This window comes from Erithacus rubecula (genome assembly GCF_903797595.1).
Source record: "Erithacus rubecula genome assembly, chromosome: 23".
Taxonomy (NCBI): domain Eukaryota; kingdom Metazoa; phylum Chordata; class Aves; order Passeriformes; family Muscicapidae; genus Erithacus; species Erithacus rubecula.
The window spans coordinates 7,217,269-7,272,902 of record NC_136675.1 but is presented as its reverse complement, the minus strand read 5'-3'; the positions used below and the strand labels follow the sequence as shown (position 1 = coordinate 7,272,902).

Here is a 55,634-nt window from a genome sequence, read left to right as displayed (position 1 = left end):
TGTACAGCTGTGTACAGGTGTGTGTACAGGTGTGTACGGCTGTGTACAGGTATGTACAGGTATGTACAGGTGTGCACAACTGTGTACAGGTGTTACAGGTATATACGGCTGTGTACAAGCGTGTACAGGTGTTACAGGTGTGTATAGGTATGTACAGCTGTGTACAGGTATTTACAGCTGTGTACAGCTGTGTACAGCTGTGTACAGGTATGTACAGGTGTTACAGGTGTTACAGGTGTTACAGGTGTGCCCAGGGAGCGCAGACCCTGCAGCCCCACGTTTCCCCCGGCCGATATGAAGGTGTGCGTGTGACGGGGGGTGGCGCCCCCCGGCAGGGACCCCCACACCCCGGGCCGGGGCGGGGCGGGGCGGGGCGGGACGAGGCGGGGCCGCCCCCCTCCCCCGCCGCCACCGGGCCGCCTCCCGCATCTGCTGCGCTGCGCTCTCCCGGGAGATCCGCGGACACCCCTCCGCCGGGACCGGGCCGAGCCGGGCCGAGCCGGGCCGGGCCATGGCCCCGCCGGGCCCCGCGGCGCTGCGCTGCGCGCTGCTGTGCGCGCTGCTGTGCGCGCAGGGACCCGCTCCCACCCGCGCAGGTACGGCCGGGGGCGGGAGGGGAGCTCGGGCCTTCGCGGCTTCGGGGCAGCTCAACTTTTCTGTGGGGGTTGGTTTTCTCCCAGGGGTTCCTCTCGCCCCCGCGGGACTCGGTCGCTTTGGTTTGGGGGAGAGGGACCCCCGCTCCCAGCCACGCTCGGGGGGCTGCGACCCCCGAGGGCCAGGGGGCTGCGCTGGGCTGCAGCGGCATAAGCAGGGTCCCAGCTGCTCCCCAAAAAGTGCGGGGATCTCGTGGGGGAGAGGGAAACGGAGCCGTCACCTCCTTCCCGAGCTGCTGCAACTCCGGACATTAATTATGCAAAGCCCAGGCTTCCTCCGCTCCCCCTCTCCCATCCCCCGGTGCTGCAGGGACAATTTCCACCCTGACTGATCCCGGCGGGACCCACGCGTGTTCCCAGAGCGCCCGTGAGGGGGGGCTGCCCCCAGCCGGCCCCGCTGCCCCCCTCCATCCCCTCCCTCCCCACACCTGCCGGCAGCAGCGGGAGTTGACAGCGCTGGGCTCAAACGCCTGTTCCTGCGACTGCCGCGATAAAAATAAATTATAAACCTGCCTAAACCCTTGCGAACAAAGTCCTACTTTCCCATTGGCTCCCGGCAGGTCTCCAAATGCTGGGAGGGGGGGCCAGCGGCGTGCCCACCTCCCCCTCCTGTAGCCATGGCAATGGGGCCGCAGCATCTCCGCTTCCTTAGCCACCAGTTGCCCCCTTGGCTTTTCCTGGGAAAGAAGGAAAGGGGATTTTCTATCAGTCGGGCGTGGTTTTCAGGGACCCCGAAAAGCTGGGGGGCTCCAGCTGGTCCCTGCAAGGGGAAGCGGTGTGGTGGGAAGCGCTGCCGGCAGAGATGCCTTGTTCCCTGGGGAGCCAGCCCGGGGGAATGAATGCAGCCCGCAAGAGCCTCCTGCCAGCCCTGCGAGGAGGGTTTGCCCCCGGAGCAGGGAGACGCACCCAGCGTGGGGAATGGCTCCCGGCTCTTTCCCGGGACGCTGCAAACGCGGGCGTGGGAGGCGGCGAGGTGCGGGCAGGGCCGGCCGCAGCTCCTCGCAGCCTCCCTCGCCGGCAGACAGCGCTGTAAATTAATGATGAGCGCGTGTGGGGGAAGAGCAGCTCCGCAAACACCAGAGTGACTCACGGCCCCCCCGGGCCGGGGGCAGCGGGGGTCCCGCGGGGTGGCCCGGGTGGGCAGAGGTGACACTGCTCAGGTAACCCCGACCAGGCTGGAGCTGCCTCCTCACCTCATTTCAACCCCCACCGAAAGCTCCCAGATCCCAGCGCTGGGGCTGGGGGATGTTTCCTGAGCTGGGGGTGCTGGGGGCTGCGGGGGGCCCCTCGCTGGGGGGCTGGTGATGAACACCCCGTGGGGACGGGGCTGCTGGGCCAGGTGCTATTGCATGTGCCCTCATTCCTCCTGCTGCATCACCAGAATTGCCCCTCCATGGAGCTGGGGGTCCAGCCCCCACCCCACCGCCCGAGGGAGGGGCGCTCACCCTGCCCTCATGGCTTTTCCCTGGCTTTGGCAGGCGAGTGTGGCAAGCTGAGGTCCTGCGAGATGTGCACGGGCAGCAGCCACCCCCACAACGGCACCGACTGCGTCTGGGTGGGCTGCGGGACCCCGGAGGAGCCAGGTGAGGGCTGGGCTGGCACAGGAGGGGCTCTCACCACCCCTCCCCAGCCGTGCCCGGGTGGTGCCGGCACTCAGCACCATCGGGTGCCCGGTGCCAGCTGCTTTCACTGAGCTGCTCAAGGCCCAGCTCAGCTGTTTGGGGCTCTGCCCTGCGGGGGTGCAGCTCTGAGACCCCTCCCCTCAGATGGACCCTCAGGGCAGCCACTGCCTGTCCCGGTCTGGGGGCCTGGGACAGCTCTGCTCCCTGTTCCCGCAGAATCCGGGAGCTGCGTGCGGAGAGGCTCGGCCGTGCGGGAGAGCTGCGCCCTCTACAACAGCAGCGCCGTGTGCCGAGGTACCCCAGAGCCCGAACCCCCGAGCCCTGAACCCCCAGAGCCCGAACCCCCCGAGCCCTGAACCCTCAGAGCCCAAACCCCCCGAGCCCTGAACCCCCAGAGCCCGAACCCCCAGAGCCCTGAACCCCAAACCCCCAGACCCTCTGACCTGCTGCTGCAGGTGCCAGGGCCACGGGGATCAAATCCCACCACCAGCACAGGGACACGGCTGCAGGGCTGTGTGGCAATGTCCCTGTCACCCCTTTTACCCCTTCCCTCTGTCCCTGCCCTCTCCAGCACTGAAGTCGCACACGGAAGAGCCTCCACGATCCCATAGCAAGGAGCCAGTGACACACCCCACAAGTGAGTGGGTCTGGGGAGGGGTGGGATGGGGGTCCTGGGTGCCCCAGGGGTCAGTGCTGTCCCATCAAGGCTCTTCCCCCTCTGTTTCACACCCCTGTGGGAGGGATGAGCGGAGCTGCCCCCAGGGCTGTGCCAGGCCCCAGCTCTGTCCCCGTCCCCTCTCCCTGCACGGGGCAGTGCAGTGACTCGTGACCCGCATCCTGAGCAAGCCCTGACTCGGTCCTTGCTGGGAATCGCCACCTCCAGCCTGGCTGGGAGCAAAGGAGCCGCTTCCAGTAAAGGGGAACTGGAGAGCTCTGGGCTCATTGCAGTGGGTAACCAGAGCCTGGAGCCTGCTGAATTATTGATCCCACTGGGATCCTTTTGCCACTGGCTCCTTTCCTGCAGCTCCAGCTGCTCTGGCATGGAAAGGGGCTGAGCCCATCCCGACATTCGTTGGTGGAGACATCCCAGCTTCCATTCCTCCCTGTGCAGCCACTGGTTCCTTCACAGACCCCAATCCCCTCTCTTTGCTCCACATGTGTGCTCAGGGATGCCAACTGCACCCAGAACTCCCTAAACCTGCCCTTTTCCCTGGCCAGCAGGGACCACCACCACCAGCGCCCCGCTGACGGGCAGCCCCGAGTTCCACCCGCCCGGCTTCGACACGGCGAGTTTCATCGGGGGCATCGTGCTGGTGCTCTGCGTCCAGGCCGTCGCCTTCTTCGTCATCAAGTTCATCAAGTCAAAGGACAGCACCTACCAAACGCTGTAAGGACAGGGACTGGGCTGGGGGGGACCCGGGGCGAGCCCAGCCTTGGAGTCAGGGGGTCACCTGGGGTGTCCTGTCCCTGTCCTGTCCCTGTCCCTATCCCTGTCCCTGTCCCGTCTCTGTGTCTGCCCATGCCCCGTCCTGTCCTGTCCTGTCCTGTCCTGTCCCTGTCCCTGTCCTGTCTCTCCGCTCTGCTGTGCCCTGTGTCCCGTGGCTCCTTGTGCCAGCCCCCCTCGCCCTGCAGGGGATGGTTTGGGAGATGGAGGGGTGGGTTCATGTCCCCTGCCTGTCCGTCTGTCCGTCTGTCCTGCCCCTCTGTCTGCCGGTGTCTGGCTGGATCCTGGCTCTGAGCCCCGCAGGGAGCGGGAGGGTCCCAGGTCCGTCTCTTGGAGCTGAGTCGGGGGTCTCTGTGCTCTGCCCGTCCCGGGGGTCGCTGTGTCTGACGTAGGGGGCTCTGCCCTCTCTCTGTTTCCTTCCACGCTGCCAGAGAGGACAACCAGTAGGTTCTGGGAGCAGTGGGGAGGGGGTGTCCCCCCGCACCCCCAGAGCTTCACCCTCCCCTGGCACCTCCCCGGGCACGGGGGGATCGTGGACCCCCCTCCTGGTTTGCATGGCGCTGTTTGGGTGTTTCCCAGCTGTTTTTGCTGTTTTCTAGGAGTTGTTAGGGATGGAAAGGAAGGGGGTCCCCTCAGGAGCCCCTCAGGGGTGCAGCCCCAAAGAGCCCCTTCTGCCACCTGGGTGAGGTGTCTCCAGTGTCCCCAGCCTCCCCACAGTGGGGTGCAGCCCCCTCACCCTGAGCCTCCGTGACAGCACAGCCTGCAGGGCTCCCAGTGTGGCCCCGGCAGCCCCCTGTCTGCTCTCAGCACCCCCTGACCCACACCCTTGAGGCTCGGTGCGCCGGGGGTCCCCCTTCCCCTCGGGAACCCGTGGGTGCTTTTCCCTCTAGCAGAGCACCCAACCATGCCCTGAGCCCCCCGTGCCCCCCGTGCCCGCCAGGGGAGCGGAGCCAGGGCCTTGCTGTGTGCTTTTGCTGTGCCTCTGTGTGCTCTGGGGGGGTCCCCTCTCCCCCACCCTCTTTCTGTGTGCTGTTTTGGGGAGGGGGCTGCGTGTCGTGTGCTGTGGGGTGACACTTGTAGCTCGGGCTGCCCCCATTAAACTCTGCGAGGTGGTGTCCGTGTGTGTCCGGGGGTTGCTGTGGCTGGGGGTGCAGGGGGGTCCAACCACGGGGTGGGTGGGCACTGGGACACTCCCTGGGGGGCTGCGAGGGGCTGGGACCCCTGAGTGAAGCCCCCCAGGACCTTTCCTGCCACGTCTCCTCTCTGTCCGATGCACCAGGATCTGAGGGCCCCAGGCTGGGGGTCGCTGTCCCCGCCCTCCCCGGGTGAAGAGGCCACTGCTGGTGTCACCCCGCCCACGCCCACCCACCACGACTATGCAAAGCTGGGGCCAGCAGGGTGTGGCAGCAGGGTGTGGCAGCTGGGTGGGGCCAGCTGGGTGCGGCAGCAGGGTGGGGCCAGCAGGGTGGGGCCAGGAGGGTGTGGCAGCAGGGTGATGCCCCCATCCCTGTCCCTGGGGTGCTCCGGGGGTTTGCACCCTCTGGCTGCCCCCAGGGGATGCAGCTGGGCAAGGGGGGCCCATCCAGCCCAGAATCCCACCTTGGGTCCCCCACCCTGTGCTTGCCCAGGGCACCCAGGGATCACAGCACTCGTGGCCATGGGGGTCCCTTTGCTGGCCCCAGCCCCAGGGGCAGAGTTCGAGCTGGAACTGGGGGGACAGAAACCAATAAAGGATTTTCCTGTAATTTCTGGTGTCTGTGTCATTGTCACCCTCCTCCTGTCACCCCGGAGCCCCAGCAGGGTGCTGTCCCGGGAGATTCTGGTTACAGAAACACCTTTGGGGATTTGGCTGTTCCTGCCCACAGCGAGTACTCGTGGGCGGCCCAAGTGACTCCAGTGCTCCCAGTGACCAGGGACAAGGACCCGGTGTGGGTCCCAAAGGGACAGGGCAGCCCGGTGTGGGGTACCCCGGTAAGAAAAGGGGGATCCCGGTAGAGCAGTGACTCCCCCGCCCCACCCAAGGCCACTGGAGCCCCGGGGCTGGCAGGACAGTGACAGGAGCAGCGGGACCCAGCAGCTCCAGCCCCACAGCGAAGGGACAAGTCAGGGTATGGAGGCCAGTGCAATAAACACCCCCCAGACGTGCCCACGGCAATAAAAAGCTGCCAGCCGTGCCTCTGGCGCCACTTCATTGCTGCTGAAGGGGAGGGCACAGCCCCCAGCCCGCACAGCGCTGCCCCAGCCCCGCCGGCTACGCCCGTGGCACCAGGTTGGTGCGCAGGGGCAGCAGAGCCTCCACCCAGCGCCCGGGCTGCTGCAGCAGCTGCTGCCACACTCCCCGCTCCTCCGGCGTCGAGTCCATCCAGCCCACCGGCAGCCCGTAGCTGCTCCCTGGGAGACAGAGCCGTGTCACCCGGCCTGTGGCACCGGGGCCACGCTGGGGAGGGGGTCCGGGGCTGGGGGTCTGGGATTTGGGGTCCGGGGCTGGGGTCCCTCCCCTCACCCCCTGGGGGTCTGGGATTTGGGGTCCGGGGCTGGGGGTCTGGGATTTGGGGTCCGGGGCTGGGGTCCCTCCCCTCACCCCCTGGGGGTCTGGGATTTGGGGTCCGGGGCTGGGGTCCCTCCCCTCACCCCCTGGGGGTCTGGGATTTGGGGTCCCCCCCTCACTCCCTGGGGCTCCGGGGCCGGTCCCCCCTCACCGGTGCCCAGGCTGAGGCGGACTCCGCCCAGCTGGCGCTTGGAAAAGGCCTCGTGGTGCCAGAGGGTGAACTCGGCGCACGCCTCGCCCAGGTCCTTGGCCTGGAAGCCGTCGTACACCATGGTGTGGTTGAAGAGGGGGTTCAGGCTCCGCTTCACCACCCGCGTTTTCTGCCGGCTGGCCTTGCTGTCATCGGGCAGCACGTAGCTGGGGCGGCAGGGGGTGAGCGGGGGGCGCTCCGCAGGGCCCCCCCGGCTGCCCCCAGGTGCCACCCCCGCCCTCACCACTGCACGAAGGCGTCCACGGTGCCGCTCTGCAGCGGGATGAGGCTCTGAGCGTCCTTCACCCAGATGTGCAGCTCGCCCGTGGGTGGCATCCCCGCTCCTGAGGGAATGAAGGGTCAGGGCACCCTGCAGTGCCACCCCCATCCCCCCCCCACCCACGGGCCCCTCTCACCTTCCGAGCCCGCGGGGATGAACTTCAGCGCCAGGTTGAGGCTGCCCCGGCTGGCGAGGCCGTCCGAGGGGACGGGCATCTGGAGGACAGGGGGGTTACGGGGGCACTGCGCCACCAGCGGGGCTGGGGGCCGAGGGGCTCACCCGTGGCTGCAGACTGAACCACTCGGGGCGAGTGTTGGCCCAGTCCCAGGTGCCCAGGGCCACCTCCACCTCCCCCAGGAACAGGTTCCTGCCCAGGCTGTCGTGGTGCCACACGGAGAGGTTCAGGGTCCGGCCCTGCAGGTCCCTCTTGTCCAGCTTGTACTAGAGCAGAGGGGACACAGGGTGAGATTATCCACCCCCACCCGCCCCATGTGAACCGTGGGACCCTCCAAACCCTCCCCAAAAGAGGGTCAGGAACCTTGAGGGTCTCATTGAAGACGGGATCCAAGCTCCTCTTCCTCACCGCGGTCTTGCGCTTGCTGCGGTTGGACTTGTCGGGCAGCAGGTACGTCTTGATGTACCTGGGGCCAAGAAACGGGCTGGGGGAGCGGGGGGCAGCGGGGGCGTCCCCTGGGCGGTGCCTGGGGCCAAGAAACGGGCTGGGGGAGCGGGGCCGGGGTGGGCAGTGCCGGGGGTGGGGCACTCACGGGTCCGAGCGCTGCCTCTTGGCCTCGGCCAGCTCGCGGCAGCGCAGCACGTGAACCTGCAGCTCCTTCTGGCCCGGGTGGTAGCGCAGGGAGAACTGCACACAGCCCCGCACGGGCACCCGGCCCAGCTCCCCCTCGCTGTACAGGCTCATCAGGCTCCCGCTCAGCTGCGGGGGGACACAGGGGGGTCAGGATGCTGGGGGGAGCCCCCAGTCCCCTTCCCAGTCCCATTCCCAGTCCCATTCCCAGCCCTGTACCGTGGAGGAGCTGAGGCTGGACACGGAGGAGCTGGTGCTCAGCAGGCTCGGGGGGGGTGTGGCCGTTCTGTGGGTACAGAGGGTCTGGGGGTGTCTCATCCGTCTGGGGGGTCTCTGGTCTCTGGAAATGCAAAGAGGGGTCAGCACCTCCTCCTTGGGCCCGCAGACCCACTGAGGACACCCAGCTCCCAGCAGTGTCTGGTGCTTGGCCACAGCCCACGCTGTGCTGGCTTTGTTCAGTCCCCCAGGTCTCCAAAACCCCACACAGCTGCCTCCAAAACTCCCTGCACCCCTCTCCAGCTCCCTCAATCTTATAGAGCCCTCCCCAAAATCCATACAGCGCCCCCAGTCCCCTCCCACCTGCCCAGCGCTGTGGCTGCTCTGTGCCGAGTCCGGCTCCTCCTCATCCTCCTCCTCCTCCCTGCTGGATGAGCCGAGGCCGTTCTCCCCCGCTGTGTCACCTGCAGGGACAAGGGGGGCGTGCCCAGGGCAGGAGGGGGACCCCAGGGAGGCTGGTGAGCAGCGCTGGGGGCTGCAGCCCCCCATCCCCCCACAGCACACCCCCCATCCCGTACCTGGCTGTGCCGGGCTGTCCTGCTCCCTCGCCGGGATGTCACCCCGCAGCGGGGACATCGGGGTCCCCTCCACGGCCGGGGCGGGGGGGCTGGGCTGCGAGGGAAGGGTGAGAACGGGACCCCGGCGCCCCCTCCTCCCCCAGCTGCTCCCCACAGCCCTCTGTGCTCCAAACAGCTGAGGGGTGACCCGTGGGACACCCCAGGGACACTGTGTGGGACATTTCCCGCTGCTCCCCAGGGCTCAGGATCGCTCCAGGCTCAGAACAGCCTCGGGAGGGCCCTGGGGGCGCTGCAGGGCGACCCCCACCAACCACCGGGGGTCAGGTACTGCCCAAACCCCACCCAGGCACCCACCTGGGGCTCAGGGGCCTCCTGCACCTCCTCTGTGGGGGAACTGTGGGGAGAGAGCACCGTTAGTTTGGTCTCGATGGTGGACAGATGGACACCGAGAAAGTGGGACACCCTGTGATAATGGACAGATGGACACTGGGATGGTGGACAGACAGTGGTGGGCAGATGGAGACCCTGGAGTGACGGGCAGACCCCAGCCCTGACTGCACCAGCCCGAGGGCTCTGCTCCCCCTCCAGCCCCCTTGTGCCCCCCCAGCGGGTACCGGGGAGATGCCACAGCCCGGGGCACCCCTGGGGTGACGCCCTTTCCTTCCTTCCTCCCTTTCCTCACCTTTCGTCCGTCTCCAAGGCTCCATCCTCATCCTCCCTCTCCTCTGCCAGAGGCTCGTCGATGGCCTCCAGCTCGCCCAGACTGGGGTCACGTTCCAGCTCCCCCGTTCCTGGCGACATCGGGGAGCTCAGCGGGCCCAGTCCCGTTCCCCCCATCCCCCAATCCCCGTTCCCCCCGTTCCCCGCGTACCCCGGGGCCGCCTCCTGCGGCGGATGGAGGCTCGCACCAGGTCGGAGCCCAGCGGCTGCTGGTGCCGCCGGGCCCGCGCGTCGCTGAACCAGTCCCCGGTGAGGATCCGCAGCCGCGCCGGGTCCGACACCGACTTGCGGAGTTTGCTGGGGGGCGGGAGGGGACACTGGGACCCCCGCCCTGGCACTGCCACCGGCCCCATACCACTCCCCAGAGCCTTCCCAACCCAAGGAACTGCTCCGGCGGGGTCTGGGTGACACCAACCACCCCAAAAGAGTCTGGGGGACAGAGCCACCCCCTCCCGGGGCATGGGGGACCCTCGGTGCTGGTGTGACAAACCGGGGGCTTTCCCCTGACTGAGCTCAGTGGGTGACGCCATCACCAGGTGAAAAGGGGACCTGGCTGTGTCCCCAGGGGTGATGTCCCCGAGCTGACCGCTCCCGGGGGTCCCTGCTGCCCCTGAGGGACCCCCGGCCCACCTGATGCGCCCCTGCTCTCGCCGCCGGAGCAGCCAGTCCCGGCGCAGCACCTCGGCGATGCAGCTGCGCTCCTGCTCCGTCAGGAAGCTCAGGTCCAGCAGCGACCCGGGCTCCAGGGCCATGTCGGGGCGCGGGGACAGCGCGGGGACAGCGCGGGGGGCCGGGCAGGGGGGCGCGGGGGGCTCAGCGCTCCGGGCGTGCACCAGCGATGCCAACATCGGGAGAGGCACCTCGGGCAGGAGCCCCCTCGGCCATCCTGCTGGGAGGAAAGGGGGAGCTCAGCGCACCCCCGAACAGCCCCGTGCCCGCCCGCGGGGCACAGCCCGGGGGGCGCGGGGACAGCGCGGCTCCTCCCGCCGCGGCTCCGTGCCAGCCCCGCCTTGATCCCGGCCCGTGTTTGCCCAGCGTGTTTGCCAAGGGCTGGCTCTGCCCCTGCCCCTGCCCCTGCCCCTGCCCCTGCCCCAGGGCTGCACCGGCACACGGACAGCAGGGCTTGGCTGAGACCGAACCGGGCTGAGACCGAACCGGGCTGAGACCGAACGGGACTGAGACCGAACGGGGCTGAGACCGAACGGGGCTGAGACCGAATCGGGCTGAGACCGAGCCCGGGCTTAGACCGAACCGGACTGAGACCGAGCCGGGCTGAGACCGAGCCGGACTGAGACCGAATCGGGCTGAGACCGAGCCCGGGCTTAGACCAAACCGGGCTGAGACCAAGCCGGGCTGAGACCGAGCCGGACTGAGACCGAACCGGGCTAAGAACGAACCGAACTGAGACCGAACCGGACTGAGACCGAACTCAGCTCATTGCATCTCCCACAGGGCTCTTGCCCCATGCCCGGCGTTGCCTCACGGCCCTTCCTGCCCCCAGTGTTGGGAAAGCGCTGCCTGTTGCCACCAAGGGCAGGAAATTGCAGCAGCCGTGGGGCAGGATCCGCCTGGACCCCCCGGGCACCCCCTGGGCACCCCCGGGCGCCCCCCGTGTCCCTGGGCACCCACAGAGCCCGGCGCGGCTGGGGTGTCCCACCTCCACCAGTGGCCCTGTCCCCGCCCCACGTTTGGGGACCCCAGCCCAGGTCAGCCCCAGCAAACCAGCCCCAGGGACCCCCATCACACACAGGGGAACCCCAACACCCCCGGCCCCCTCAGGACAGGAACCTGGGACACCCACATGGGCCCGGGAGGGGGCTGGGGGGACACGAACCGGCTCCCCCCGGGCTGGGGTGATGCTGCCGCTCTCTCCCCGCCGCAGCCGCTCGTATCCTGTTTACCGCCGGCACACGGGGGGGTCACCCCGGAACAGAGCCGCCACCTAAAAATGTCACCTAAGTCTGAGCCAGGCGCTGCTGTGCTGCTCGGCTCCCTGCGGGGACCCCAAAACCGAGCTGTGAAGCACCAGAGCCCCGCCAGAGTGAGAGGGGTGCTGGGCACCCGGCCCCCTACCCCGCACGGGGACCAGTCAAACCAGTTCAACCTCCCCAGCGAGCCACAGTCCCCCTTTTTTCATTGCAGGCAGCCCGACAAGGTGGAAAAGGGCTCCGGACGGCGTGAAACACCCCCCACACCCCCTCCCCAAAATGCACGCAGGCCCAGCCCCTCCGGGGTGAACCCCAGCACCCGCAGGAACCGGCGGATCGCAGCACAGCCCCACAGCGGGACCCCCCCGCAGCCCCCATCCCGGGGGTGACCCCGGGCAGAGCCAGGCCCTGTCACAGCGTGGGGACAGCAGAGCTCACCCCTGACCGCGTGAGTGCCCCCAGCCCACGGCTCTCCCCGGGGAGCAGAGCGGGGGGGTGAGGGGCGTGCAGCCCCCCAAGAGGGGCGGGAGGAGCCGGGGACCCCCCCCAGCCCCCAAAGAGCCGGCGCAGCCCCCCCTTGGCGGGTTCAGCCCCACGCCCCCACTCACCTGCCCAGGTGACGGGGTCTCCGTGGCTCGCCGCCCCCCAGCGCCCCCGGTCCCACCCCCGGCTCTGGGTGCTGCCCGGGGTGACTCAACCGCAGCCCTGCGAGCGCCTCCGCGCCCGGCGGCACGAAAGCAGGGACTGGAGCCGGCAGCACCCGCCGGACGGGACTGAACTGGGCTGAACTGGGAGGCGCCAGGCGCCTGGGAAGGGGTGGCGCAGGGGGGATGCGCCCCGGGACGGGGGGACCCCAAGCCTGGTGGAGACTCGAAGCCGAGGGGGTGGAAGGGGGCATGGGGTGGGGGGTGTGCCAGCCGGGTGTCACAGGGGTGCTGGGGGCAGGAGGAGGCGCTGGGGCTCCCGGGAGAGCGCTGGGCTGCACTGGGAGAACTGGGAGGACTGGTCTGTGCTGGGCATGGGCGAGCAGTCCCTGGCCCCTGCAGCCCCCCCACCCCAAAAACCCAGTGGGGAGCAACACCAGGTCCCTGGGGCTCTGCAGGACCCCCATCCCCAGGGTGTCCTCGGCTCCATGGCCCCCATCCCATAACGCATTCCCAGCCCACGGGACGGCCCCAGCCCCCTCCTCAAACCCCTCCCATTCCCACCCCACATTCCCAATCCAGCCCCACAACCCCCATCCCGCCGGGAACAATGGGAATGGCCGGGGGTCCTGGCACCCAGCACCACCCTGGGGCTCAGCCCCTCGCAGGATGGGGCCAGCAGTGCCAGGCAGGGACAAACCCCGCAGGAGCACAGGGCTGGGGTGGGGGTCAGGCTCCCCCCGGCTTCAGTGTGAGATGCAGCACCTGCCGAGCACAGAACCGCAAGAAAAGGGGGTTATTTTTAGCCTGGTTTCTCAGGAAATGAGACTTCAGCAGCGGCTTGGTGTGTCTGTCCGTGGGCCACTCTCCCCTTTCTCCCTTGCAGGGCGCGCAGGGCTCAGCTCTGGTGTGAGGGGGCCAGAGAAATGGGATCCGTGCTCTGGGCGTGCTGGGAATGCAGCCTGGAGCTGCAGGGGGACAATGACAGGAGGACACTGAGTCCCCACCGGGCTCCTCGTGGGCTGGGGGCTCAGCTCTGGCTCCCCCCGGGCCCTTTGCTGGGTCTCAGGGGCTGGGGACGGAGGCTGCAGCAGCCCAGCGGCACCCAGGAGGGCCCTGGCCAGCAGCACAGCTGAGCCAGGAGCCAGGCCAGCCCTCGGGGACGGTTTCCTGCAGCCAGCCCCTGGAGCAGCTCGGAGGAGCAGCCACAGGCACGGAGCAGGCTTTGTCTCGTTTTGGGGGTGCGTGGGCAGCCCCGGGCCAGCAGCGAGTCCCAGCCTGCTCCCAGCCCCAGACTGGGAGTGCAGGCAAGTCTGGTTCTCCTGCGGGGAAACTGAGGCAGGAGCCCGAGCTGGAGGATCGGCAGAGACCCAGCGGTGGATTTTTGGGAGGTGGGGAAGAACACCCACGTGTCCCCCCAAAGCCACAGGGCCGCCTGGAGCTTCCCCTCTGGCAGCTGCAAAAGAGTGACCCCACTTCAAAGGCGGCTCCATGGGGGAGCCGGGGACCCCCAGCCCCGCTGGGCTCGGTCACACTCGGGGCTCACTCCGGGATCAGCGAACCAGAGGCAGCTGGGATGGATGCTGACATTCCATCCTGCAGCGTTCCTGGCTCCGGGGCTGGGCTGAGAGCCCGGAGGGGAGCGGGGCTCGCCCTCAGCCCCCTGCCCTGGGCACCCCCGCACCCCTCCGACCCCGCGTTCCCCCAGCTGAGCCGGCTCAGCTCCCACACCCCGCCCCGGTCCCCCGCAGCAGCGGGTTTGGGAACTCCTGCCAGGCTTGGGAGGCGGCCCCGAGGGCTTCGGCATCCTCACCTCACCTTCCGGGCAGATGCGTGTGGGATAAAGCCCCGGGAGCCGAGGCTGCCTGGAGGGGCACAGCAGGAGGATCCAGGTGCTTTTCCATAAAATGGCTGCACCATGAAATCCCCTGGCCTCGGACACAACCTAATTTGAAGGCTGATGTGCTCCCCCCCACCGCTCAGCCTCTGGATATCAGATGGAACAGAAAATCAGCGGCTGCATCTGCAGTCAGCAGGCGCAGCTCTCCCTGCTCGCAGCCCAGATCCTGCTGGCAGAGGGGAAATGAGCCTGGCTCTTTGCTCCAGGCAGCCCCAGGGCCAGGACAGGCGTCCCCTCCCCTGGGGACAGGGGACTCGGGGCTGGGAAGGGAGTGAGCTGGGAAAGCTGTGCCTCCTGGAAAAAAGGACACAGGAGAGACAAAAGGGAAGCTGCTCACAGCTGGAGGGAATCAGCCTTGGAAAAAAGCATCTCCCACCCCACAACACTTGGCTGCCCCTGCCCAGACATCGAGACCCCACATTAAATCCCACAAGCTCTTCCTGCACTGCAGGGCTGGGGAATTCTCCTGCCCCAAACCTCCTTCCCAGCAGCAGGGCTGTGAGCTCTCCCTGGAGTGGGAAAAGGGCGAGCTCACAAAGCCAAAGGTGTGGGAGCTGCAGGATGCAGCTCCCTCGGGCAGGAGAGACCCTGATCCCAACCCTGCCTGGCTGAGGGCTGCAGGAGGGAAGAGCAGCACTTGGAGATATCCACAGAAATCAGTTTATTTCCCTGCCGTCGGGATTATGAAACCACAGAAGCAGAGTTTAAATATTTACAAAGAAACCCAGCGCCCCGCAGAGATGAAGGGAACAAAGGATGAGGGACGGGGGCTCGCCCTCGCCATTCCAAACTCCCTGTGCTGAAGAGCATCAGGAGCAAACCAGAGGGAATGTCACAGTGGGGATGTGGAAGTCCGGGGGCCCCCTGGCACCCCCAAGTCCCAGCTTTGGCAATTCTTGCAGAGATCATGGATAAAACGGTTATTGCTGAGGGGGCTCCAGCCCCGGGCTGGGCACCCCAAGGAATCACACAGAACCCAACACGCAGGGAAAGGCTCATTCCCCTCTCCCACCCGGCTGGGCTCGGCCCCTGGGCACAGAACAGAGCTCAGCCTTCCATCCAGGCTCTCTCTGACAGGGATTTCAGCCTTCAGCAGCCTCCACCCCACTCTCCCCACAGGCAGGGAACCACTGCACAGAGCTGCTGCAGCTCCAGCTGCTGGGGAAGGGCACAGGGGGGTGAGAGAGGGACAGGGATGAGCAGCAGGAGGAAGGGCTGATGTAAAAGTGACTGAGGAAGAGGGGGAAACACAGAAACGAGCTCAGGAGGGTCCAACCCTCCCGTGGCTGGAGGGCTCAGGGAAGGGGGAGAGGCACATGGGGAGGGGTCTGAGAGCCCAGAGGGCTGAGGAAGCTGCAGACATGGCTGGGACCCCAGAAAAGCCTTCCTGCTGGCACAAGCACTCCTCAAAATGGATTCCTTAGAACCCACCAGGTTCTGGAGTGATGAGCTGATTTTTCAGGTATGGGTGGAAAAGCTCTTCTCTCACCTCTGCATTCAGCAGGGACCTGCTCAGCTGCACATGACCCTGCAGCCCAGGCTTGGCTTTAACACTCCCCGGGCTCAGAGCCCCCCAAAATCAGCACCTGCAGAGCAGACCCAGCTGCAGAAGGGGCTCCAGGTCACATCCAAAGCCCCTCCCTGCCTGGCACTGGGGGACACCCCCTGCACAAGCTGTGCTCCTCACAGTGACCCCTGCACAGCCCCTGTGCCAGCTGCGCTCTGCAAAGCTCCCTAAACCATTCCTCAGTCCTAGCCAGGAGAAAGCCACTGCCCCAGCTTGCCAAGCCCAGTCAGACAGGAAACTTCCAGCCTCTCCAGCTCCTCCTTTCAGCTCTAGGCTCAGGTGCTGCTCCCACTGAGGTTTCCCAGCCCCAGGCTCAGCCTCTCTGCTGCAGCTGCACGGGGATCAAAGGGGAACAAGAGCCTTGTGAGGAGTGCAGTGCCAGAATTAGCAACTGAGAGCCCGAGGAGAAGCAGGGGAGTGCTGTTTCCTCTGGCACAAGCTAAAAGGGACAAGGGGCTGCCTCCCAAAGCTGCAGCAGGCTCCTGAAGGGGGGCACCCTGCCAGGAGCCCTTCCCAAGGCAGCCCTTGGGCTTTCCTGCCTTTCCAGGCTCACCGGCAGCACCAGGAGAGCTGGCCCTGCCCAGAGCATCCCTCAGGAGGGTCCCACCTCAACAGCCACTGCTGGGCCATGGCTGAGTGCTGGGGCACCCCCTCCTCCCAGAAGAACCCCACCTTCCCTCTGGAGAGATGTGCCACAGGGGAAACAGCAGCTCCTGACTGGAGACCCAGGGACCTGGAGGAAGCATCAGGTGAAGAGGGGAAAGCAGGTGATCAGAGAGACCCTCCCAAGGTGCATCTGCCCGTGCCACTGCAGGAGGCAGAGCCTGCCTGGAGGCTTTTCTTGGCACTGAAAGCAAAGGTGCCCACCCTCTGGTGTCCTGGTCCCATCCCCAGCTCCCCAGCTGCAGAAAGGGAGGGAGCAGAAGCTTCCAGAACCCTGGCACCGAGAGATGCCATGGCCAGAACTGAACAGGAGGAAAAGAAGCCAACTCCAGGAGACTGAGATGAGCTGGCACAGTGCAGTGGGGCTGCCACCTGCCCTGGAAAAGGCTCCCAGAGCCCCAGGCCTCCATCCCTGGATCAGTCCCAGCTCCTTCCTCTGTGTGCTCAGGGGGCAGGGCTGCCATCACCGCAGGTGCAGGGTCAGAACCACGGTCACAATCACCCCCAGGAAGAGCACAAAGGGCAGCCAGGTCTTCACAAATCCCCCTATGCTGCAGGAGGGAAAGGGGGAAGGTTTAAATGTGAGAATCAGCAGAGACAAAAGGATGGGAGAAAAACTGGAGGAATCAGATGCATGACTGCTACCTGTTGCACCACCACACACCCCACCCTGGAAATTCAGTGTTAAAAACTCAGACTCAACCAGAACCACAATAAATGTATCACAAACAACAGGGCTGGAGTCTCCTTCCAGCTTAGATTAAGTCAAAGAGAAGCCCATTTCATACCTGCACAGACAGGAATGGTGACAGGAGGCCACAAAACATGAAACCCTTTACCACAGGGCTAGTTATTCTGACTGCTGGTGGATTTAACCAAGGCAGCTGGAGCTATCCTTGCCCAAAAGCAGGTAAAGAAGCTCTTCCAGAACAGGGGAGACCACAGAAATGGAGTTTCATATAGGGCATCCCTCACAGAATCTCCTTCTCAGGCACAGGAGCTGAAATGGAGGTTCAAAACCCCTTCCTTAAGGAAAGCTCGGGGTTTCCCTCCCCACTCCAGTTGGAAGCTCCACAGCAGCTGGAAATCAGACCAGTTTTTATGTAAACAAGATTCAAGAGAGGGGAGGGAAACCAGTAATCCTTGGAGAGAAGCCATCCTGCGACCTTATGTTCTGACCTAACCCAGCCAGAAGACAACACAGAAGGAGATCTGCTTTAGCCAGCATTTCCCAAATTCCAGGCACTCCAAATCAGCAGCCAAACAGTATTTTGGGAGCAGCATCTAGTGCAACCCAGCAAGCACTCCTGCTTCTCCTGCTGAGCACAGGCAGTGACAGCTCCACCCACAGCTTGGGGGGATGCTTGTCCCTTCTCCATGGGCCAGGTGATGCCTCAGGGGGCTCAGGAGAAGGGAAGAGCCCCTCCTGCTGCTGAGTGCAGCCTGTCCCTCAGCTCACCTGACGTATTTCCCATAGAGCAGTGTGAAGAAGCACAGTTTCACCATGTTCCACGAGGTGCTGTTATCGTATCTCATCAAGTTTAAGGCCAGGGCCACGTGGGAATGGCAGTTGTCACAGCAAAGGTTGTGCTAGAACACAAAAAGGGATTAGGAATCCTGTCCCTGAGGTTTCCTGATCCTGGTGGAGAGCCCTGGTGGCTCCAGGAGCCAAGTGCTGGGGAGGAATCCCCTCAAAGCACTGCAGAGTTGTGTGGTGGGGAATGGTCTGGGTTGGATGGACCCTGCTCCAAGCTGGCCCTGAAGCCTTGCAGCAGGGATGGGGTATCCAGGGTGTCCCTGGGCACCCCTGTGGGATGGGTGCCCCCTCCCTGCCCCCCTCCCTCAGCAGCACAGGCTGTACCATGCGGTGCTTGTACTCCTCAGACGCGTCGTGCACGGCCGTGTCCCACGCGTTGGCTCCCGTGGCAAAGACTTTGCTGGGATCCAGTTTCCAGTACCTGGAAGGGTGAGAACAGCTTCCTTTGCACTGCACCACTGCTGCAGCTCCCTCACTGCTTGCTCCTCCCAGGGGGATGGTGGAGTCACAGTGTGCTGAGCTGCAAAGGCCCCACGAGGGGCACTGAGCCCAACGCCCTGCCCCGGATAGAGGCAGCAGCTCTGGCATGCAGAGCCCAGCTCCCAGCACCCTCACACCCAGAGAGAAACCACAGGGCACAGGCACTGCCCTGAACTGCTCCCACATCCCAAAGCAACCTCCCAGCCCTTCCAAACACACGCCTGACCCGAGACACAAGCCCAGGCCCTTGTCCCCAGAGCCCTGCCAGGATGTGAGTGGCACAGTTCTCAGCACAGGCAGGCAGTGTTTACTCAGAGCACTTGCTAACATCATCCTAGAATGGTTCAGCCTTTTCTTTGCCTTTTCTCTAACAAAGGCTCCACACAGCTCTGGTTATTAACACCACCATGCTGCTTAAAAGATTTAATTTAAGTGGTTTCCTGAAAAGCAGAGACACAGCAGCCACCAAGGTGAGTGAGCACCTGGAAAAGCCATGTCACAGCAGGTCTGCCCCAGGAACTGCAGGGCAGTTTAACACCAACACACAGCACTTACTTCACAGGTTTCCCAAATGCCATGTTGTCTTCCTAGAAAAGAAAAAAGGAGAACTGTCTCAGGAGGAGGAAGCCAATGTTGAGGGCATGGATGGTGCTGGCTGGGTGATCCCACTGCCCCAGACACCAATCCTGCTGTGCCTGGCTTTGGATTCCCACTGTTTCCATTCTCTGCTCTGGCCATGGGCATATTTACACTCCACACAGCGACACCACTTTCCTACAAGTGCCTAGGCACTTCAGCTACTCAGAATTAAGATAATTTAAAGTCCAAACCTCTGATTTAGAGCCTGGAATACAAAATTTTTTCCCCCCTTCTTCTCACCAAACTAGCCATTATTTATCATGCCACCAAATGAGCTCCAGTGAGGATCCCAGATCCTCAAAACCAGCTAAAGGTGTTAATGGAGCTGGAGAAGGCAGGGCTGGCTCAGAAACCCCCGGGGCAGGGGAGCAGCAGGGGAAGCAGGAGCTCAGCAGGAGCTGCAGCAGGAATTGCAGCAGGAGCCCAGCAGGAACACAGCAGGAATTGCAGCAGGAATTGCAGCAGGAACTCAGCAGGAATTGCAGCAGGAGCCCAGCAGGAACTCAGCAGGAATTGCAGCAGGAGCCCGGCAGCAGCTCAGCAGGAATTGCAGCAGCAGCTCAGCAGGAATTGCAGCAGGAATTGCATCAGGAATTTCAGCAGGAGCCCAGCAGGAGCCCAGCAGCAGCTCAGCAGATACTCACAGACACGAAGTAGGGCCCCGCGAAGTCGCGGATGACGCCGGCCGAGGTGCAGATGCCCATGTGGCCAATGATGGGGAACAGCCACCTGCAGGGAGCAGACAGGGGATCAGCCCTGCCACAGCCAGGGACACAGGGACACAGGGACACAGGGACACCCAGGGACAGCCAGGGACACGGAGCTGGGGACAGGGCTGCACGGGACACGGCAGGAGGAGAGCAGTGATGAACAGCCCCGGCCCCAGGGCAGGAGGCTGGAGAGAGCAGAGCACACTGCACAGGGCCCTGCACACACCTGGGCAGGGAAGGGGAGCCCAGTGCCCACACAAACCCCTCTGTGCAGCCAAGCACAGAGATCAGATCCTGCAGGAGCTGCCCTGGAGAAAACCGGCCTTTCCACTCCAGCAACCAAAAGCAGGTCACCCTGCCCACCTTCCCAGCACGCTGCAGCTTCCCACTGCAACCTAGATTGAAGCTCAGACAGAAAACTGAGTTCCTGGCTTTGGGAACAGCATTCCCTCCCCTAAATGATCCCACTGTTTCACAGCCCTTCTCCCTGATGGACACTCACAGCCCCAGGGAGCAGCAGACCAATATCCCAACCCCCTTCCACGCTCAGATGTATATCCAAATATCTGTAGCTATACTGTCAGACCCATGTGCAGCTCCTTCCATCACCATCACACAGGAGTGAACACTCCAGCTCACATTCCAGTCCTCCCCCACACGCTACAGCACCCTCGGGTTTGATCTCCTGATTTCTCTCTCCCTGAGGGACTGAGTGGCTCTGGCAGCTCCCTTCTGCACTCCCACCGGGGTTAGGAATGTTACAAAGCTCTGGAAAAATCCTCCAGGAACAGGCTGAGGTGAAAATTTTAAGCAATGAAAAAGAGAGGAGATACAAGAGGCGTCAGGAGGGGAAGTGCAGCCTGTCCCGGGCGAGCTCCCGATCCCGGCACAGCCCACACCACAGCTTGTACCTGACTGCGAGCAAACAAACGTCACCTGACGGAGCCGGGGAAGAGCAGGCTGCAAAAACAAGCCTGGCTGCGCCCAGCCGGCCCCACGGCACAGCTCTGCCCCTTCCCACGGCCGCGGCAGAGCCCGGCACGGCAGCGAGCCCCGAGGCACCAACAGCGGCGCGCCGGGACCCACCGCCCCCGCACGGGCTGCCCCCGCCCGGCGGCCCCGCCCGGCCCTCCCGGGATCCGTGCGGGACAGCCCGGGCGGCGGAGCCAGCCCCGGATCCGTGCGGGACAGCCCGGGCAGCGGAGCCAGCCCCGGATCCGTGCGGGACAGCCCGGGCGGCGGAGCCAGCCCCGGATCCGTGCGGGACAGCCCGGGCAGCGGAGCCTTCCCGGGATCCGTGCGGGACAGCCCGGGCAGCGGAACCAGCCCCGGATCCGTGCGGGACAGCCCGGGCAGCGGAACCAGCCCCGGATCCGTGCGGGACAGCCCGGGCGGCGGAACCAGCCCCACGACCGGGAAGGCTGCAGGAACCAGCCGCTCCCGGGGCCGGGACAGGCAGCGGGGACTCGGGAGGGGCGAGGGGGGGACCCGGAGAAGGTCCCGACAAAGGGGAGGGGGATCCAGGGGGGCGAGAGGGGATCAGAGGGGAGAGGGGCCCGGTTCAGGGCGCGGCGGCCCCGGGCACTGAGGGGGTCCCGTCCCGGGCACTGAGGGGGTCCCGTCCCGGGCACTGAGGGGGTCCCGTCACAGGCACTGAGGGGGTCCCGTCCCGGGCATTGAGGGGGTCCCGTCCCGGCACTGAGGGGGTCCCGTCCCGGGCACTGAGGGGGTCCCGTCCCGGGCACTGAGGGGGTCCCGTCCCGGCACTGAGGGGGTCCCGTCACAGGCACTGAGGGGGTCCCGTCCCGGGCAGTGAGGGGGTCCCGTCCCGGGCACTGAGGGGGTCCCGTCCCGGCACTGAGGGGGTCCCGTCCCGGGCAGTGAGGGGGTCCCGTCCGGGCACTGAGGGGGTCCCGTCCCGGGCACTGAGGGGGTCCCGTCCGGGCACTGAGGGGGGTCCCGTCCCGGCACTGAGGGGGGTCCCGTCCCGGGCAGTGAGGGGGTCCCGTCCGGGCACTGAGGGGGTCCCGTCCCGGGCACTGAGGGGGTCCCGTCCGGGCACTGAGGGGGTCCCGTCCCGGCACTGAGGGGGTCCCGTCCCGGGCACTGAGGGGGTCCCGTCACAGGCACTGAGGGGGTCCCGTCCCGGGCACTGAGGGGGTCCCGTCCCGGGCAGTGAGGGGGTCCCGTCCCGGGCACTGAGGGGGTCCCGTCCCGGGCAGTGAGGGGGTCCCGTCCCGGGCACTGAGGGGGTCCCGTCCCGGGCAGTGAGGGGGTCCCGTCACAGGCACTGAGGGGGTCCCGTCCCGGGCATTGAGGGGGTCCCGTCCCGGGCACTGAGGGGGTCCCGTCCCGGCACTGAGGGGGTCCCGTCCCGGGCAGTGAGGGGGTCCCGTCCCGGGCACTGAGGGGGTCCCGTCCCGGGCATTGAGGGGGTCCCGTCCCGGGCACTGAGGGGGTCCCGTGCCGGCACTGAGGGGGTCCCGTCCCGGTCATTGAGGGGGTCCCGTCCCGGTCATTGAGGGGGTCCCGTCACAGGCACTGAGGGGGTCCCGTCCCGGTCATTGAGGGGGTCCCGTCCCGGCCGCGGCCCCGCCGCTCCGCCCGTGCCTGCCCCGAGCCCGGCCCGCCCCGGCCCCGGCGCCGCGCTCACGTCAGGACGGGGATCGGGGTCCACACCACGCAGTGCGGGAAGCGGCCGCGCTCCGCGTCCGGCGCGGCGCCGCCGCCGCCATTGAACTGCTTCATCCCGGGCTCCGCCGCCGCCATGCCCGGGGCGCGCCCGCCGCGCGTCACTTCCGGCGGGCCCGGAGCACTTCCGGGACGGGAACGGGATAGGAACGGGGAACGGAATGGGAACGGGGAACGGGAACGGAACGGGAACGGGAACGGAATGGGAACGGGAATGGGAACGGGGAACGGGACGGGAACGGGAACGGGAACGGGAACGGGAACGGGGAACGGGATGGGAATGGGAATGGGAATGGGAACGGGAACGGGAACGGGGAACGGGATGGGAACGGGAATGGGAACGGGGAACGGGAACGGGGAACGGGATGGGAATGGGAATGGGAACGGGGAACGGGAACGGGAACGGGCAACGGAATGGGAACGGGAATGGGAACGGGGAACGGGAACGGGATGGGAATGGGAATGGGAATGAGAATGGGAACGGGAACGGGAACGGGGAACGGGATGGGAACGGGAATGGGAACGGGGAACGGGAACGGGGAACGGGATGGGAATGGGAATGGGAACGGGAACGGGAATGGGAACGGGAACGGGAACGGGGAACGGGATGGGAATGGAATGGGAATGAGAACGGGAACGGGAACGGGGAACGGGAACGGGAACGGGAATGGGAACGGAATGGGAATGGGAATGGGATGGGAATGGGAATGGGAATGGGAATGGGAATGGGAATGGAACAGGAACGGGACGGGAACGGGAACGGGAACAGAACGGGGATGGGAATGGGAATGGGAATGGGACAGGAACGGGGAACGGGACGGGAATGGGATGGGAACGGGAAACGGGGAATGGGAACGGGGACAGGACAGGATCGGGGAATGGGAATGGGGAATGGAATGGGAACGGGACAGGAACGGGAACGGGACGGGATAGGAACAGGGAATGGGAATGGGACAGGAACGGGGAACGGGAATGGGAACAGGGAACGGGATGGGAATGGGAACGGGAACAGGGAATGGGAACGGGGAACGGGATGGGAATGGGAACGGGGACAGGACAGGAACGGGAACGGAACGGGAACAGGATAGGAATGGGAACGGGAACAGAACGGGGAATGGGAACGGGAGCGGGAAACAGGAAACGGGAATGGGAACCGGGAACGGGACAGGGCCAAGACCAGGGAACGGGAACGGGGAACTGGGAACGGGATGGGACAGGAACAGGATAAGACCGGGAACGGGAATGGGACCGGGCCGGGGCCCAGCCCCAGAAACAGCCCCACAGCCCCAACCTGGAGCCCACAGCCCCTCCCGACCCCAAATCCAGCCCGCAGCCCCTCCCGACCCCAAATCCAGCCCACAGCCCCTCCGGACCCCAAATCCAGCCCGCAGCCCCTCCCGACCCCAAATCCAGCCCACAGCCCCTCCGGACCCCAAATCCAGCCCGCAGCCCCTCCCGACCCCAAATGCAGCCCACAGCCCCTCCGGACCCCAAATCCAGCCCACAGCCCCTCCGGACCCCAAATCCAGCCCGCAGCCCCTCCGGACCCCAAATCCAGCCCGCAGCCCCTCCCGACCCCAAATGCAGCCCCCTCCCCGCCCGGGGCCGGCAGCAGAGCCCAAAGCAGAATCACCATCCCACGGAGCCCCCGGGACAGGGGGGAGCTGCCAGAGCAGCAGCCTCTGCAGAGGGAAACGGGGCTAGAAAAGAACTTTATTGGCTTTATTGGGTGTTAAATTCAGACTGTACGAGGACACTGGAGAAATGTGCTTGTTGCAGATTGCCCCCGGGAGCACAGTGAGACCACAGGGGGGCTGGGGCAGCCCCAGCCCAGCCCAGGAGGGGATGTTCTGCCCCAGGGGGCAGGAGAGCTGCCGGTGCCCCCTCCCAGCCTCTGCATCCTGCCACCTTTTCCTCATTTCCTTCTCACGCACAGCCGTGCTTCCCTCAGGGCACGGAGCAGCTCCAGGAGAGCTGCTGTGCCAGGGCTGGCAATCCCAAAAACAGCCTTGTCCCTCCCTGCACGTGGCACAGAGGTGGCACAGAGCCAAGGTGGCCTTGGATTTGGGGACTGACAAACCCAGCATTCACCACGAGCTCACAGCTCCCACTGTGACCAGCCTTCCTCCACCAAGGCTTGTCCCTGCTCTGTGTCCTGCTCTCCCTTCCCTGCCCCGTCCCCCTGGCCAGGCTGAGTCCAGCCAGGGGTGTTCTGTGTTCCAGGGGATGGGTGATCTCTGCCCCCAGAGCAGGGCTGCTGCCACAGAAAGTGGCACAGAGGTTTCCTGTCAAGCTGGCCTCTCCTGCCAGCCACAGGAACTCCCCTTGAGCACTCAGCTCTCTGATGGAAGGGAATCCACAAAACAGTCTCCACAGGAGAGAAAGCTGAGGAGATCAAACACCTGAGAGTGAAGCCATGGCTGGTGCTTCGGTTTCTGTTTTCCTATTTTAGGACAGAGAGTAATGCAAGAGGGGAAGTTAGTCTGGGTAAGAGGAAGGAATCCTTCCCTGCGAGGGTGGCAGGGCCTGGCACAGGAGCCCAGAGCAGCTGTGGCCACCCCTGGATCCCTGGCAGTGCCCAAGGCCAGGATGGAGGGGCTTGGGGCAGCCAAGGGAAGCTGTGCCTGCCGTGGCAGGGCTGGAATGAGATGCTCCTTCCAACCCTTAACACTCCATGATTCCATTCTGGCACTTGGGATGGAAGATGCACACGAAGGTCGTGTTCCAGTGAACACTTTTTGTTCGACAAAGAAAAAAACCCCAGCATTGATTTGCTCCAGGCCAACATAAATATCAGAGATTGTGAAAAAGCCACGAGTGAGGGCCAATGCTCACATCAGCTAATGTGGTCCTGGCACGTTTGTCGGATTAGGCAATGGATTTGCTCTTCCTGCTCATGGCTGGGAGCTGCTAAGCAGGATATCGCCAGGGAGCAGCTCCTTGGCAAAGGCACAGCAGGGACAGCAGGGACAGCAGTGTCCCCGCAGTGCCACCTCCCGCCCGGCCCGGGGGCACTTCACGCACTTCCCTCCCTCGTAAACCCAGTGCAGGAAGGCAAACCCAGCTGCCGGAGCTCGGCAAGAACACAGCTTTCCCCAGGCTGCATTTTAAAAAAATAATTAAACCCGAAATCAATAGAGCACTGGTTTGCCGTGCAGCTCTTTGTGTCTGCCAGGGAAGCAGGAGGGCTCTCCAGCCCCGGCAGAGCACGGCTGAGCTGGAGCTGACAGCAGGGTCTTCCTGGTGACAACTGGAAAGCTGCTGCTGTTGTGCTGCTATTGATCTAAGCAGAATACAAAACACCTGAAGTCAGCAGGGAAAAATAGCTGCAGTTGGAAAAGGAGCTGTGGGGGGGAGGACAGGGAGGGGAGAGCAGGTAAGAAGTTCTCCATGCATAAAATTAAAGGCCGGGGTTTTATTGCAGCTCTCTTGCCTGGCTAGAGCCCTGGATCGATGTGCAGAGCAGGAATGGTGCCACCATTGTTCGTGCAAGCAGAAACAAAAGGCTGTGCCAGGGCCTTGCCCGCGGGGCTGTGTGCGTGCCCCAGCCCCGGGACAGGGGCCGCTCGGGCACCCCGAGCCCTGCCGGGGTCCGTGTGGGGCACGGGGCTGACCCAGCCCTGCTGGACCCCGGCCCGGCCGCGATTCGGCTCCTCCTGCCCCAGGCGGGCCCGGGGCGCCGCAGCTGCGGGCGCCGCTCCAGTTCCCGTTCAGCAGCGCTGTCCCCGAACCTGCCCCGGGATCCTGCCCCGGAACCTCCCCCCGCCCCGGGATCCTGCCCCGGGAACCTGCCCCCGGTACCTGCCCCGGAACCTGCCCCCGAACCTGCCCCGGGAACCTGCCCCGGGAACCTCCCCCTGCCCCGGAACCTGCCCGGGAACCTGCCCCCGGTACCTGCCCCGGAACCTGCCCCCGAACCTGACCCGGGATCCTGCCCCGGGAACCTCCCCCTGCCCCGGAATCTGCCCCGGGAACCTCCCCCTGCCCCGGGAACCTGCCCCGGGATTCTGCCCCGGGATTCTGCCCCGGGAACCTGCCCCGGGAACCTGCCCCGGGAACCTCCCCCTGCCCCGGAACCTGCCCCGGGAACCTCCCCCTGCCCCGGAACCTGCCCCGGGAACCTGCCCCCGAACCTGCCCCGGGATCCTGACCCGGGAACCTCCCCCTGCCCCGGAACCTGCCCCGGGAACCTGCCCGGGATCCTGACCCGGGATCCTGCCCCGGGAACCTGCCCCGGGAACCTCCCCCTGCCCCCGGTACCTGCCCCCGGTACCTGCCCCGGGAACCTGCCCCGGGAACCTCCCCCTGCCCCGGAACCTGCCCCGTGCGGCAGCGGGGCTGCCGGGACCGGAGCAGATCCCTCCCCCCGACACTGAGAGCCCCGGAGCTGCTGGAAGTGTCACCGAGGCTGGGCTGCGGGGGGACACCGGCCCCGCGTGTCCTGGCCGGGCTTTGTGCCGCTCCCCGCTCTGCTCTGCTCTGCCCCAGCCTCTCCTGGCCAGAGCCGTCCCTGGGCTCTGCCGGTGCCATCGCTCACGGCCACGGCCACGCCGGGCTCAGCCCTGAGCCCCCAGCTCCAGCCCTGCGCTTTTCTCTCTCCGTGTCACTGCAGTTCCTGCTCTCCTCTCCCTTGTGATGAATAAATCCCATTTATTTCACCTCTGACACAGGGGATCCAACCCGCAGGGCTCCACTTCCCCCAGGGACGAGGGGCGCCCGTGGCAGCGCTCCCAGAGCCGAGTGCTGGTTTTGGTGATTTCCCAGCCTTGGAATCCAGGACAGAACGCAGCTCCTCTCCAGGCCAGCCCTAAAGGGGGTCCCCATCAGCCTCCCCTCCTGCAGCAGCAGGGGCTGAGCTCCTCCCAGCACCCGGAGCACTCCCAGCTCCTGCTCCCATCGTGCTCACACACAGCACCATCTCCAGCCCCTGGCAGGTTTGTTGCTGGCACTGCCAACAGTTCCATCAGAGAAAAGTGAATTTGTCAGTCAGGCTGCAACTGTTCCTCCCCCCACATCCCAGAGCATATCCCTCCTCTGCCTCCTCAACCCAATCCTCTCATCCAAATGACAAATAAAACTAATTTTCTGGGTCCTTCTACCCATTTCCACCCACAATTCGAACACTCGGCTTCCAACCACTCACTCCAAGAGCTGACCCAATTAGCTGATTGCCAATTCCAGCTATGGATGCTCATTGCTTTGTTAAAGCAGAGCTGCCTTTTAAAGCAATAATTTATATCAGACAGGATTTGAAATGAAGAGGCCTCAAAAGACCTTCATTGAGAGGTGTCCAACAGGAATTTTTAAGAGAAGGGTTCAAATGGATTCTGCAAATAACAGCCTGGTTTTCCAGCTCTCCCTTAAGGCCTGCAGCTTGGAGAGCAAGGAAATGTTTGGGAGGTTTTGCAGCAGGAACCCAGAGGGAAGAGTGAGTTTGTGAAATCCTTTACAAAGCTGGTGCTGTGAGGCAGGGGAGGTGCTGCTGCTGGCACAGAACACCCTGCAGGTCCCTCGGGAAGGGGGGCTCAGCCAGAGCACCCCGGGCTCCCAGCCCAGCCCAAGGGACTCCTTGGGGCACAAGGCAGGGTGGGCTCTGCAGCCTTGCCCTCTCCACTCAGGAGTGTGAAAGGTTTTGCTGCGTCTGGGACACCCCTGGGACCCAGGAGCAGCTCTGCAGGACCTGCTTCCCCTCCCAGGCAGCTGCTCCCAACCCTCACCCTCGGGCAGCTCTGAGTGCCCAAACCCGGATAAATTCGCTCAGCACCGGCTCTGAACACCAGAGCCCACGGGGCCCCTGCCCACACCAATTCCTGCAGCCTCTGTTCAACAACAGACAGCACCTGGCCCGGCCAGGCCACCCTCCACCCACCCCAGAGCAAGGCAGAACAAAGCCACAACTCCCCCAAACAAAACACACCGAGAAAGAACTAGAACAAAGAATTGTTTAATCGCTTAACCCTTTCTCTTCCAGGGACCAGAGAAACAAGTTTTCTGCTCCTTCTAATGAGGGCAGTAAGGCTCGTGTGTTACCTCTACAAGTGCAGGGGCAAAGTTTACGAGATGATCATCTTTAGTACTCAGAAAAGCGAGAGCAATGGTCACTGCAACACTAAGAGAATCCTAGAGTCTCCTAACGGAGAGCCCATTGCTAGAATACAAAAATAAAGGAGGCATCCCTGCATATCCCAGGCTAGAAAGAGTTAACCAGAAAGAGCAGGAAGAAGCTTTCCCAAAGAGGGGGTTGAAGTAAACAGCAGAGGTCAATAAAGCAACATCTTCTCCTGACTTCCCCAGCATGTTTTTTTCCTTCACCAATAAATACAAATTCCTCGTTAACAAGCGACAAGCAGGTAATCTGCCCACAGCAAGGGGAAAAGGGGCTCCAGGCAGAAAGATTTTTCTCTCCCCTTCTCTCCTATTATTATTAATCTTTTTATTTAACCAAAGCAGCCATTAAAAACAGCAACCCACTGCAGAGGCAGGGAATCTGGTTGCTTTCACACTGCAACTGGCAGGTAAAAGAGCTGCACTGTCTCACAAGGGTAAAAAAACCAAAAAATAGCTGCCACAGCAAAAGGTGAATGGGGAGGGAGAGGTCTGTTCTCTTCAGAGCTTTCCACCTCAGTCTCTCAGTTTAAAAATCAAAGTCTGCAGACGTTGTCTACTGAAAGCTGAAAAAAAAGTTTGAGTGGGAGGAGAAGAGAAAAAAAAAAAGAAAAAAAAGAAGAGGATGCATCTAGTAGGAAGCTTTAAGCAAAAAAAGAAAAGGGCAGACCATGTCAGAAAGCCACCCAAGTGAGGAGAATTTTCTGCTGCAAAGGCTGGGGTGCAGCTGGCCACGCCCAGCCAGGTGAACTCAACAGTCACAGGTGCTGCATGGAAACACCAAAGCTGCCCCAGGAGGCACCTGGGGACACCTGGCCCAGGGGAGCTGTGCCTCTGCAGGGCAGGAGGCTGCCCCAGAGCTGGGCTCAGCACAGGGGAGCTGCTCTGCTCCCTGAGGGGCTCGCACAGCTCAGCTCCACCCTGGCACAGGGCAGGAGAGCCTGGGGGCACCTGAGCCCCAGGTGTCTCCCTCTGCAGAGCAGAGTCCTTGGGCAGATGCTGCCGGCTGAGCTCTCCCTGCTGCTGTCAGGACTGTTCTGGAAGCAGAGCAGCCCTGGCTCAGGCAGCAGGGCAGCAAGGGGAGGCCTCTCATCTTTCCACGGCAGCAACAGGAAGACCAGGGATTGCAGCACATGGAAGAACAGCACACACACATGCACACACACTCCAGACACACAGCTCACACCCCTGGGACCAAGGCTAACAGCTTCAGACCTTGGGCAGGAAGAGACACCAGACAGCGCAGAGCGGTTCAGATCTCCAGGGGCTCTTTGGTCTTAGTTGATAGTCCTAGAAAAAACAACCTCCAGAGGTGGTTGCAGCACAGCTGTGTAAGATCTGTGGGATATTTAGTGTTTGGCAACTGCAAGAGGGGAACCAGGGCTGTGTGTTACAGGAGGGGAAGGAATGGAAGTACAGTGCTGTGTTTCAGGTGTGCTCCTGGCTTTGCAGCCAGTCGGGGTGTGGGGAGTGGGAAGAGTAAGAGGGTTCCTGAGAGGACCACGAATCCATCTGATGTTACACCAGCAAAGAGGCAGGGAATGCCCACCTTGGCCAAGACAGAACAGCTGGCTGCACAAAAATGCTGCTTCTGACAGCTCCAGGCTGTAGCTCTATCATTCCCACGGTGACAACGTCCTCAGCTCCTGCACAGGTGAGGCAGAGAGGAGCAAGAGAACACAGCTACACACCTGGGCAATGGAGAGGGGCTGCCACCTGCCCCTTTCCTCAGCAGCTACAAGTCCTAGGCCTCTGCTGCAGCCCGTGCCCATCGCTGCCACCTCGCCCATGGCTCAGGGAGCACAGGAGGGAGGACCAGAACTGGGCAAGCTCCTTCAGCCCCGTGGAGCTGCACACCCAGTGCCTCCACTGATCCCTCAGCTAACACAGGGGGACGAGACAGGCAACCTCCAGTGCTGAAACCAGCACAGCTACATCTGCTGACGGGTCTGAGATGGAAACCAGGAGATGTTATGGGACAGAACAGGTGTTTGATGGCCAACAACCGTAAACGGGGGCCTCTAGACAGGCTGGTAGCACAGTCAGGCTTTCCAAATCACTGCAGTAAATTCATTCCATAGCCCCTGCCCTAGGTTTGTATTTTATTCAGGAATTTAACATCCCCCCTGCAATGCAGGCAACAGCCTCTGTACCAGATCATACAGCAGCTCTGGAAAAATAATCACCAGTTACACTGCTCACAGACAACTCAAAGACCCCTGTTGGGACTAAATTCCACTAAAGGCAAAGCCCGGACTGCACTGCCACGGAGGAGGAGGAGGAGCAGGTTTAGAGACGGCCGCTCCTGCCCCGCCAGCTCGTCCTACCCTGTGCATAGTGCCAAACAGTGCAGTCATTCACCAGACAAAGTTCAGGACCAAGGAAACGCGTTCCCTTTCAGCCAAACGTTTAGAGGAAGGAGAGGCAGTTCTGTTTTAGCTGGGCCGGCACTGGACCTGCCCCTCCGAGCTGTCCTCGTCGTCGGAGCCGGCGGCGCCGGCGCTGCTGAGCCCCGTGATCCTGTAGCCCATGTTGAGCAGCATCACCTCCAGCGGGTCGGCGTTCATGCGCCGCTGGTTGGCCTGCGAGGCGCCCTCCATGTCCAGCACCACGCGCCCGTTCAGGGTCTCGCTCTGCAACACACCGGGCAGCCTCAGCCCTCGGGGCTCAGGACCCAACAGCCAGCATCCAGCGCTCAGCACACAGAACTCAGCACCCAACACCCAGCACCCAGTGCTCAGCACCCAGTGCTCACTCACACCACAGGGCTGCTCTCTGCTGCAGGGATGCAGCAGGGCAGGCTCTGAGCCCTGCTCACCTCGGGCCGGGGGTTCCAGAGCCGCACCACCGGGTCGATGCCGCTGGTGGCCAGGAAGCAGTAGCTGGGGTGGGGCTGCAGGCAGTTCACTATGGACTCGTCCCCCTGCAGCACTCGCACCAGGTTGGTGGTTTCCTTCTCCCAGATGAAGAAGGAGCCGTCGTCGGAGCCGCTGACGATGTACTGGGCGTTGCTGGGGCAGACAGCACAGCCTGGGGTCAGGCTCAGGAGCCAGGCTCCAGCAGCCTGAGAGCTCCACACAGCTGGGTCAGGCTCAGGAGCCAGGCTCCAGCAGCCTGAGAGCTCCACATGGCTGGGTCAGGCTCAGGAGCCAGGCCCCAGCAGCCTGAGAGCTCCACATGGCTGGGTCAGGCTCAGGAGCCAGGCTCCAGCAGCCTGAGAGCTCCACATGGCTGGGTCAGGCTCAGGAGCCAGGCTCCAGCAGGCTGAGAGCTCCACACAGCTGGGTCAGGCTCAGGAGCCAGGCCCCAGCAGGCTGAGAGCTCCACATGGCTGGGTCAGGCTCAGGAGCCAGGCTCCAGCAGCCTGAGAGCTCCACATGGCTGGGTCAGGCTCAGGAGCCAGGCTCCAGCAGCCTGAGAGCTCCACATGGCTGGGTCAGGCTCAGGAGCCAGGCTCCAGCAGGCTGAGAGCTCCACATGGCTGGGTCAGGCTCAGGAGCCAGGCTCCAGCAGGCTGAGAGCTCCACACAGCTGGGTCAGGCTCAGGAGCCAGGCCCCAGCAGCCTGAGAGCTCCACATGGCTGCTACACTCACACACCCTGATAAAGCTCCCAGTGCTGGCTCCCTGCATCCCCAGGAGCCCTGCTCTCAATCCCAAATGTATTCTGAAATCCAGCCCACCCATCTCCTCTGTGGATCTGCTCGTGCAGCAACACGGGAGGAGGGTCCCTGTCAGCCGGCCCCAGCCCCCCAAACCCGTGTGTGTCATTTCATCAACAGTAACGTGGGGCTACAGGTGGGGCTCCCAGGGAGCAGTGCCCCTGCTGCAGCCCACCTGCCAAAGAAATTGGCCTCCTTGATGTCGGTGGTGGTGTTGCAGTGGCCGCAGTAGCGGAACTTGTAGTCGTAGCTGCGCTCCCTCAGCACCATCTCGTCCTCGGAGATGGAGTCCTTGCGGCCCGTGGCTCGCAGCCGGATCGGGCCACCCCCCTTCTTGTCTTCAGCTGCAAGGACAACACATCCCCTCAGCACACCTTCTGGGCAAAACACACCCCAGGGGACCCCAGAGCCTCAGAGAAGGGTGAACAACGATTCCAGCAGGGAGCAGGGCTCAGAGCAGGAGCCTCCTTCCCTCCAGATTATCTCCTGCCTACATCAGACTCCTTTTATCACTCAGGAGCAAACCAGGAGCAGGCACAAGCACAGAACAGGCTCAGGCCAGTTTCTGTGCACAGCAACAATCAATCTCTCTCTGAAGTTGTAGCTTTCCTTCAGAGGGGCAGTTTAAGGAGGCAAGTCCTTGTGTGCTCATTAGGTTGCAGGGTAACCTTGGAGCAGCCCAGCAGCAGCAGCACTCACCGTTATCACTCTTGGAGAAGAGGGCAGCATTGATGTCCCTGTCTAGTGCATCGCAGGCACTGCTGTGTGCTTGTTCTGGAAACTTCCCTTTAAAGTCATCCAGACACTCCAGTGCTTCTGCCACGTACTTGAGCTCAAAGAGGCAGCGGGCCAGGCGGAAATGGGCCTTCAGGTGGCAGGGGTTTAGGGAAATGGCCTTCAAGCAGTCCCTCAGAGCGTCGTAATGGTCCCCATCCCTGAGGAGAACACAGCATCAGCCAGCCCCAGCAGCAACAGCCAACATTTTCCACTGCTGCTTCCCAGCCCTCATCTCGCTGCACAGCTTGCTGTTCCCAGCTCTGTACACAATCCCACAGCCCAGGAGCTCACTGACAGCATGTGCTGTGACTGGGGGGCAGCAGCTGCCCCAGCACAGGCTCCCAGGGCCCTGCAGAGCCACAGGCAGCTCTGGGATGCGGCTGCCCCGCCAGCCCCGACCTGCCATTTTAAATCCACACAGCAGAGCTCCCTGCTGCAGCACATTTCGGGAAGCCCTTTGAAGATGGAGGATGCAGCAGCCCTCTGGGCAGCAGCACAGCCCTCCCGTGCCAGCCGGGCTCCTGTCACAGCTCAATCGTGCCCCTGTGTGGACACACGGCACAGCTCCGGCCACAGCCAGCCAGGCTGCAGCCCCTCCCCCGGGGCAGCAGGAGCCTTCCCCACCTTTACAGGAAAAACACTTGCCTCTGGCAAGCTTCAGTCCTAAGGTCCTGGAGTTTTAGCAGTGAGTGTTACAGCATGCACTGGATATTTGTGTCCTTTTACAGCCTGATGTTCCTGGCTGTGCTCTGGGATTCAGGCTGTGTTTTGGGATTCAGGCTGACCCTGGCTGTGCTCTGGGATTCAGGCTGTCCTGGCTGTGCTCTGGGATTCAGGCTGTCCTGGCTGTGCTCTGGGATTCAGGCTGTCCTGGCTGTGCTCTGGGATTCAGGCTGTCCTGGCTGTGCTCTGGGATTCAGGCTGTCCTGGCTGTGCTCTGGGATTCAGGCTGTGTTTTGGGATTCATGCTGACCCTGGCTGTGCTCTGGGATTCAGGCTGTCCTGGCTGTGCTCTGGGATTCAGGCTGTCCCTGGCTGTGTTTTGGGATTCAGGCTGACCCTGGCTGTGCTCTGGGATTCAGTCTGACCCTGGCTGTGCTCTGGGATTCAGTCTGACCCTGGCTGTGCTCTGGGATTCAGGCTGACCCTGGCTGTGCTCTGGGATTCAGGCTGTCCTGGCTGTGTTTTGGGATTCATGCTGACCCTGGCTGTGCTCTGGGATTCAGGCTGTCCTGGCTGTGCTCTGGGATTCAGGCTGTCCCTGGCTGTGTTTTGGGATTCAGGCTGACCCTGGCTGTGCTCTGGGATTCAGTCTGACCCTGGCTGTGCTCTGGGATTCAGTCTGACCCTGGCTGTGCTCTGGGATTCAGTCTGACCCTGGCTGTGCTCTGGGATTCAGTCTGACCCTGGCTGTGCTCTGGGATTCAGGCTGTCCTGGCTGTGCTCTGGGATTCAGGCTGTCCTGGCTGTGCTCTGGGATTCAGGCTGTCCCTGGCTGTGCTCTGGGATTCAGGCTGACCCTGGCTGTGCTCTGGGATTCAGGCTGTCCCTGGCTGTGCTCTGGGATTCAGGCTGTGTTTTGGGATTCAGGCTGTCCCTGGCTGTGCTCTGGGATTCAGGCTGTCCTGGCTGTGCTCTGGGATTCAGGCTGACCCTGGCTGTGCTCTGGGATTCAGGCTGACCCTGGCTGTGCTCTGGGATTCAGGCTGTCCTGGCTGTGCTCTGGGATTCAGGCTGTCCCTGGCTGTGTTTTGGGATTCAGGCTGACCCTGGCTGTGCTCTGGGATTCAGGCTGTCCCTGGCTGTGCTCTGGGATTCAGGCTGTCCCTGGCTGTGTTCTGGGATTCAGGCTGTCCCTGGCTGTGTTTTGGGATTCAGGCTGTCCTGGCTGTGCTCTGGGATTCAGGCTGTCCCTGGCTGTGTTTTGGGATTCAGGCTGTCCTGGCTGTGCTCTGGTAGCAGGAGGGATTTGTTGAGCCTTTCTGGTGCTCAGCTCAGGCTGGCAGGTCAGACACACCTGGGGTCTCAGCAAAACTGCCTGAACAGAGTGCCGAGGCTCCATCTGTGGTTAATAATAGCAGTAATTATAATTCTGATGTTTCATACCTGTAACCTACATGCCAACTGTGGCTGCCCCATCCCTGGCAGTGCCCAAGGCCAGGCTGGACAGGGCTTGGAGCAGCCTGGGACAGTGGAAGGTGTCCCTACACCACACTCCTCAGGACTGTGTCCAGACAGATTTTGAATATCTCCAGTAGAGGAGACTCCAGCCCTGTGTGGGCAGCCTGTGCCAGTGCTCTGCCACCCTCACAGTAAAGCAAAGCTCCTCCTCACACACAGGTGGAACAGGGCAGAGGTGCCCCAGGCTCTGGACTCACTAAGGGGAGCTCCAAGTCTTGCAGGAGCACATTTTACAAACCACTGGCCCTGCAGCCCCCTCCTGCTCAGGTGGCCCCTGGCCACCCCCAGCACAGCCCTGCCCAGGAGAGCTGCCCCTGCAGCACTGCCAGGGTTCATGCAGGACATGCAGCAACATTTGAGACAGAGGAAGAGGGAATGCAGGCACAGGTGTCTCACATTCACACACCTCACTGGGCTTTTAAACTGCTTTGCTCAAACTCAAACATCCTTCCAGCCCAACAGACTGGTGTGAAGATGGACATGGTGGGATGTAAAGCAGGCTCTGACTTATCCCTTTGTTACAGGATTGACTCAGCTTGTGCAAAACCAGAAATCAGCTTGGTGCTGCCAGTGTGGACTGCTGAAAGCAATCAAGAGGGGGATGCAGTTGGCTTTTAGGAGCAAAATTTCAAAGGACAGCCTTGGAAGTGCTGGAAAATATGAGCAGCATCTTAAGGGAGATGAATAAGGGGAGGTTAGGAAATTACAGACCTTCCTTTTTTCTTGCTTTCTCTGTTATTGAGAGAATGAGGCCAAAGCAGGACCTGCAGGGTTCTGAGGGTGGCCTGTACCTGTTCCTGCTCCAGACATCAAGAACACCCCAGAGACACGTGGTGGTTCAGCCTGGGTCACTGTCTGCCTCTCCTCCTGCTCAGTGACATCCCAGACACCTTCTCCACACTCCACAAACTGTTCCCAGCAGAAAAATGCCCCTTCTCTGCACCTGGAAGGTACCACCTCAGTGCTATTTAAATCCTAAACCCTGCATGCCACAGAAACCCACTGTGTGTATGTTTTTCACATCTTCCTGCTACCCAAAACTGGCAGAGCAGTAGCTGACACACTGAAAGGTTCAGATGTGCCAACACCCTCCGGGAAAAAAAGATTCCTATAAGAAAAATGTCATTCATGAGATCAGCACTCAGCTTCTGTGTTCCATCCCTTAATCCCAACCTATTGTTCTTCTCCTTCTGAACACTGAGGTCTTTTTGAGGCAGCTCCCAAATCTCTGCTATTGCAAAACAGCCAGTAGGCCAGTTACCAACAGTCACAACAACTGCTGGCTGCTCTTTATCTTGGCAAGAAGAGAGGAGAATTCATACTGGGGATTTCAGCAGGGAGAGGAGAAGGATATCCTCACAAAGCAAATGGAGATGAAGGACCACAGCTATTTTAAATATGTTAATGGCAAGTCATGGTGCTCAGTCTTCCTCTGCTCAAGGGGACAGGCACTAAAATAACTCAGCTGTATCTTGCAGATGCAGCTCTGGCCACTGGTCAGAGCAGACATTACCTACTGCAGAGGCTGACAGGGTGTTTTGCAACCAGCAGGGCAGAATCCCCTCCAGACTGCAGCGACCTGCCTCCTCCCCAGACCCCTCCCAGAGGTGTGTCTGCAGCTCAAGGGATGGAGGAACACAGGAACCAGCAGGTCTGAGTGTCTGCAGTGTGAGCTGCTTGGATAAAGCAGCAACCAAAGGCACCCAGCAGCCCTAAAACAACCTTCTGCCACGAGATGTTCTAAAGCACAGTCACCATGACATCATGTGCTGACAGCAGATCTAAGAGCCCTTCTTTAATGCACATCAGAACCACCCAAAGAAACACAGACACCCGTGGAGCCACCCAGAATGCTGTGAATCAGATGTGGACTCTGGGCTTCTTTTTAAACAGGAAAGGATCAGGGCTTCACACAGCACATCAGGGGGTGAAACAATGAGCTGCTCACCAGCTGGGTCTCTTCAGAATTTGTCCAGCACACATTGCTGAGCCACCCTTTGTGCCAGAGGTGCACAAAAATTACATTTCAGTCTGATAACCCCAACCTTGCCCGGCAGAGGGACACCAGGGAGGCCACTGAGTGTCCTCTGCAGTGCCCAGGGTGTCCCCTGCAGTGCCCCTGGATGCCCTGGGTGTCCCCTGGGTGTCCCCTGGGTCCCCTGGCCCTTACCACTTGCGTTTCATGTAGGCAGCAGCTCTGTTCCCGTAGAGCATGGCGTTGTTGGGGGCTTTCTGCACAGCCTTGCTGTACAGCTGGATGGCCTGGGTCCACAGCTGGCAGGCAAAGGCCTCGTTGGCTTGCTGCTTGATCCTCTCCAGGTATGGGGGCAGCTCCACCTGGGGGCTGCAGGGCAGAAGGGAGGGGTAGGGGCACAGGTAAGGGGCACATCCTTCACTCCACGTCAGGGGTTAGTTCCAGCTTAGCTAATGTTGGCTAAACTTCCTAACTAAAGATTCAGGGAAAGGCAGAGGGGAAACCTGGACCTGAAGAATTGCAGTTTAAGAGGAAAATTTGATTTTGACCACAGAATCCTAGAATAATCTGGGCTGGATTTTAAAGATTTTAAAGCCCATCTCAATCCATCCCTACCATGGGCAGGGACACCTTCCACTGCCCCAGGCTGCTCCCTGCCTGTCCAGCCTGGCCTGGGACATTCCAGGGGCAGCCACAGCTGCTCTGGGCACCTGTGCCTCACTACATCAGTGTGACCATCATTTGACTGCTCCCATTCTTCCTTCATCTGCAGAGACACACTCCAAATTGAGCAGTGGGTATTTTAAGCAACAGACTTCACCAATACATCTTTGTTTCTGCATAAACAACGTTTCCAATCCTCTTTTAGCAATGCACAACAATGCCCAGGCAGAAGCATCTGAGCTCACCAGGCCCCTGCTCTGCAACCCAAAATTCCAGCCCCAACCCTGCAGGGTGGAGGGGCCATCTAGAGGAGAGGAGCTGGAACAGCCCAGGGAGAGGCTCTGCAGGAACCCAGACTACCCATATATGGTATTAAATAAGGGTCTTGACTTTGAACCAAGTCTCATCAGCCTGGAGAAAAACAGCCTCCAAGATGTGCTGCTGCTCCTTCACCCAACTGCATTCTGCTCTTGAAGAAAGAAACCAGCAGGAGCAAGAGAAGAGGCTCCATCCAGTCCTGCCTCCCATGCCAGGAATGGCAGCAATGTTCCAGTGCTGGTGTCACAGAACAATTCTGGCTGCTTCAGTTCAGTCTGCCCAAAAAATGGCCAAGGGAAGCAAGGCTCCTTCACCTGCAGCCTCTGCCACTCTCCACAGCTCCTGCAGGCCAGAAGCAGCCACCACTCAGGCCTGAGAAATCATTTCTCACTTTTGTCCACCTTAATTCATCATAAGAGGAAAAATCCTCAGGGATAATTTCTCCAGGATGCTCCTGCCTGGTCTGACTCCTGCTCACAGCCCAGGCACCAGAGGACACCTGGCAATCCAGGAGCAGGGCAAGGATTTGCCCTTCACACCCTTCTGGCAGCACCTCAGCTTGCAGAGGGGCAGAGGAGGAGGCCAAAGCCCAGAGCCCTGCAGGGCAGCCCTGCCTCACCTGGTGTGAGCCCCACCCAGGCAGCCCTGCCTCACCTGGTATGAGCCCCACCCTCACCTGCTGTGAGCCCCACCCTCACCTGCTGTGACCCCTGCAGGGCAGGCCTGCCTCACCTGGTGTGAGCCCCACCCGGGCAGCCCTGCCTCACCTGGTGTGAGCCCCACCCAGGCAGCCCTGCCTCACCTGGTGTGAGCCCCACCCTCACCTGGTGTGAGCCCCACCCAGGCAGCCCTGCCTCACCTGGTGTGAGCCCCACCCGGGCAGCCCTGCCTCACCTGGTGTGAGCCCCCACCCGGGCAGCCCTGCCTCACCTGGTGTGAGCCCCACCCTCACCTGGTGTGAGCCCCACCCAGGCAGCCCTGCCTCACCTGGTGTGAGCCCCACCCGGGCAGCCCTGCCTCACCTGGTGTGAGCCCCACCCGGGCAGCCCTGCCTCACCTGGTGTGAGCCCCACCCTCACCTGGTGTGAGCCCCACCCAGGCAGCCCTGCCTCACCTGGTGTGAGCCCCACCCGGGCAGCCCTGCCTCACCTGGTGTGAGCCCCACCCTCACCTGGTGTGAGCCCCACCCAGGCAGCCCTGCCTCACCTGGTGTGAGCCCCACCCGGGCAGCCCTGCCTCACCTGGTGTGAGCCCCACCCAGGCAGCCCTGCCTCACCTGGTGTGAGCCCCACCCTCACCTGCTGTGAGCCCCACCCTCACCTGCTGTGACCCCTGCAGGGCAGCCCTGCCTCACCTGGTGTGAGCCCCACCCTCACCTGGTGTGAGCCCCACCCTCACCTGGTGTGAGCCCTGCAGGGTCAGCCCTGCCTCACCTGGTGTGAGCCCCACCCGGGCAGCCCTGCCTCACCTGGTGTGAGCCCCACCCTCACCTGGTGTGAGCCCCACCCAGGCAGCTCTGCCTCACCTGGTGTGAGCCCCACCCTCACCTGGTGTGAGCCCCACCCTCACCTGGTGTGAGCCCTGCAGGGTCAGCCCTGCCTCACCTGGTGTGAGCCCCACCCAGGCAGCCCTGCCTCACCTGGTGTGAGCCCCACCCTCACCTGGTGTGAGTCCCACCCAGGCAGCCCCGCCCTCACCTGGCACCGGCCCCGCCCTCACCTGGCGCCGGCCCCGCCCTCACCTGGCGCCGGCCCCGCCCTCACCTGGCGCCGGCCCCGCCCTCACCTGGCGCCGGCCCCGCCCTCACCTGGCGCCGGCCCCGCCCTCACCTGGCGCTGGCCCTGCCCTCGGCCAGGCGGAAGCCGTTGCTGTGCAGGTGGATCCCGTTGGACACTCCATTGGTGGAGGTTTTTCCATTCTGCACTTCTGAAGGTCACAAGAACACACATTGAACCCCGCTAAGTACCAGTGCAATGACACAAACCCAGGGTTTGCTTTCCACGAGAGTCCCACTGAGAGCAGAAACAACTCCCCTGATCCCACCTGCCCCAGCCCCTGCACTGGATTTGCCCTCCAACATTCCCTAAACGCTGCAGTGTCCTTTGCAATACAAGTGCAGGTCAGAAAACCAGACACACACAGAACTGAGCGCTCACACACAGCAAGGGCAACCTCAAGGCAATTACCTTTGCCTGCTCTCAGGCCACAGGAGCATCATGAGATCTGGAGTGGTCTGGCAGGAGAGCAGGACCTCACCCACTGCTAAATCCCTGAGCACAGCCCTAGGCACTCCCCACTCACACACCCCCTTGCCACAGGTCACTTCTGCCCTCATGTTCTGTCCCTCTGCAGAAGGATTCTGAGCTCAGGGTATGAGCTGCAGTGCAGAAAAGCCCAGCACCACCCACACCCTGCTTCACTCTCCTCCTGCACCCTGAAAATGAGAACTCCACTCTGCTGTTCACTCCCTTTGTGACAGCATCACACTTACCCCCTGAAGTGTGGCACTTCTTTGGGAGGAGAAAAGTGTATGGTCGCTGCTTGTATGTCAGATCAAACAAATAGACCTGAGGAAAGGAAAAAAGAGCTTGAGACAAGTCTGCAAAACAGAGATGCTCCAGTCAGAAATAAAAGAGGGCTCAGGAGGTACACAGTTGCATGTTTGTGTTTGCTGTTTCAAATTTTCTCACTGGGAATCTTTTCTATAGATGGACACACAAGGGATGGCAGCAGTAACTGGGGTGTGTCCCAGTCCAGAGAGAACAACAGTGAGAACAGGAACCTGGTCTGACTCCACACCTCCAGAACCCCAAAGATGACCTGACCACTGACCAACCTGCTCAGAAAGCTTCCTCTTTCATTTAAGCAACTAAGATATTTCAATTAACACAATGATAATGAAGAAACCAAACACCTACTGACAGAAAAGAGGTGACACTGAGGAAAAGCCTCACAAGGATGAAACCAGTATTTCCCAGGAAACTCCCAGGGCAGCTCTGTGCAATCTAATTCCCAGCAGTACTGGGACAGGAATGGACAGCCCAGGCCAGACCCAGGGCTCACCTTCTCCTAAAGGCAGAGTGCAGGTGTGAGACAGAGCAGAGAGGACAAGCACAGAGCAACCTGCCCACAAGCAAAGGTCCTGTTTAACCCACACCCATTACTGCTGCCAGGAGGATTTCCTCATTCCATTGATAGGCTTTACAAAAGATCCATGAATATCAGCCAGAGCTCAAAATTAAAGCAATCAGTATTCCAGGTGAAGCCTTTGCTTCTCCAAGTTCCTTATTCACTACATTCTATTACAGAAGCAGCTTGATGTTTCAAGAATGAGTTATGAAACCATTTCTAGGTCAACAAAGGCCAGTTCCAGAACTGGCTTTATTTTCTTTCTCCCCTTCCAGAGAGTGAAACATGAATTGGAAAACCCCAACAGAACGTTGTTTAACTTTGATCAGTGCCAGTGCAACAAATACATCCCTAATCCCGAGTACTTAGCCTGAATTAATCAGAAAGCAGTTTCCAATCAATGACATTACCCAGAAGCTGCTGTAGCTCTTTGAGCAGCACAGAATGCAGGGCCCCGTGTGCAGCTGCCCTGCCCCTCACCTGCTCCCCGCCCATGTTGACCAGCAGCTCGGTGCCGTCGGGGCTGAAGGTCACGTACGTGGCCACCAGGACCCTCAGCCGGTTGTTGTAGTCTGGGAGCTTCACTGGGAGGTGCCCTGAGGAGAGGACAAGCCCACAGTTACTGCCTGAGCTCTGAACTGCCTTTGTCCTAGCCCAGCTGCTCCCTTCTCCAGGAGCCTCAGAGCAGGAGCACCAATGGATTTCCCATTTCCCGCTGTTCTCTGGGTGCTCCACGAGGAATCAGAACCCACAGGTGCCTTTCCACAGCTCTGGGGATTGCTGCCCCACCCCTGGCAGTGCCCAGGCCAGGCTGGCAGGGCTTGCAGCAGCTGGGACAGTGGAAGGTGTCCCTGCCATGGTGGGGGTGGAGCAGGGTGTGTTTCAAGGTCCCTTCCAACCCAAACCATTCTGTGATTCCATTATTCCAATTGTGCACAGCCACCTCCATGTGAAGACCAGAATTCTCACTGCCTTGCTCACAACGAGCCTGCAGAACCCAGCAAATCTCAGTTTTAGGGATTCACTAGGATTTGGCTTTTGTGATTTGTGGCCATCTGCAAATACCTCCATCCTCAACCCCCTAATTAGGTTTCCTTAATAAAGCCCTCAGCACAAGGAAACCAAAGCTCCTAAATATTCAGCTCACACACAGGTTCTGTTCTTCAGACAGCAGATGTGTTGCATGACCAACTCAGGGGACCTGAGGAACCCTCTAGTGGGACTCATCAGGAACAGGACTGTCAGAACTGGTCTGCTGAACATGCTGGTCTGAGATATATTGAAAAAAAACCAACACAAAACCCCAAACATTCTGGGGTAAAAGATAGTAAATAATGAGCTCTGGAGGAAAATGTCATCTAGATTGCTCAGATACTGCATCACTGCTTCTTCATCTGCAGGATGAGGACAAGTCACTTCTGTGCCAAAAAGATTTTGAACAGCAGCTTTGCTGGGAGCAGTTCCAGGAAAGCCTATAGAGCCCAGGTTATATCCAACCCTTCACTTTCCAGCAGGAGTGACAAAAACTCAAGCTGGAGAAAAAGCAGCAAGGCTAGCCCACCACCCCAGTGAAACAACCTGCAGTTCCATGGAAGAGACCCTCTGAGCAGGGGGTTTGTGTGGTGGGTTTGTGTTTCCTCAGGCAGTGGAGCCCCCCAGTGCCCCCATACCTGCCACGTAGTACTGAGCTGCCCCGTCTGGGAGGGGTTTCTGCCGGTCACAGAAGGTGTGCACTCCAGCTGAGGGGCTCTGCTTCATGCTCTTCCTGCCCAGGGAGAGAACACCCCGTGCTGAGCACAGCCTGCAGCTGCTGCAAGCCCCAGCCACACAGCCAGGGGTCAGCAGCCCAGTGCACGGATGCAAAAGGCTCTGGGTGATGGGCAGAGGGGAGCAGAGTGCCCAGGAGCAGGGGGCTGGTGCTGCTCCCAGCAGAGCCCGAGGCACGGCGGGGCCGTACCTGTGGTTGTGGATCATGCGGATGTCGTAGAGCCGCACGAAGGGGCCGCTGGCCCCCACGGCCAGGTAGTTGTTGTCCTGGGGGTTCACTGTCAGGCACTTGGCCTCCACCAGCTGCCCACAGTACTCAGTCAGGTCTATCAGCACCTCGGAGCGCTTGCTGCTCTCCCGCAGGTCGTACTGCCTGGGGTGGAGGCACAGGCAGCGTGGGGTGACACAGCAGGACAGGCCCTGCAGCTGCTGAGCAGCAGCCAGCCCAGCTCTGCTCCTGCACAGCCACCCCAACAACCCACCCTGCGCCCAACTGCACACACACCCTGCCCCTAACTGCACAAACCCACCCTGCCCCTAACTGCACAAACCCACCCTGCCCCTAACTGCAGAGACACCCCAACAACCCACCCTGCCCCTAACTGCACACACACCCCAACAACCCACCCTGCCCCTAACTGCAGAGACACCCCAACAACCCACCCTGCCCCTAACTGCACACACCCCAACAACCCACCCTGCCCCTAACTGCACACACCCCAACAACCCACCCTGCCCCTAACTGCACAAACCCACCCTGCCCCTAACTGCACAAACCCACCCTGCCCCTAACTGCAGAGACACCCCAACAACCCACCCTGCCCCTAACTGCACACACACCCCAACAACCCACCCTGCCCCTAACTGCACAAACCCACCCTGCCCCTAACTGCACACACACCCCAACAACCCACCCTGCCCCTAACTGCACACACACCCCAACAACCCCACCCTGCCTCTAAGAGTGCTGTCCAAATGTTCTTGGAGCTCTGGCAGCCCTGGGGCTGTGACATTCCCTGGGGCACCTTCTCCCAACACCCAGCCCAAACCCCTCCAGACACAGCTAAGAGAGATGACACCAAGGACATGGACAACAGTCCTTTGTGCCACAGATCACTGGAACACCTCAGCTCAACACATACTGGGCCTCAGTACCAGGATGAACATTAACAGCAGATCTGTAATGTGCACAGATTTATTCAAGTTCCAAATTAAACTCCCAAGTCATGATCTGTTCCTTTCCTGGCCTCCCTTTCCATCAGTAAGGAGAATGGAGGAGTTGAGGAGAGTATTTATGACTCTACAAGATAAATCTTTGCAGTTTTAGGAAAGGGAGAGATGAGCTGAAGCTGTTCAGTACAGAGACAGCCTGTGTCCAGCTCTGTGCACAGCCCACGCCGGGCTGGCTCCCAGAACCAAAGCAGCTGGGGTTCTGTACCTGATCAAGCCATCCTCTGCTGCACTCCAGAAGGTGTTTGGCCACATGGGAGCCGTGGCAATCCGCTTGACTCTGTTGGTGTGATCCCCAAACATGTGCACGGTCTCCTTGACCGTCAGGTCGTGCACGTGCACCTTGGAGTCGGCAGCGCCGGTGATGAGCACGCGATCCCCCGAGTGGGGCAGGAACTGCAGGGGGCAGGGGGCTCTCAGGCTGCAGCAGCTGCTCACAGGGACACCCAGCAGCACAGGGCAGGGGCTGGGCCTCAGCAAGGTGCCTGGCCCCTGCTATTCCCTGTTACACGGGGTCAGCAGCTACAGCAGCACACACCAGTGTCCTCAGCACACCCCCCAACCTGCTACAACCATTTCCTTCCAGCTCACAGACAGAACAAGGGATCAGCATGAACAGCAATATCAGATTTAATCCTTTCACCCATAATTAGAAATATTAAACTTTTTTGGGGGGGAAATTGCTTGCAGGAAAACATTTCCCAGGAGGGATTTATCCCTTTACTGTCTCTGTTAGCTGCTCATTCCTTCTAAGCACATACCTTGACAGAAAAGATGTTTGCAGTGTGTCCTGTGTGCATAGAAAGGAGTTTCTTGTGGTGCAGAGGATCCCACACAATGGTATGCTGGTCATCAGAGCCAGAGGCCAACAAGCTATAAGGAACAGGAGACAAATATGCACCATGAATTCTTCTGCTCCTCACTGTGCCTGGCTCTATGGAGCTGTTTGACCACAGATTTCATGAAGTTAATTCAGCCCTGACCAGCCCATTTCCTCTCTTCCCTCAGCTCTCTGCTCTTGCTGTGCACCCATCCCTCCAGCCAGCTCTAGGAGCTAAAGCAGACAAACAGCAATTTTCAGAAAACACAACTGGCTGAAGCACCTCAGGAGTGTTTGGTCAATGACAAAATGCAGGGCCCCTGCCTTGCCTATCACCTCCCAACCCAGCCAAGGATTCATTGCCAGGCTCCAGACGTGCCCAGGCAGTCCCAGGGCTCATGGGGTGAACCACAAACTGCTTCTAAAGTGTGCAAGGTGCTCCTGGCCTGTCCATCCACCTGCATCTGAACCAAAGGAATCTGACATCTGCAACCCTCAGCTCTTTCAAACTTCACTTTCCTTGTAGCCATTCTCTTTCAAGCACATGAAATTTTCACTGGCAACTAATTCTGAGGAGTACCAGAGTAGACTTTGCATGTTGTGAGAGGCAGGTGCAGAAATTCCCACTCTTGCTCCAATCCACAGAAACTCTTCATTCCACTTGGTTACTGGAAGTTGCTCTTTAGTTTCCCTCTAAAATGGCAGAGGGGTGAATTCTCTACCTCCTTTCCTTCCCTTGGGTATGTGCTCCCCAGCAGCAGTGGTGAAGGGGGTGGGGAAATGTCACCACCAGCTGGGCAAATCCCAAAGATCCATTATAATCCATAATACCATTAAGAGAAGAGAAGAGAAGCAGCCTTCAATCTCCACTTCTTAGTATGACCATTTCCCTTCTGAACTCACTAAAGGGGCATTTCTAATAATATCCAGATATATTTAACAAAATAAAGCTTCTTTTGAAGCCTGAGCTCTACTACAGCTCAAAATTTGAGCTTGAGCTCCACTTTACTAGAAATGGGAAGCAGCTGCTTATGATAACATGACCTACATCCTACTCTTGGGAAAACCTGGGGTTATGGCTCTGCTGATTCCCCAGATGAAGTCACATACTTACTCTCCTTTTTCATTCCATTCCAGACAGTTGACACACCCAGAGTGACCCTGAGGGAAGGAGGCAAGGGAAGATGGCATTACTCAAACCTCAGATGTATCAAACAGAGCTGTCCCCAGACAAGGACACAGTGAGCTCCTCACAAATAACAACCTCTTCCAATAAAAGCAGTTGTCTTTATTCCAACCCTGCAAAGCACTCCACAGACTTGGTAGATAAGCAGCTCCAGAAAAGACATGCTAGAGCAGTTGGGGTAGAAAAGGCAAAATTAAACAAATAGAAAAAGGTAGTGTTGAATAAAATGGCAGTTTAGTCTCAGAGGCTACAGCTGAAATCCTGCTGTACACACAGAAAGGTGACTTTGCTTCCAAAGCCCTTGGCCAGGCTGACAAATTACATGTACAGGCACTCTGGGAACATGGAAAATGCACTTTTGATAGCTCTGTTAGAAGCACCTTGCTGCTGGGTGACTGCATCATCCATCTTCATCCACATGAACCAACCCTGCTCCAGGAAGTGGGGGAGTGCTGAGCAGCACTTGATGTGGGAGCTGTGACTGAAAAGGGGGCTAAAGAATCCTTTTCTCCCCCAAACCAAGATAATTGATGTGTTAGAGTTTGGCTCAGCTGGGTAGAGCAGGGTGTTGATAATGCCAAGGTTGTGGCTCTGACCCCAGATGGGGCTGCTCACTTCAGACTTTGCCCCAATGATCCCTTACAACCCAGAACATTCTGCATCCTCTTAAAACCTTCCTAAGGTATGTCAGAGTGCACTGCAGCCTGTTCCTGGGGGATCCCACCAGAGCTGACTATGTAGAACAGCTGGCACCTGTCCTCTCCAGGCACCAGTGCTGAGATTGGCTGATGCCCACCTGTTAAAGGCTCTCCTGCAGGGGCACCATGCAGGGCAGAGATCTTCCTCTGACCTACTCCTGCCTCTCATGCAGCCTGGGGCACCAAGAAATCAGTGCTCAGCTCCCAGAACAGAGAATTCATGCACTATTGCAGTGAGGGCACAGCAAGGAGCTGGATTCTCCCTGACACTCACCTGCAGCCAGGTGAACACAGAGCTGGATTCTCTCTGGACACTCACCTGCAGCCAGGTGCACACAGAGCTCCCCCGAGCCTCACCTGCAGCCAGGTGCACACAGAGCTCCCCCTGAGCCTCACCTGCAGCCAGGTGCACACAGAGCTGCCCCTGAGCCTCCCCTGCAGCCAGGTGCACACAGAGCTCCCCCTGAGCCTCACCTGCAGCCAGGTGCACACAGAGCTCCCCCTGAGCCTCACCTGCAGCCAGGTGCACACAGAGCTGCCCCTGGGCCTCACCTGCAGCAGGTGCACACAGAGCTCCCCCTGAGCCTCACCTGCAGCCAGGTGCACACAGAGCTCCCCCTGAGCCTCACCTGCAGCAGGTGCACACAGAGCTGCCCCTGACCCTCACCTGCAGCCAGGTGCACACAGAGCTCCCCCTGAGCCTCACCTGCAGCCAGGTGCACACAGAGCTCCCCCTGAGCCTCACCTGCAGCCAGGTGCACACAGAGCTCCCGTGAGCCTCACCTGCAGCTCAGCCTCCAGCCCCAGGCGCCGGATGAAGGGGTCAGTGACGTGGTAGTGGCGCTCGAAGCCCAGCGCTCCCCTCTCCTGCAGGGACAGACAGACACTGCACTGGCACAGCAGCACAAACACTGCTCAGCTTTAAAAATCACTGCTGCAGAAGGGACTGACAGAATCCCAGACTGGTTTGGGTGGGAAGGGGCCCTAAAGCCCCTCCAGTGGCAGCCCTGCCATGCAGGGACATCTCCCGCTGTCCCAGCTGTCCAGCCTGGCCTTGGGCTGCTGCTCTGGGCACCCTGTCCCAGGGTAGGATTTCTTACCAACATCCCATTTAACCCTGTCCCCCTCCAGCTCCAGGCCATCCCCCCTTGTCCCATCGCTACCCATCCCTGGGACAAGTCCCTCTCCAGCCTTCCCATCCTTTGAACCCCTCCGGGCAGGCAGCTCTTCATCTTTGCCCCTGAACTGATTTTAAATGCTGTGTAACTCTGCCAGGCTCCAGCTGGGGAACCAAAACCAGCTCTGAGAGCCCCCACTGAGGCAGAGTGAGCTGGCCCAGCTCTGGGCCTGAAACAGAAGATGTGGCAGAACTTGGGAATGGCTGTTATGATCCCTTGGCAAGGATTTCAGCAGGACCTCAGCCCTGAGCACAGCAGCACTGGAGCAGAGCCTGCCCAGGGGTGAGGCACTGGGGGTGTGAGTGGCCAGCAGCCCCCAGGGATGGGCTCCTCCTCAGCCAGGAGCAGAGCTGCAGGGCCACAGCACAGGCTGCTCCAGAGGGATGGCAACAGCTGCCACAGAACTGCACCAGAACAAATGAAGGTGAAGGAAAGCAGGACAGTTGTTTCCCCTGTGGTCTCACAGGGCTCACAGATGCATCAGCAGATGGCTCTGATGAAAGAAGGCCAACTGCAGAGGCAGGAATGAAGGAGAGGGAATGCAAGCCAGATTTTGGGTGGAACATCTAAATATCCATGGAGATTCTTCCCTAGGACTTGACCCAGCTGTGGTCCCACTCCATGCCACACGTGTCAGCTTAAACCTTTGCCATCAGCATTTGGGAACACCAATGTCAAAATCAGCCTGGTGGTGCCCAAAAAATCACCCTGGTGGTGCTCAGAGCACATCAGTAGTCCCAGAGCAGACACAGAAGTGCTGAATTCCCTTCACAGCCCTCTGTTCAGTAATGAACTCCACACACCAAAAGCTATTTGAAGACAAAATGGAGACAGACATAAAAGGATTGGAGGCAAAACAAACCAGGTTTTTTGTAGGAGCTTCCATGACAAACTTCAAACCCCTGATGTATTTTTGTGGAGAGCATTCCTAGAGCACTGTAAGGGCCAGGCAGGCTGCTGCAGGTAGAACTCTGTGCTACTGCAGCCCCAGGGGCTCTGGGAGGGCTGTGGGGTAGGATATTGCTTTTCCTACAAGGAACTGCCTGACTTAGCAATCTTCCCAAGGTCACACATCAAAGTCTCACAGAGCAGACGGTCTGAGACAGTCCCAGGCTAAGGCTCAAACCACAGAACCAGCCCTTCCTTGTTAGGGCAGCAAAACAAATCTTTGCACATGGATTAAATTATGAGCGTATAACAGAGTTTGGTACCAAACTGCAAAGTGAGCACTCCAGCTCCCAGCTCCTTATTCTGGCTACTCACAGATCCCTTTCCTGAATGCTGATTATCAGCAAAGCTGCAAATGATTTCAGGCCTCTGAGTCCCAGCAATAATTGCCTATTGTGTCTGCTGCAGCCAGTCCTTTCACGTTGATATTCCACAAATGCAGCCATCAGATGACTGATCCCACCACTGCACAAGTTTTTTTTCCCTACACAAAGGAAGCAACACAGCACTCTCTAAAGAAAAGGAGACAGAGAGGCTGTGACAGAGATCATTAGCTTTACTGCAGTCAGAAATACCTCTGATGGCAAGATCACACGGGGAGAACACAGAGAGCAGAGAGGGAAGCTGGCTAAGGGCCTTTGTGGTGCCCAAACACAAGCAGCTCTATTTCTCTCTCCAACTCAGAAGGAACAGAGCTGCTGATGGCAACCCAGCCCAGGGAGAGGAACTGTGCTCCTGCCATGCCAGACTTCACCCCAGCTCTCCATTAGGGACACTGACAGGTCCTGAGTTTTGTTCTCTCAAGCTCCTTACAGGGCTTATCAACCTGTAACCAACAGAGATCCCCTTCCCAAGGAAGGGCAGCACCAGGAGCTTTCCCCTGTAGCACCCAGTCCCCTGTCCCCCCCAGCACCAGGGGCTCACAGACCTTGATCTGCCTGTGGATGATGTCTCTGGTGATGTTGGCTTTTGCCATCTTCTTGCAGTGGGGCAGACGAGGAGAAGCCGTGGGAAGAGCTGCTGTGCACCCGAGCATTCCAGCCAGGCAGGATCCACAGCCAGGGGCTCAGTTACCTGCAGGACAGCACAGGGGGACAGGGACATGGACAGGACACCACTGTCAGGCCACCCACACACTGCCAAGCTCTGCTTCCCACAAGCAGGGAAAAGTCTGGGAGAAAGGCTCCTGAAGGAACAACGGAGGAATGAATGTCTGACTCCAGGCCATTCCCAGTTTGTGGAGAAATTCATGATGAGCAGGATTCCAGGACTACATCAGCCTGGAAAATCCATGGTTCTATCCCAGCACAGACCCTGTGAGCCCAGAGCAGTGTCCTGTTCCAGCTTCCCTCCCACATTCCATGACCACTCATGTCCAATGTCATGTTTCCCAAACTCCACAACCACCAAAGGTTATACTGTGAATACACACAGCATTGATGCTCTTGGCCATGTCTTCTCTCTCATTGACTACATTGGATTATCAGCAAAATACCCCTAAAATATCCTAAAGGGCATAAACACTCCTTGGAAATCACAACAGCCAACCACAAGGAGACACCTGAACACCTAATTACCCCAAGCAAGAGAAATGGGGTGACCAGTTAAAATTGAATTTCCAGGAGAAATTAAGAGTTTTGCACACTCTTAATCGAGTTTAATGTACTAACCTAAATATCTGAAACCCCATGGAATTGGCTACTCCTGCTAAAAAACCATTCAAATTGCAGCGTGATGGTCACAACCCTGTGCTGGACAGGCTGCCTAGCAAAGGATCAGCCCCTGAGAAATGCTGCAATTCCCCAATTTCCACCCCACAGCCTGGACCATTCCCATGTTTCCACAGCTCTCTTCAAAATAACAAGAATAATAAAAACTAAATTTCAAACACCCGTTTTGTCCTATGTAACCCTCTAGTTTAAAATCCTCTTTAAAAACACTTCCAAGCAGAACAAGCCAAAATTTTCCTCTCTAAATGAGGAAATGCTGATTCATTGAAAGGAGCATTTGAGAGGAACGCTGCAGCACACAGGAGCCCTGGCAGAGCTGGTGTGACTCTGCTGCCCTGGGCCCCTGTCCCACCCTCCCAGGCTGCTCCAAGCCCTGTCCAGCCTGGCCCTGGCCCCCCCAGGATGGGGCAGCCACAGCCACTGCCCAGAACAGCTGCCAAGGACAGGCAGGGGAGGCAGCACAGCTGGGCACAAGGGCAGGTGCATCTGCTGACTCTGCAGCTCCTGAGCAGCTTCAGCTGCTTCCCCAAACTTGAGGGGAGAGGCTGAGGAGCAGCAGCGTGTCCAGGGAGGGGAAGGGAGCTGGGAAGGGGCTCAGCCTGGACAAAGGGGGATTGGGGGGCCCCTGTGGCTCTGCACAGCCCCCGGGCAGGAGGGGCAGTGAGGGGAATGGCCTCAGGCTGCTCCATCTTCAAAAGGGACAACAGCCCAGCACATCTCAGCACCTCAGCCTGTCTGCAGCCTTCCACTGCTCCGAGAGCATCCCTACAACATTCCCAGCCTCCACCCACTGTCTCCCCTCTCCAGCTTCCTCCTCCTCCCTGCCAGGCAGATCCCTTGTCTTCCTCCATGAGAGGAACTGAATTTGGCTCCTGGGACCCCAGCATGCCAGTGCCAGGCAGCTGTCACCCCCCTGCTCCTTCAGGAGCCTTTGGTCACATTTCCCACCTCTAGCTAGGGCTGATTGCTAATCAGCACCAAGCAGCCTCAAGGACACACGAGGGAAAATGCAGGTGCATGGAAAGGTCCAGATCTCCCATGTACAGCCAGAAACAATCACACCAAGAGGCCAATTTAGAGCTAAATAAGTCACTGCAAAACCATCAATACCCCAAAGCCCCTCTGTATGAACAGGATGCCCAGAGGGAGGGAATAGCCAAACCCCCCAAAACCACCAATCCTTAACAGAGGCAAATTCCCTGGTTTTTCAACAAAGACTCCTCTGTGGCAGCATCTTCTACCCTGTGGAACCCTGACATGCACCCTGGCCAGGTGAGAGCAGCAGTACACAGGAGCTGGCAATTTCTGGGAGTGGTTTTGGGACTACTGATGTGTTGTGCAGCTTCCCAACTCTCTGGACAAGCCGTTCCAGCTGTGGGAACTCAGAGGTTGCCCCAACAGAACAGTGCAGGGCAGGTCTCAGGAGATCAACACACCTCAGCTTTACTTCTTAAAAGATACAGGTGAGGAAAATCATCCAAGAAATCAGACCTTGGGTAAGAGGCTTGGATAAAACCCAGTCAAAAGGGATGCAGGAGCCTAAGGAGTCTCTCTTTCCAGGAAAGGCTTGATTTGGCAGCTGGGTGCTGTAAAATGCTCAAAGTCTCCCAGATTTGGGCCTTTGCCTGGCCAAGAAGGCTCCAAGAGCCTTTCCTCCTTTCCCTTCGCTATTTTTTGTTGCTCAACAGGTATTCCACAACTACAAAGGCTCTGGCAACCTTTCAATTATCATGGAATCACAGACTAAGGATTAAAAAGCCCAAATTCTCATTCCAGATCCCATTCTGAGCATTAGCCACAACTGATCACAATTCCAGACTCCCAGTCCCCATGGATATGACAGCTACCTCATTCTAATATCAAAGAAATAAAAAATAAATAAAATAAATATTAAGTGTTCTTAGCACTAAAGACTATTGACTCCAGCACTGTACAGGTAGATCCAGCCTCCAGTTTTAAACTGACCCTGGAAAAAACCAAAATCTTCCAAGATTAGCAGATCTCCTGCAAAATATATATAATAGAAATCAGACAAAAATTAACTGTGCCTCTCAATTTCTTAGACACAAAGGCTTCCAAACATGAAGTCCTCCAAAGAGCCTGTCACCACCAAAGGAATTGGAAATTTCCACCATGGAAATTGGTAAAGAATGTTCCTCTTTAGGCAAAACCACCGTGCAAATTCTGCTCTATCCCATTCTTGCAGCTTCTGGCTTTTAACTAGCCCTGCACACCCCACTCCTGGTGGAATGAGGGATTGAGTCCCAGAGTGAGGGACAATTTAGGATAAACCTGCACTGCTGCTCCCAGGGCTGACTCCACAGGCAGGGATCAGCCTCCCCTGCCTGTCCCTGCAGGTGTCCCAGGCCAGGCTGGACAGGGCTGGGGGAGGTGTCCTGCCACTGTGGGGTCCCTTCCACCCACTCCACCCATGATCCTGAGACCTCTCTGGGGTTATTTCCTGGGTAACACCAGGGCACATTTCTCTGTCACCCTCCAAGGCCAGCTGCCCCTCCTCCCTCACTGCTGCAGCCCTCCTGGAACAGCCCAGGCAGGACTGAAACTCTGGCACCTCCCCAGTGAGAGCCCCTTCCCCAGCCTGGGGCACACAGAGGATCAGCCCCCCTGAGCTCCCTGCACCTTCCCCAGCCACACAGAACTCCAGGGGCACAAACACAACTTTCGCAACGCTTGGCCGTTCAATCCACAGTCAAAAATTAACAGGCACACATTTCCCTGGGCTCCAAACCTGGCAGGCCCTTTTGCACTGACAGTCCTTTAAAAGCCCCCTAAGCTCCTGGGAAAGCACACTGCCAAAGGCTGCTCCAGGCCATGGAGAGAACACTCACTCCTAGCCTGGAAACAAAACCTCCACACTGAAAACACAAACAGTCCCATCCATTTAACACCAAACACTCCCAGCACAGCCCGGGTTCGGGGGATTGCTCCTGGGCTGGATTGAATTTCCCTCTCATGGAACCAGCTGAGCACTTCCCTCAGACAGAGACTCTGCACAGGGGGCCAGAGCCCCAGCCTTGGCACCAGCACCCCTTGGGAAAGCTCCACAAGGAGCTCCACAAAGCAGCAGGGCTCCTGCAATCAGCACTTTGAAACAAGCAATGCCATTCCTAACTGCTCAGATGTGCCCAAGTTTCTCAGGCTCCAAACTCAAGGTCATTGGGAAAAAGCAGCACTGCTCACCACGAGCCCCTGGATTCACAACTCATCCCAAGAGAAGATTCCTTAGACCCTCCCCTTCAGCACCTATGAAGTATTGCACCCATCCAGAACCTGCCTCCAGAGGCTTCTTTATCCTCACAACTTATCTCCCTGCCCTCTTCACCCTCACTTTCCAAGAGGTCACAGATCAAATTAAAATATATAAGTGCAGGCAGGATTTTTTTTTTAAAGAAACCAGAAAAGCCAAGAAGGAATGACCTGGTTAGCAGCAAACACCTTGCTAAAAGAAGGTTTTGCTGCAGCTGAAGGAGTTGTTAGCAGCAGTGGCTCCCCAGGACAGATGGCTGGAGCAGGGAGCCAGGAGAAGAGGTGAGACCTGAGCCCTGACAGACAGCACGAGGGCACTGTCAGGGAAACTCTGACACACTCAGGCCACACGGTGCCTCCAGCCCAGCCCTGCAATCCTGCCTGTCCCCTGCTCCCCAGCTGCCACAGCCGCATGCCAGGCACCCTCTCAGCCCAGGACAAGCACATCCCAGCGCTGCGAGACACAGAACCTGCAGCTCCAGGAAGAGCTGGACTGGCAGAGGAGGAGAGGCTGATCCCCTGCCCAAGGACTGCAGGACACCCACCCTCCCAGCAGGGCAGGGAAAGTATCCGTGAGGCTTCAGCAAGGGGACAGCGAGCAGAGGGAGCAGGGCAGGGTCAGAGCCGGGAAAGGGGAGAGGAAAGTGAGGCAGGGCAGTGGCAGGCGTGGGAGGGGGACGGGGAAGGCAGAAAGCTGGAGCTGTACCTGGCAGGGCTGGCACCGGCACACGGGGGGCTGGGGGACAGAGGACCTGAGCAAAATGGGGGTGAGGGGCTGGGGTGCGAGCGTGGGTAAAGGACAGAGCCTTAAAGGGAGTCAGAGCCCCGGTAAAGAGAAGGGAATGAGGGGACACCTGGCAGAGCCTGGGCTGGGGGAAGTGTCAGGACAGGGGATGGAGCTGTCAGGGAAGGGGCGCACAGGGCAGGCAGCGGCAGGGAACAGGGGCCAGGGGCAGGAAGGGAGCACGGCTGACGGGGAACGGGCACGGGCGGTGCCTGAGCGGAGGGCACGGGCATGCAGCTGACAGGGGAAGCGCTGCGGGAGCGGGCAGCGGGGGCCGGCTGACACACGGGGGCCCGGCAGATGCGGGTGCGGGGGGCAGCGGGCGGGGAAGGGGCGGCGGGCGGGGAAGGGGGTCCGGGGGGAGGCGCCCGTCAGGGCGGCGGGGCCCGTCCGGCCCGCGGGGGCCCGTTACCTGTCAGGCCTCCCGGGCGCGAGCGCGGCGGGCAGCGGAGGCCGCGGGGCTCCATCCATGCGGGGCAGAGCGGGACGCAGCGCAGGGGCCGCGGCGGGGCCCCGGCCGAGCCCCCCGCCCCCGGCCCTGTTTACCCCCGCCAGCTGTCCGGGGCTGCGCTGCGCCCCCCGCCGCCGCGCGCTGCGCATGCGCCACGCCAACTGCGCAACCGCTCCCCCCCCGCGCCGCCGCGCCCCGCCCCGCGCAAAAGGCGTAAATCCCCTTCGTGAATTCCGCCCCTTCCTGCCCGCCACCGCGCCGGAACCGACGGTTCGCGGAGCCAATGGAAAAGTAGGGAAATGGTCATGTAGGATCCGCCAATCGGCGCTGAGGGGCGGGAGCGAAGGGGCTGCTGGGAGATGTAGTCCAGGAGGGGGAGTGATGGCCGCCGGCCCCTTCCCCAAATCGGGGTCAAGGCCTTAAAGCCCCCTGAGCTCGGGCCGCTGCACAGCGGCGAGGATGGGGCAGGGTCTGGAGGGGAAGGCATAGGCTGAGGCCTCTCAGTTTGTCCAGCCTGGAGAAGAGGGGGCAGAGGGCAGAGTCTGGAGCTTGCCGTGTTCCTGGAGGGTCCCATCCCGCCCCAGCCCTGCCATGGCAGGGACAGCTCGCCCTGTCCCAGTGCCCCGAGCCCTGTCCCAGTGCCCCGAGCCCTGTCCCAGTGCCCCGAGCCCTGTCCCGCCTGGCTGGGGCACTGCCACAGCTGCTCCGGGCACCCCGTGCCGGGGCCTCACCGCCCTCACACCCAACAATTTATTCCCAAAATCCAACCTAAACTTACACTCCACCAGCCTGAGGCTGTTCCTCCTTGTCCTGTCACTGCAGAGCCGTTTAAATAATGCCTTTCCCTTCAGGTACAGGAAAGCTGCAGTTAGGTCGCCCTGCAGCTGCTCTCCCCTCGAGCCCAGCCCTGCCAGCCTTTGCTCGGGGACAGGTTGAGCCCCCATCCCTGGGT

The 55,634-nt window shown here is 60.4% G+C and overlaps 4 protein-coding genes across 7 annotated transcripts; 1 reads left to right on the top strand and 3 right to left on the bottom strand.

Annotated features, from left to right (window-relative positions):
* Positions 1-417: 417 nt before the first annotated feature.
* Positions 418-5,082, top strand: CD164L2 (CD164 molecule like 2; the record flags this gene model as incomplete). 2 transcript variants are annotated; one of them, XM_079325777.1, is made up of 6 exons in its annotated part: positions 418-596; positions 2,132-2,236; positions 2,492-2,569; positions 2,847-2,912; positions 3,497-3,662; positions 4,999-5,082. In XM_079325777.1, exons 1-6 carry the CDS (start codon positions 512-514, stop codon positions 5,003-5,005), a joined length of 507 nt encoding a protein of 168 aa, XP_079181903.1. In that variant the 5' UTR covers positions 418-511. The 2 variants fall into 2 exon arrangements, with proteins under 2 accessions (XP_079181903.1, XP_079181904.1); XM_079325778.1 differs by lacking the exon at positions 4,999-5,082 and having other exon boundaries at positions 3,497-3,666.
* Positions 5,083-5,961: 879 nt separating this feature from the next.
* SYTL1 (synaptotagmin like 1) lies at positions 5,962-11,610 on the bottom strand. The gene is given in 16 exon segments (XM_079325573.1): positions 5,962-6,110; positions 6,419-6,624; positions 6,702-6,801; positions 6,874-6,952; positions 7,017-7,178; positions 7,276-7,378; positions 7,505-7,671; positions 7,762-7,815; positions 7,817-7,882; positions 8,122-8,222; positions 8,337-8,430; positions 8,691-8,730; positions 9,019-9,127; positions 9,208-9,353; positions 9,687-9,945; positions 11,593-11,610. Coding segments are annotated over 15 exon segments (1,785 nt in total). The 5' UTR covers positions 9,905-9,945; positions 11,593-11,610; the 3' UTR covers positions 5,962-5,970.
* A 2,564-nt stretch (positions 11,611-14,174) lies between these two features.
* On the bottom strand, positions 14,175-21,921 carry TMEM222 (transmembrane protein 222). Its single transcript, XM_079325773.1, has 6 exons — positions 21,778-21,921; positions 19,059-19,143; positions 18,331-18,362; positions 17,620-17,716; positions 17,218-17,348; positions 14,175-16,309 (listed from the first exon to the last, which is right to left on the bottom strand). Exons 1-6 carry the CDS (start codon positions 21,891-21,893, stop codon positions 16,222-16,224), a joined length of 549 nt encoding a protein of 182 aa, XP_079181899.1. The 5' UTR covers positions 21,894-21,921; the 3' UTR covers positions 14,175-16,221.
* Positions 21,922-27,743: 5,822 nt separating this feature from the next.
* Positions 27,744-54,870, bottom strand: WDTC1 (WD and tetratricopeptide repeats 1). 3 transcript variants are annotated; one of them, XM_079325620.1, is made up of 16 exons: positions 54,644-54,868; positions 49,379-49,524; positions 47,108-47,191; positions 45,555-45,601; positions 44,382-44,493; positions 43,829-44,016; positions 42,581-42,763; positions 42,294-42,388; positions 41,104-41,219; positions 39,986-40,061; positions 39,324-39,420; positions 36,709-36,882; positions 32,280-32,515; positions 31,756-31,924; positions 30,739-30,931; positions 27,744-30,553 (listed from the first exon to the last, which is right to left on the bottom strand). In XM_079325620.1, the coding sequence occupies exons 2-16, from the start codon at positions 49,484-49,486 to the stop codon at positions 30,356-30,358; spliced, it is 2,076 nt and encodes a 691-aa protein (XP_079181746.1). In that variant the 5' UTR covers positions 49,487-49,524; positions 54,644-54,868; the 3' UTR covers positions 27,744-30,355. The 3 variants fall into 3 exon arrangements, with proteins under 3 accessions (XP_079181746.1, XP_079181747.1, XP_079181748.1); XM_079325621.1 differs by lacking the exon at positions 54,644-54,868 and adding an exon at positions 53,993-54,015; XM_079325622.1 differs by lacking the exon at positions 36,709-36,882 and having other exon boundaries at positions 54,644-54,870.
* Positions 54,871-55,634: the final 764 nt, after the last annotated feature.

Excerpts from the sequence above, each read along its gene's own strand:
- WDTC1 (XM_079325620.1), bottom strand. The coding sequence starts at position 49,486 with ATGCTCGGGTGCACAGCAGCTCTTCCCACGGCTTCTCCTCGTCTGCCC. Across the intron at positions 45,602-47,107 it reads GGCTGGAGGCTGAGCTGCAG|GGTCACTCTGGGTGTGTCAA; the intron begins GTGAGGCTCACG and ends TCCTTCCCTCAG. Across the intron at positions 36,883-39,323 it reads GAGGGCAGGGCCAGCGCCAG|CCCCCAGGTGGAGCTGCCCC; the intron begins GTGAGGGCGGGG and ends TCTGCCCTGCAG.
- TMEM222 (XM_079325773.1), bottom strand. The coding sequence starts at position 21,893 with ATGGCGGCGGCGGAGCCCGGGATGAAGCAGTTCAATGGCGGCGGCGGC. Across the intron at positions 18,363-19,058 it reads CGGGGCCCTACTTCGTGTCT|GAAGACAACATGGCATTTGG; the intron begins GTGAGTATCTGC and ends TTTCTTTTCTAG. Across the intron at positions 17,349-17,619 it reads AGGAGTACAAGCACCGCATG|CACAACCTTTGCTGTGACAA; the intron begins GTACAGCCTGTG and ends TTTGTGTTCTAG.